We start from the raw sequence: 72,089 nt of genomic DNA, 5'->3' as shown, positions 1-72,089 counted from the left end.
ACCCCCTGCTGCCGTTGATGTTGAGGCTGGCTATGGTTATCTTCATGTCAAAGGTACTTAAAACCCGCCACCAACACCTCACTGTGAGGAGGGAGTGGAAGTGCATCTGGACTTCCAGTCCCCCAGCAACCCATTGAGGAACACATTAAATCGGCACCTCTCAACCAGTTTCACGTCCGCGCCCTTGCCCGCTTTCTTCAGGACGGCATGGACGGACTGAATGATTAGCACCAGACTCGACGAATGGCCAGCTGAACTTTATTGCGGCAACCCCTGCAAGCCGCGAGGAAATCCCGTAGTTCCGCCGTGTGGATGAGAGGAGACTTGGTGGGAGGCACGAGGGACTCCACGACCTCACTGGCGATGGAATCAAGGTCGTCCTCCGTGCCCCCCACCGAATCCCCATCCTCCTCTGGGTCGTCACCACCAGTGGCCAACACGCCCACCACACAAGGTGGGGCGGAGGTCCCGGCTGCACCAGCTGGTCCTGCCTCCATCACGATCCCAACCCCAGGATCAATGACGGAGGAGTCCTCTCTGGGTTCTAGGATGGAACTGGAGCCTGTGGGTACCAGCGGTTCAGGACCCCCCTCCACCTCCAGGCCAATGAGCGGTCCAGGAGAGACGGCAGTTCCCAACTCCAGAAATCCAGCCGGAGCCGAGACCAGAGGCGGAGAGAGGAGGCCATCTCCTGCTCCTCCAGCACCCACAGGCCCAGCTGATGGGTAAGTATTTTCAGTTATAACCAGGTCGAGTGTCTCCTGGTCGGTGGAGGAACACTCCACTCCACTCCACTCCACTCCACTCCACTCCACTCACCCAGTGGCAGTGGCAGAATAAGCGGCATCCCCAGGCTCCCCCACCGCAAGCAGGGCTCCACTTACTCCTTCAGGAGGGGCCTCATGTACAGGGGCCTTCTCCTCCCCTCCATCCTGAGGAATAGGGAGCTCCTGCCCAGACTTTGTAGCTCTGGTGGTGGTGGTAGGGGAAAGCTGGGGACCCGAAACAGGACACAGCTCCCCTCCAACAGATGGGCCCCGCACCTCAGGGCCCTGTGTTACCTCTATGGAGGGGTGCCTTCTCCTCTTTTTCCCAGTTGGGTGCGGAGGCTCAGAGGCCTCCGCACTCTCTTTTTTTTTTATTCACCCTGGCCCTGAGCCCAGCCCTGGGGCAAGTGGGCTCCCCAAGATCGGGCCTTGGGCTGAGCTCAGACTCGGGTTGTGTCACGGTGTCCAGGGGACGCGCCTCACTATGTTTATTTTTCCTCCGCGCCTTCCTTCCACTTGGATGGTCACCCCCCTCCCTGCCGGAGGCCGTGAAAACCACAGACTCCGGTACCGACTGAATGGTATCTGGTGGAGGTGTGGAGGGGCGAGGGGGGGGGCGTGGGAGGAGGTGCAGCGGCGCCACCCTGGGCCACCGAGTTGGAGTTGGCAGCCGGGAGGTTGGGGCAGTTCTTACCAACATGCCCCACCCCCTTACAGACATGGCACCGTGCCCCGTCCAAGGTCCAGAAGATGCGGTAGGCCGTCCCCTGGAACTCTATATTGAAATGGCCCTCGGTAACCTCCTCCCGCGCCAGCTGCATGAATAACTGGCAGAGGATGGAGTACACGTGTCGGAGGCTGTTCTCCCGAAGACTGAGCAGGACTGGAGTGAGCTCCGTCTTTACCTCCCCCAGATGGTGCAGGTGGGGAAGGAGGAGCTCACCAGGAATGAAGGGCGGGTCATTAGATAAAATGACCCTTTGCGCAGTGGCCTCCAGGGGGTCCACTGCCAGAAAGGTCCCGCCCACTGTGAGCCCCTTGTTCAGAGCCAGGGACACCACCCGCTCGGTCTTCAGGAATAACACTGCCTTCTTGTACATTTTAGAGGCTGCAACAATGACCGAAGGGCCGACAACCTCGGCCATTGCTTTCACACATGTCTCCATCGTCACGTTCGGGTGGACGTAGCTCTTGATCCTATGCTTCGATGTTAATAAAGCAAACGGTGACGGGGCAACAGGTGCAGCTGCAGCAGCATATGTACGGGAAGGCCCCGCCACCGGCGAAGGAGGGCTTGCCATGGGGTCTAAAAGCCATGTCCACCCCCAGGAAACAAAGCAAATTTACACAATTGAAGCAACAACAAAAAAGCAAACTTTAAACAAAGTGGAATGGGAGTAGAGGAGGATAGGGGTAGGAAGGTAAAGGAAAAGGGGAGGATAGGTGACTGAGGCGACTGAGTGGAGGTAGGGAGAGAAAGACTGAAAAGGATGTTTGTTCCAACTGGCAGTTGGAGCACCTTTATCACAATTAGTCCAAAACTGTTTGTTGTCTTCCAGTTGGGGGAGGCTTCTTCGCCCGGGATGGCTGGAGCCACCCGGTACTCTCCTCTTCTGATTTTAACAAGACAGTCTTCACCCGGGCAACTCCAGCTGTCCCGAGCAGGCAGTTGGGGTGGGGAGGGAGCTCCCTGTGTGCAAGCACCAATACAAATACAGGGGCCCCCACTGGACTGGGCAGCCCCACCCAAGTCCTCAGGCCTCTTCTCCCTCCCCCAAACAGTTCAAATTTAGAGTCTTTCAGGTGCCCTGACACCCACCTCTCCAAAACAATTACAGCCTTCCTTGATGGTTTCAATCCACTCTGTATTCACCTCTCTCCAGTTACTGCAATCTTCACTCTGCATTCACCTCTGTCCAGTCTCCTTTCTCCACTCTGCAGTTGCAGCAGCACAGGTGCAGCTGCTCCCTGATTGCAGGCAGGAAGTGCTCCAAATTGCCCAGCCAATCCCCATGCTGTGCCTGTCCTGGGAGTGTTTGATGGAGACAGTGTAGAGGGAGTTTTACTCTGTATCCAACCCATTTTCTTTTGTGCTGTACCTGCCCTGGTGATATTTGATTCAACAGTGTAGAGGGAATCCCAAGCTGCTTGTAATTCACACTGAACCAGTTCCTTATTCTGACTTTAAAGCTGCCCAGTGCAAACAGCCCTCATCTCAAAGATCAATGAATTTATTTAAAGAGTTAAGAATCCTTTAGGTCTGATCAGGGTCACACAAAATTGCTTCAACAAGACAGCAATTAACAAAGATATTTTGTAATGGAGCTGTAATTGGATATGAAAAGGCCTGTTATGAAGACTTGGGGAGCAGTCTGGCCCCTTAAAGCGAAAGACTGAAGTATTAAGAAAGCACATAGAGTGTCTTTGGACAAACAATCTCAGCCCTGACTATACAATTCGGGAAACAGAACACAAAACATGATTGAACCAATAGTGTTACAGTGGGGACATTAAAGTCATGAAAATTGTTGTGTATTGTTCACCATTTCTCGCACACAGCAGCAGATCTCCCCTGGCATACCCTAGTGCTTATGCTACTGGACTAGCAACCCCACCCCAGCAACTTTGGAATCATTGTTATAACGTAGAAACATAGCAGCCAATTTACGGACAGCTGCGTTTGCTGACAACGCAGCCACTAGGTGGTGCTGCATTGACACATATGCAAATGCAGCCTGTTCAACCTAAACGTCACATTCAGCGACATTCAGGCAGCTGCCAGGACTAAAGATGGTGCCGCTCAAATAATCACACCAAGGCAACGTAAACACATGGCAGCACACAATGGCCGGAGAGATCGGCTGGCAGGGGAACGACCCGAGAGGGCAGGGGGAGGGGGAGGGGGGGAATGGCCCAAGAGATCAGCTGGCAGGGGAATGGCCGGAGAGAGAGGGCAGGGGGAGGGGGGGAATGACCCGAGAGATCGGCTGGCAGGGGAATGGCCGGAGAGAGAGGTCGGGGGAGTGGGGATGGCTGGAGAGGGTGGGAGATCGGGGGTAGAGGGGGGATTGCTGGAGAGAGCGCACCCGCCACCACGAAGATCTTCGGCCGCTCTCTCCCCACTGTCTCCCACAACCCGCTCTCTTCCCGCTTCTCCCCCACACCCCGCTCTCTCCCCACTTCTCCCCCACACCCCACTCTCTCCCCGCTGTCTCCCCCACACCCCACTCTCTCCCCGCTTCTTCCCCACACCCCACTCTCTCCCCACTTCTCCCCCACACCCCGCTCTCTCCCGGCTGTCTCCCAAACCCCACTCTCTGCCCGCTGTCTCCCACACCCCGCTCTCTCCCCGCTGTCTCCCAAACCCCACTCTTTCCCCGCTGTCTCGCCCACACCCCGCTCTCTCCCCACTGTCTCCCCCACACCCCGCTCTCTCCCCGCTGTCTCCCCCACACCCCACTCACTCCCCTCTTCTGTCCCACACCCCGCTCTCTCCCCACTGTCTCCCACACCCCGCTCTCTCCCCGCTTCTCCCCCACCGCTGTCTCCCACACCCCGCGCTCTCCCCGCTGTCTCCCACATCCCGCTCTCTCCCCGCTTCTCCCCCACCGCTGTCTCCCACACCCCACTCTCTCCCCGCTGTCTCCTCCACACCCCACTCTCTCCCCTCTTCTGTCCCACACCCCGCTCTCTCCCCACTGTCTCCCACACCCCGCTCTCTCCCCGCTTCTTCCCCACACCCCACTCTCTCCCCACTTCTCCCCCACACCCCGTTCTTTCCCCGCTGTCTCCCCCAAACCCCACTCTCTGCCCGCTGTCTCCCACACCCCGCTTTCTCCCCGCTGTCTCCCAAACCTCACTCTCTCCCCACTGTCTCCCACACCCCGCTCTCTCCCCGCTGTCTCCCAAACCCCACTCTTTCCCCGCTGTCTCGCCCACACCCCGCTCTCTCCCGGCTGTCTCCCAAACCCCACTCTCTCCCCGCTGTCTCCCACACCCCGCTTTCTCCCCGCTGTCTCCCGCACACCCCACTCTCTCCCCGCTTCTCCCCCACACCCCGCTCTCTCCCCGCTGTCTCCCACACCCCACTGTCTCCCCGTGCTCTCCAACACCCCACTCTCTCCCCGCTGTCTCCCCCACACCCCGCTCTCTCCCCGCTGTCTCCCCCACACCCCACTCACTCCCCGCTGTCTCCCACACCCCACTCTCTCCCCTCTTCTGTCCCACACCCCGCTCTCTCCCCACTGTCTCCCACACCCCGCTCTCTCCCCGCTTCTCCCCCACCGCTGTCTCCCACACCCCGCGCTCTCCCCGCTGTCTCCCACATCCCGCTCTCTCCCCGCTTCTCCCCCACCGCTGTCTCCCACACCCCACTCTCTCCCCGCTGTCTCCTCCACATCCCACTCTCTCCCCTCTTCTGTCCCACACCCCGCTCTCTCCCCACTGTCTCCCACACCCCGCTCTCTCCCCGCTTCTCACCCACCGCTGTCTCCCACACCCCACTCTCTCTCCGCTGTCTCCCCCACACCCCACTTGCTCCCCGCTTCTCTCCCACACCCCACTCTCTCCCCGCTTCTCCCCCACACCCCGCTCTCTCCCCGCTGTCTCCCACACCCCGCTGTCTCCCCGCTCTCTCCGACACCCCACTCTCTCCCCGCTGTCTCCCCCACACCCCACTCACTCCCCGCTGTCTCCCACATCCCACTCTCTCCCCTCTTCTGTCCCACACCCCGCACTCTCCCCGCTGTCTCCCACACCCCGCTCTCTCCTTGCTTCTCCCCCACCGCTGTCTCCCACACCCCACTCTCTCCCCGCTGTCTCCTCCACACCCCAGTCTCTCCCCTCTTCTCCCCCACACCCCGCTCTCTCCCCGCTGTCTCCCACACCCCACTCTCTCCCCTCTTCTCCCCCACACCCCGCTATCTCCCACACCCCACTCTCTCCCCTCTTCTCCCCCAAACCCTGCTCTCTCCCCGCTGTCTCCCACACCCCACTCTCTCCCCGCTTCTCCCCCACACCCCGCTCTCTCCCCGCTGTCTCCCACACCCCACTCTCTCCCCGCTGTCTCCCACACCCCACTCTCTCCCCTCTTCTCCCCCACACCCCGCTCTCTCCCCGCTGTCTCCCACACCCCACTCTCTCCCCGCTTCTCCCCCACACCCCGCTCTCTTCCCGCTGTCTCCCACACCCCGCTCTCTCCCCTCTTCTCCCCCACACCCCGCTATCTCCCACACCCCGCTCTCTCCCCTCTTCTCCCCCAAACCCTGCTCTCTCCCCGCTGTCTCCCACACCCCACTCTCTCCCCGCTTCTCCCCCACACCCCGCTCTCTTCCCGCTGTCTCCCACACCCCGCTCTCTCCCCTCTTCTCCCCCACACCCCGCTCTCTCCCCGCTGTCTCCCACACCCCACTCTCTCCCCGCTGTCTCCCACACCCCACTCTCTCCCCTCTTCTCCCCCACACCCCGCTCTCTCCCCGCAGTCTCCCACACCCCACTCTCTCCCCTCTTCTCTCCCACACCCCGCTCTCTCCCCGCTGTCTCCCACACCCCACTCTCTCCCCGCTGTCTCCCACACCCCACTCTCTCCCCTCTTCCCCCCCACGCCCCGCTCTCTCTCCGCTGTCTCCCACACCCCACTCTCTCCCCTCTTCTCCCCCACACCCCGCTTTCTCCCCGCTGTCTCCCACACCCTGCTCTCTCCCCGCTTCTCCCCCACCGCTGTCTCCCACACCCCGCTTCTCTCCCTCTCCCAGCTTCTCCACTTGCTCTCTCTCCCGCGTTATGCGAAGACGTCATCTGGGCATGCATGTACCAGTCCTGGCAATTTAGGTGATGACGTCATCCACGCATGCGCCAACCGGTCCTGGCAATGCGGAACACAGCGTACGTGCAGAGAGCAGGAGCCCGTTTGTGCATGTGCGCAGGTTGGCGCGGTCGGATGACATCACCACCGGCTGCATCGTCAAGAATCACTTTGTTTACGGACAGCAAACACAAACAGCAGTGTGACCTGATAATCTGTTTGTAATGATGTTGGATGAGGGGTAAATAGTGGCCCAGGATCTATGGAGAACTCATGTGCTCTTCTGTGAATAGTGCTTTGGGATCTTTTACATTCACCCGCGAGGGAAACTGGAGTCTGGGTTCAATGTCTCATCCAAACAAGGCACCTCAGACAGTGCTGTTCTCCCTCAGTAGTGCACTGGGAGTGCCAGCCTGCAGTTTGCCCTTCAGAGAAGTGAGCCTGTCACCCGTACATCGTCTGGCATACAAGTGACTCCAATCCCACATTACTTGGTCATCTCGAAATGTCCTCTGGAGGCAACTAGGGAATGACAATAAATACCTGCTTTTCCAGTGTTTCCCACATCCCCCAAGTGTAATAAAGTCATAACAGCACAGGAGGAGGCTATTAAGAACATAGAATATAGAATAGTACAGCACAGTACAGGCCCTTCAGCCCACGATGTTGTGCTGAACCTTTAACCTACTCTAAGATCAAACTAACTACCTACCCTTCATTCTACTATCATCCATGCACCTATCCAAGAGTCGCTTAAATACCCCTAATGTATCTGCTTCTACTACCACCGCTGGCAGTGCATTCCACGCACCCACCACTCTCTGTGTAAAAAACCTACCGCTGACATCTCCCCGAAACCTTCCTCCAATCACCTTAAAATTATGCCCCCTGGTGATAGCCCTTTCCACCCTGGGAAAAAGTCTCTGGCTATCCACTCTATCTATGCCTCTCATCATCTTGCACCCCTCTATCAAGTCACCCCTCATCCTTCTTTGCTCCAATGAGAAAAGCCCTAGCTCCCGCAACCTTTCTTCGTAAGACATGCCCTCCAGTCCAGGCAGCATCCTGGTAAATCTCCTCTGCACCCTCTCTAAAGCTTCCACATCCTTCCTATAATGTGACGACCAGAACTGAACACAATATTCCAAGTGTGGTCTAACCATTCATCCTTCCAACGCCATAGCGCCCAAGGCAGGAGGGCCATGAGTCATGGTCGGCCCCAACCCTGGCATTAAAGTCCCCCAGCAAGAATAGGTGTTCAGTGTTGGGGATGCTGCTAATGATGTTATGGAGTTCCTCGTAGAACTGATCTTTAGCTTCAGGTGCGGAGCAGAGTGTTGGAGCATAGGTGCTGAGTAGGTGTACTGGACCAGAGGTGGTGAGCAGTCGGATGGACAGTATGCGTTCCGAGCCATTTGAGGGAGGCTCTATCATGCTGAGCAAGGAGTTTCTGATGGCGAAGCCCACTCCATGCTGTCTTGGTTCTTCAGGATCCTTGCCCTGCCAGAAGAAGGTGGAGTCTTGCTCTGCTGGAGATCCACTCGCAGGGAGGAGTGTCTCCTGAAATGCTGTAATGTCTATATTGAGTCTACTGAGCTCGTTGTTAATGATGGCGGCCTTCCGAGAATCGTTGACTTGTGTAAGGTCTTCCAACAGGCCAGGACACATAGTTCTGACGTTCCAGCTTGCAAAGCGAAGGCTGGTACCTTCTTTCCTTTTTTCGTGTTGTTTGGTGCGGTGTTTCAGTCCACCTTTCGGGCAATGACCCTGAGCTCCAAGCACCCATTGAAGCAGGTAGACTATGGCGGGACAGAACCTTATTGACCGGGGGCTGCACGGTTTGAGGCGGGCGGTAGCTGTCCAGTGAGGTGCGATGACCTCTCCCACCGACAAAGGCAACCCGTGGCGCCCAATCTCTACGCCAATTGAGCTGGACTTATAACCCGTAACTGCTGCCTTCCGTGTTGTGTCAGTCGCTGTGAAGCAACTATGGAGTGACCTCTCCATGTCGCATGCCTGGGCGAATTTATGGAGGTTGAGAGTTGCCCAGTTGTCAAAACCCCCCTCTCAGCCTTTCTGGTGGGGTCCAAAGGAGTGCAGGGCACGACGTTTGGCACTGGTATGGCTGCAGGAACTGCCGGAAACATGCCAAAGGTGACACATGACCGCCTACGGGGTTCCGCTCCGGATTTTCTGTTAGGGTTTACTCCCTTAGCCTTGGTCTCTCCCGAGACGCCCACAAGGCAATGGGGTTGTTAGGGCCCCTACACAGGTGTAGGATGATGCCGGTGGGAGGAGGGGGTGCGAGGGGGAGGGGTGGAGGGAAGGGGGTGCGAGGGGGAGATGGGAAGGGGGCTGTAAGGGGGTGGGGGGGTGCAGGGGAAGGGGGTGCAGGGGGAAGATGGTGCGAGGGGGGGGGCTGGGACGGAGTTGTGAGGGGGTGAGCTGAGAGAGTGGAGCAGGGAAGGGGAAGGGGGGGTAGAAAGGGGGGGAAGGGGGAGGGGAAGGGGGGGGAGGGGGGAGGGGAAGAGGGGGGGGAAGCGGGTGCAGGTAATAAGCCATTTCCTCAGTTCCCACCATCGACGTCTGGAAAGCTCATCCACGTCCTTTGGGAGGTGAAGCATCTTTTGGCAGGCTTACAAAGGTGATTATATTCGCTAAGGGTTTTTTGATGTGGTTTATATAAAGGCATATAGCATTGCCGACAGTGCGCTGCAGATGCTCTCCGAGCCATCTCCCGCGGGCGCTTTGAAGTTGCGGCCGAGGAGCCGTTCGTGGATTTTTGGGTGTTCGGGGCACCTTTTCGCAAGGCTTCCCTAGGGTCACGCTGCTCCTTCTTCTCTTCAATGGACTTACCACATGCCATGGCCACGGACACTCTGGATGGTGAAAACAGCAGGATCGGAGATTAAAGTATCACCAGCTGTACTCTTCAGTTTCATCCGGATCAATTTCGTTGAGAAAACAAAGAGCAGGTATGGCTGGGGGAGGGCAGTGGGCCCAGGTAACATACACTAAACTAACTGTTAGCTTTTAGTTAGGGCTAAAATGAACTGATTTAAAGAGCCAGGGGAGTTTAAACAGTTTAAGAGGGTAGATTGGGGGAGAAAACACTAAGAATGGGAGCAGATGGCCATGGATATCATTGAACAGCATGGGAGCTTCCAAGGGAGCCATCTTGACAACCTTGAGTTGTGTATCTATCATAACCTCTGCATCACCAACTCGTTCTTTCACACTAAACCCTGTCACCAGGTTTCATGGAGGCACCCAAGATCGCGTCGTTGGCACCAGCTAGACCTGATCGTCGCAAGGCGAGCCGCCTTAAACAGTGTTCAAATCACACGCAGCTTCCACAGTGCGGACTGCAACACCGACCACTCCCTGGTGTGCAGCAAGGTTAGACTCAGACCAAAGAAGTTGCATCATTCCAAGCAGAATGGCCACCCGCGCATCAACACGAGCAGAATTTCTCACCCACAGCTGTTACAAAAATTTCTAAATTCACTTGTAACAGCCCTTCAAAACACTCCCACAGGGGATGCTGAGCCCAAGTGGGCCCACATCAGAGATGCCATCTATGAGTCAGCTTTGACCACCTACGGCAAAAGTGCGAAGAGAAATGCAGACTGGTTTCAATCTCATAATGAAGAGCTGGAACCTGTCATAGCCGCTAAGTGCATTGCACTGTTGAACTACAAGAAAGCCCCCAGCGATTTAACACCCGCAGCACTTAAAGCAGCCAGAAGCACTGCACAAAGAACAGCCAGGCGCTGCGCAAACGACTACTGGCAACACCTATGCAGTCATATTCAGCTGGCCTCAGACACCGGAAACATCAGAGGAATGTATGATGGCATTAAGAGAGCTCTTGAGCCAACCATCAAGAAGATCGCCCCCCTCAAATCTAAATCAGGGGACATAATCACTGACCAATGCAAACAAATGGACCGCTGGGTTGAGCACTACCTAGAACTGTACTCCAGGGAGAATGTTGTCACTGAGACCGCCCTCAATGCAGCCCAGCCTCTACCAGTCATGGATGAGCTGGACATACAGCCAACCAAATTAGAACTCAGTGATGCCATTGATTCTCTAGCCAGCAGAAAAGCCCCTGGGAAGGACAGCATTACCCCTGAAATAATCAAGAGTGCCAAGCCTGCTATACTCTCAGCACTACATGAACTGCTATGCCTGTGCTGGGACGAGGGAGCAGTACCTCAGGACATGCGCGATGCCAATATCATCACCCTCTATAAAAACAAAGGTGACCACGGTGACTGCAACAACTACCGTGGAATCTCCCTGCTCAGCATTGTGGGGAAAGTCTTTGCTCGAGTCGCTCTAAACAGGCTCCAGAAGCTGGCCGAGCGCATCTACCCTGAGGCACAGTGTGGCTTTCGTGCAGAGAGATCGACCGTTGACATGCTGTTCTCCCTTCATCAGATACAGGAGAAATGCCGCGAACAACAGATGCCCCTCTACATTGCTTTCATTGATCTCACACTGAAGAGTGCCTGCAGAGTTTCATCGACAGGTTTGCGTCTGCCTGCAATGAATTTGGCCTAACCATCAGCCTCAAGAAAACGAACATCATGGGAGAGGACGTCAGAAGTGCTCCATCCATCAATATTGGCGACCACGCTCTGGAAGTGGTTCAAGAGTTCACCTACCTAGGCTCAACTATCACCAGTAACCTGTCTCTAGATGCAGAAATCAACAAGCGCATGGGAAAGGCTTCCACTGCTATGTCCAGACTGGCCAAGAGAGTGTGGGAAAATGGTGCACTGACACGGAACACAAAAGTCCGAGTGTATCAAGACTGTGTCCTCAGTACCTTGCTCTATGGCAGCGGGGCCTGGACAATGTATGTCAGTCAAGAGCGACGTTTCAATTCATTCCATCTTCGCTGCCTCCGGAGAATACTTGGCATCAGGTGGCAGGACTGTATCTCCAACACAGAAGTCCTCGAGTCGGCCAACATCCCCAGCTTATACACACTACTGAGTCAGCGGCGCTGGAGATGGCTTGGCCATGTGAGCCGCATGGAAGATGGCAGGATTCCCAAAGACACATTGTACAGCGAGCTTGCCACTGGTATCAGACCCACCGGCCGTCCATGTCTCCGCTTTAAAGACGTCTGCAAACGCGACATGAAGTCCTGTGACATTGATCACAAGTCGTGGGAGTCAGTTGCCAGCATTCATCAGAGCTGGCGGGCAGCCATAAAGGCGGGGCTAAAGTGTGGCGCGTCGAAGAGACTTAGCAGTTGGCAGGAAAAAAGACAGAGGCGCAAGGGGAGAGCCAACTGTGTAACAGCCCCGACAAACAAATTTTTCTGCAGCGCCTGTGGAAGAGTCTGTCACTCTAGAATTGGCCTTTATAGCCACTCCAGGTGCTGCTCCACACACCACTGACCACCTCCAGGCACTTACCCATTGTCTCTCGAGATAAGGAGGCCAAAGAAGAAGAAGAAGGTCTAACCAGGGCTTTATAGAGCTGCAGCATAACCTCGCGGCTCTTCAACTCAATCCCCCTGTTAATGAAAGCCAACACACCATACTCTTTCTTAACAACCCTATCAACTTGGGTGGCAACTTTGAGCGATCTATGGACATGGACCCCAAGATCCCTCTGTTCCTCCACACTACCAAGATTCCTGTCTTTATTCCATCAAGTCTATGCCAGCTCTCTGAGAGTAATCCAATCAGTTCCATTCCCCTATTCTATCCCTGTAGCCCTGTCATTTTATTTCCCTCAAGTACACATCCAATTCCCTTTTGAAATCATTCATCATCTCCTCTTCCAACACCCTTGTAGGCAACGAGTTCCAAGTCATTACCACTTGCTGTGTAAAAAAGTTCTTCTTCACATCCCCCATCTCTTGCCCAAAATCTTAAATCTGTGTCCCCTAGTCCTTGTACCATCAGTTAATGGGAATAGCTTTTCTTTGTATACTTTACCTAAACCTGTCAGAATCTTGTACACCTCTATCAAATCTCCCCTCCATCTCCTTACTCCAGCTTCTCCAAACTAACCTTGTAACTAAAATCCTCCATCCCTGGAACCATTCTGGTAAATCTCCTCTGCACCCTCTCAAGGACTCTCACATCCTTCCTAAAGTGTGGTGAACAGAACTGGACACAATACCCTTGTTGGGATCTAACCAGAGCATTATAAAGGTTCAGCATGAACCTCCCTGCTTTTGTACTCAACGCCTCTATTTATGAAGCCAAGATCCCATATGCTTTGCTAACTCTCTCTCGCAATGTCTTTCCACCTTCAAAGATCTATGCATATAAACTCCCAGGTCCCTCTGTCCTGTACACTCTTTAGAACGGTACCATTTATTCTGCATTGCCTCTCCTGATCCCTTTTGCCAAAATGCATCACCTCACACTTCTCTGTACTAAATTCCATCTGTCACTTGCCTGCCCACTCTGCTAACCTCTCTATGTCCTGTTGTAGTTGATTGGTATCGTCCTCACTGTTTGCCACACCTCCAAGTTTGGTATCATCGGTAAATTTTGAAATTTTACTCTGTATTCCAATGCCCAAGTCATTTATCTGTATCAGAAAATGCAGTAGTGTTAGCGCTGGCCCTTGGGGAACATCACTGTCTACCATTCTTCAGTCTGAAAAACAACCATTTACCACAACTCGCTGTTTTCTGTCCTTAAGCCTATTTTTTTTAATCTAAGCTGACACTAACCCCTTTATTCCATGTCGTACTTTGTCAAAGCCTTTCTTAAAATCCACAGAGACAACATCCATTGCTTTCTCTTCAGCAACTTTCTCAAAAATTCAATTAGTCAAGCACAATCTGCCTCTTACAAAGCTGTGCTGGCTATCCCTAATTAATGCAAACCTCTCCAAGAGTCTGTTGATTTTTTCCCCCCTGATTATTATTTCTAAAAGCTTACCCACTGCTAATGTTAAACTGACTAATCTGTAGTTACCAGGAATGTCCTTACACCCTTTCATGAATAAGGGTGTCACATTTGCCACTCTCCAATCCTCTGGCACATCCCCTGTATCTGGGGCAGATTGGAACATTATGGCAAACCCTTCCACTATCTCCATCCCCACTTCCTTTCACAACCTGGGATGCAAGCCATCTGGACCAGGCAAATTATCCAACCTAAGCATAGCCTGCCTTTTCAGTACATCCTCTCAATTTTCACCCCATCCATTACCTCTACCATTTCTGTTTCTACCGATATTTTGTCAGCATCCTCTTCCTTACTAAACACTGATGTAAAGTACTCATTAAGTATTCTAGCCTTTGCCTGCACCTCTAAGCATGTTTCACCCTCTTTTTCCACCCACCCACTTACTACTTACATTCCGGTAGAAGGTTTTTTGGTTTCCTTTTATGTTAACTATCATTCTATTCTCATATTCTCACTTTGCCTCTTCACTTCCCCTCTCAACTTACTGTATTTAGCCGAGTCCTCACTTGACGAATTCACCTGATTTGCATCATACACCATCTTTTTTTGTTTGATCATATTCTCTATCTTCCTCATCATCCAAGGAGCCCTGGCTTTTGTTCCCCTACCTTTTGCTCTTGTTAGAATGTACCTCACCTGTACCTGAAATATTCCCTCCTTAAAGATTACCCATTGCTAAAATAAATACAAAAACAAAGAGTCAGAGGTTTACATCAGGGACACTGACTTACCAGTGCTGAGCTCACCCCTGAGAGCACTGGGAAGTGGGTCTTAGTTTGGATTGTATAAGCATGGAGTCTCTGGGATCCAGCAGCACTTTAAGTGCTTTGAGAGGGTCCCAATGTCTGGACGCACTGTGAGGGTGGGGGGTCTGGGAACATTACGCTCCTGAAAAACACCTTGGGCTGGTTTCCTACATTAAAGGTGCTATATAAATGCAAGTTTTTGTTGTTAAACAATATTTGAAGCGAGGGATGGAGGTGAGAGAGTGATGGAGCGAAGACTAGAGTATTGGGGTGTAGTGACTGAGAGGTCAGTCTCGGATGGTGCAGTGGAGCAGATAAAGGACGATTCAGAGATAGGGACATTTGTTCCTGGGATTTTCTTTTGGGCCTCCTTATCTCGAGAGACAATGGATACGCGCCTGGAGGTGGTCAGTGGTTTGTGAAGCAGCGCCTGGAGTGGCTATAAAGGCCAATTCTGGAGTGACAGGCTCTTCCACAGGTGCTGCAGAGAAATTTGTTTGTTGGGGCTGTTGCACAGTTGGCTCTCCCCTTGCGCCTCTGTCTTTTTTCCTGCCAACTACTAAGTCTCTTCGACTCGCCACAATTTAGCCCTGTCTTTATGGCTGCCCGCCAGCTCTGGCGAATGCTGGCAACTGACTCCCACGACTTGTGATCAATGTCACACGATTTCATGTCGCGTTTGCAGACGTCTTTATAACGGAGACATGGACGGCCAGTGGGTCTGATACCAGTGGCGAGCTCGCTGTACAATGTGTCTTTGGGGATCCTGCCATCTTCCATGCGGCTCACATGGCCAAGCCATCTCAAGCGCCGCTGACTCAGTAGTGTGTATAAGCTGGGGATGTTGGCCGCTTCAAGGACTTCTGTGTTGGAGATATAGTCCTGCCACCTGATGCCAAGTATTCTCCGAAGGCAGCGAAGATGGAATGAATTGAGACGTCGCTCTTGGCTGGCATACGTTGTCCAGGCCTCGCTGCCGTAGAGCAAGGTACTGAGGACACAGGCCTGATACACTCGGACTTTTGTGTTCCGTGTCAGTGCGCCATTTTCCCACACTCTCTTGGCCAGTCTGAACATAGCAGTGGAAGCCTTACCCATGCGCTTGTTGATTTCTGCATCTAGAGACAGGTTACTGGTGATAGTTGAGCCTAGGTAGGTGAACTCTTGAACCACTTCCAGAGCGTGGTCGCCAATATTGATGGATGGAGCATTTCTGACATCCTGCCCCATGATGTTCGTTTTCTTGAGGCTGATGGTTAGGCCAAATTCATTGCAGGCAGACGCAAACCTGTCGATGAGACTCTGCAGGCATTCTTCAGTGTGAGATGTTAAAGCAGCATCGTCAGCAAAGAGGAGTTCTCTGATGAGGACTTTCCGTACTTTGGACTTCGCTCTTAGACGGGCAAGGTTGAACAACCTGCCCCCTGATCTTGTGTGGAGGAAAATTCCTTCTTCAGAGGATTTGAACGCATGTGAAAGCAGCAGGGAGAAGAAAATCCCAAAAAGTGTGGGTGCGAGAACACAGCCCTGTTTCACACCACTCAGGATAGGAAAGGGCTCTGATGAGGAGCCACCATGTTGAATTGTGCCTTTCATATTGTCATGGAATGAGGTGATGATACTTAGTAGCTTTGGTGGACATCCGATCTTTTCTAGTAGTCTGAAGAGACCACGTCTGCTGACGAGGTCAAAGGCTTTGGTGAGATCAATGAAAGCAATGTAGAGGGGCATCTGTTGTTCACGGCATTTCTCCTGTATCTGACGAAGGGAGAACAGCATGTCAATAGTCGATCTCTCTGCACGAAAGCCACACTGTGCCTCAGGGTAGACGCGCTCGGCCAGCTTCTGGAGCCTGTTCAGAGCGACTCGAGCAAAGACTTCCCCCACTATGCTGAGCAGGGAGATTCCACGGTAGTTGTTGCAGTCACCGCGGTCACCTTTGTTTTTATAGAGGGTGATGATGTTGGCATCGCGCATGTCCTGGGGTACTGCTCCCTCGTCCCAGCACAGGCATAGCAGTTCATGTAGTGCTGAGAGTATAGCAGGCTTGGCACTCTTGATTATTTCAGGGGTAATGCTGTCCTTCCCAGGGGCTTTTCCGCTGGCTAGGGAATCAATGGCATCACTGAGTTCCGATTTGGTTGGCTGTATGTCCAGCTCATCCATGACTGGTAGAGGCTGGGATAAGATAGGAAAAAACATGGAGATTTAAAGAAGATGATTGGAATCCAAGATGAGGAATCACAAAGCTGGGAAGGCCAGTGGCCAAGGATATCATCAGCATATCTTGGGATTAATTAAACATTTGAGAAATCTATCCTCAAGCTGATAATGATGTGGATTGGAGCTTCTGATGTGGTGGACAGAGTGTACAGAGGGGTGACTTCACCCACAGCAGAAACACTGCAACTTTGGAGGGGGATCACATTTACAATCTCAAACACAAGGCCATGAGAAATGCCACAGGAGATCCATTAATGGTGTCCCAGCACAGGCTCCTCACATGCTAGATCTCACACTCTGAATGTCACACTCTAGACATCAAATTCTGACGTCACATTTCATTGGAGATACAAAATATTCCAAAAATGAAATAAAGCTGATCCTCAACTTGGAGCATCTCATTTAGAACAAGCCAGCTGACTTCGAAGTCACACTTCAGCTGGAGCACCACAGGGAGTACTGGACCAGCAGTCTGAAACAGACAGGTCAGATAGCAGTTCAAATTGCCACTGTGTTCTGAACCATAAACTGCCTGTGAACAGTGACGTGAGGGAGGCTTGAGTTAAATTTATAAATCAGAAGTGCAGTCACATCAGTCGGTACAAAGGATTTTCTTTCTAATGAGGCAGAAACTGAGAGCAATGTGATGTCATTATGAATTAATAAACCACATCTCATGCATCACTCAAAGTGTGACTCCTTAACCAGAAATAAACTTGAGTCACTGATGAATGTTTTTAGAAAGTTACCCTCACTTCCAATTTTCTTTCACTGATAAATGGCTCAATTTTTTTATTCAATCATGGGACGTGGGCATCACTGGCTTGACCAGCATTTATTGTCCATTGCCAATTGCCCTTGAGAAGGTGGTGGTGAGCTGCCTTCTCTAACCACTGCAGTCCATGTGGGGTAGGTACACCTACAGTGCTGTTAGGAAGGGAGTTCCAGGATTTTGACCCAGTGACAGTGAAGGAACAGTGATATAGTTCCATGTAAGGATGGTGTGTGGCTTGGAAGGGAACTTGCAGGTGGTGATGTTCCCATGCATTTTCTGCCCTTGTCCTTCTAGGTGGTAGAGGTTGCGGATTTGGAAGGAGACTTGGTCAGTTGCTGCAGTGCATCTTGTAGATGGTTACACTGCCATCATTATGCACTGGTGGTGGAGAGAGTGAATGTTGAAGGTGGTGGATGGGATGCCAGTAATGCTCACGTCCCATGATTGAATAAAAAAAATTGAGCCATTTACCAGTGAAAGAAAATTGGAAGTGAGGGTAATGTTCTAAAAATACTCATCAGTGGTCAGTGATTCAAGTTTATTTCTGGTTAAGGAGTCACACTTTGAGTGATGCATGGCATGTGGTTTATTAGTTCATAATGACATCACATTGCTCTCAGTTTCTGCCCCATTGGAAAGAAAATCCTTTGTACCGACTGATGTGACTGCACTTCTTTATTAGCTGTTGTTGGAGCTGCACCCATCCAGGCAAGTGGAGAATATTCCATCACACTCTTGACTTGTGCCTTGTAGATGGTTGACAGGCTTTGGGGAGACAGGAGGTAAGTTACTCACGCAGAATTCCCAGCCTCTGACCTGCTCTTGTAGTGACAGCATTTATGTGGCTGTTCCAATAGTTTCTGGACAATGACAATCCCCAGGATGTTCATGGTGGGGGATTTAGCGATGGTAATGTCCTTGCATGTCAAGGGGAGATGTTTAGGATCTCTCTTGTTGGCAATGGTCATTGCCAGGCACGAATGTTACTTGACACTTACCACTTATCTGCCCAAAGCTCAATGTTGCCCGGGTCTTGCCCTATGAGTGCGCAGACTCCTTCTTACCCAAATGAATTTAGGGTCTGAATTGGGTCAGTATTATTAGTCCAGTAACATAGTGCTACTGTGCACTAGCCTCAAGATGTGCCCAGGTCATCTGAGCTGAGCCTTACTCCATCCTGATCCTTCTGGCCTGTTTATTGTATTTTATTCATTCAAGGGATGTGGGCATTGCTCGCTAGGCCAGCATTTATTGCCCATCCCTAATTGCCCTTGAGAAGGTGGTGGTGAGCTGCCTTCTTGAACCGCTATAAGTATAGTAGGTTGGTACAACTGAGTGTCTTGCTGGACCATTTCAGAGGGCAGTTAAGAGTCACCTACTTTGCTGTGGGTCTGGAGTCACATGTAGGCCAGACCAGGTAAAGATGGCAGATTTCCTTCTCTAAAGGACATTCGTAAACCAGATGGGATTTTAACGACAATCCGGTAGTCCCATGCTCACCATTACTGAGATTAGCTTTTTATTCCACATTTTTATTTAATTAACTGAATTTAAATTCCCCAACTGTTGTGTTGGGATTTGAACTTGCGTCTCTGGATCATTAGTCCAGTAGCAGAATCACTGTGCTATCGTACCAAAGAGAAGCCCTTTGGTGCTGTACGATTCTTTGCTCTGAAGGAAAATATAAAGAAAACGTCAACCTTTTGGGAAAGTTTTACTGATTATAACAGCTCCTTATCCCTGTATCATACTCAAGGGCTTCCAGGTGAATATGCCTGGACTAAAAGAAAGTCATTCAGGGTTTATAGAGTCATTTATAGCACAGGAGGCCATTCAGCCTGTCGAGTCCATGTCAGCTCTCCATGGAGCTATGCAGTCAGTACCACTCCTTTGATCCCCATGGTCCTGCAAGTCTATTTCTCTCAGATAGCCATCCAACTTCCTCTTTCAGTCATTGATTGTCTCCACTTCCACCAACATTGTGAGCAGCGAGTTCCAGGTCATTACCACCCGCTGCGTAAAGAAGTGCTTCCTCATATTCCCCCTGCATCTTTTGTCCAAAACTTTCAATCTGTGTCCCCTAATTCTTAATAGTTAATGGGAACAATTTTTCCTTGTCTAACTTATCTAAGGCTGTCATTATCTTGTACACGTCTATTAAATCTCCCCTCAATCTCCTTTGTTCCAAGGAGAACAAAACCCAGCTTTTCCAACCTAACCTTGTAACTAAAATCCTCCATCCCTGGAACCATTCTGGTAAATCCCCTCTGCACCCTCTCAAGGACCCTCACATCCTTCCTGAAGTGTGGTGATCAGAACAGGACACAATACTCTAGTTGTGGCCTAACCAGAGCTTTATAAAGGTTCAGCATAACTTCCCTGCTTTTGTACTCAATGCCTCTATTTATGAAGCCCAAGATCCCATATGCTTTACTAACCACTCTCTCAATATGGCTTGCCACTGTCAAAGATCTATGCACATGCAACCCCAGGTCTCTCAGTTCCTGTACACTCTTTAGAACCGTGCCATTATGTGTATATTGCCTCTCCCTATTCCTTGTGCCAAAATGCATCACCTCACACTTGTCAGTATTAAATTCCATCTGCCACCTCTCTGCCCATTCTGCTAGCCTCTGTATGTCCTGTTGCAGGCGGTTCATATCATCCTCACTGTTTGCCGCACCTCCAAGTGTCGTCTGCAAATATTGAGATTCTACTCTGTATTTCAAGATACAAGTCATTTATATATAGCAAAAAAGCAGTGGTTCCAGCACTGACCCTTGAGGACCGCACTGTCTACCATCCTCCAGTCTGAAAAACAACCATTTACTACGACTCAGTCTGCCAGTTCTGATGAAAAGTTGCTGATCTGAAACATTAACTGTGTTTCTTTCTCCACAGATGCTGCCTGACCTGCTGCGTATTTCCAGCACTTTCTGTTTTTATTTCAGATTTCCAGCATCCGCAGTATTTTGCTTTTATTTACTATGCGTCACTGTTATCTGTCCCTAAGTCAATTTTTCATCCAATTGGATACTGACCCTCATATTCCATGCGCTTCAATTTTCTTAACCAGCTTTTTATGTGGTACATTATCAAACGCTTTCTTAAAATTCATATAAACAACATCCACCACATTCCCTTCATCAACTTCCTCTGTTACTTCATCAAAAAATTCAATTAGATTAGTTAAGCATGATCTGCCATTGCAAATCCATGCTGGCTATCCTTAATTAACTCGAAACTCTCTAAGTATCCATTCATATTTTCCCTGATTATTGTTTCTAAAACTTTACCCACCACTATATCAAACTTAAAAAAAATATTGCAAATGCTAGAAATCTGAAATAAAAACAGAAAGTGCTGGAAATACTCAGCAGGTCAGGCAGCATCTGTGGAGAGAGAAGCAGAGTTAACGTTTTAGGTCCGTGACCTTTCATCAGAGAGATGTTAAACTAACTGGCCTGTAGTTGTCAGGACTGTCTTCACACCCTTTCTTGAATAAGGGTGATGCATTTGCCTCTCTCCAATCCTCTGGCACCTCCCCTGTATCCAGGGAAGACTGGAAGATTATGACAATCCCTTCTGCTATCTCCATCCCCACTTCCTTCAGCAACCTGGGATGCAAACCATCCGGACCAGGTGACTTATCTACCCTAAGCATAGCCAGCCTTTTTAGTCATAGAGTTATACAGCACAGAAACAGGCACTTCGGCCCATCGTGTCTGTGCCAGCCATCAAGCACCTAACTATTCAAATCTCATTTTCCAGCACTTGGCCCATAGCCTTGTATGCTATGGCATTTCAAGTGCTCACATAAATACTTCTTAAATGTTGTGAGGGTTCCTGCCTCAACCACCTCTTCAGGCAGTGCGTTCCAGATTCCAACCACCCTTTGAAAATTTTTTTCCTCAAATCCCCTCTAAACCTCCTGCCCCTGACCTTAAATCTATGCCCCCGGTTATTGACCCCTCCGCTAAGGGAAAAAGTTTCTTCCTATCTAAACTATCAATGCCCCTCATAATTTTGTATACCTCAATCATATCTCCCCTCAGCCTTCTCTGCTCGAAGGAAAACAACCCCAGCCTATCCAGTCTCTCTTCATAGCTGAAATGCTCCAGCCCAGGCAACATCCTGGTGAATCTCCTCTGCACCTTCTCCAGTGCAATCACATCCTTCCTATAGTGTGGTGCCCAGAACTGTACACAGTACTCCAGCTGTGGGCTAACTAGCATTTTATACAGCTCCATCATAACCTCCCTGCTCTTATATTCTATGCCTCGGCTAATAAAGGCAAGTATCCCATATGCCTTCCTAACCACCTTATCTACCTGTGCTGCTGCCTTCAGTGATCTATGGACAAGTACACCAAGGTCCCTCTGACCCTCTGTACTTCCCAGGGACCTACCTCCCATTGTATATTCCCTTGCCTTGTTAGTCTACCCAAAATGCATCACCTCACACTTTTCAGGATTAAATTACATTTGCCACTGCTCCGCCCATCTTACCAGCCCATCTATATCGTCCAGTAATCTAAGGCTTTCCTCCTCACTATTTATGACACCACCAATTTTCGTGTCATCTGCGAATTTACTGATCATACCTCCTATATTCACGTCTAAATCATTAATGTACACTACAAACAGCAAGGGTCCCAGCACTGATAGGTAAATTGGCCAGTGTAAGTTGCCCCTAGTATAGGTAGGTGGTAGGAGAATGGTGGGGATGTGGTATGGGGTTAATGTAGGATTAGTATAAATGGGTGGTTGCTGGTTGGCACAGACTCGGTGGGCCGAAGGGCCTGTTTCAGCGCTGTATCTCTAAATAAATAAATGATCCCTGTGGTACACCACTGGTCACAGGCTTCCACTCACAAAAACAGCCCTCGACCATTACCCTCTGCCTCTTACCATTAAGCCAATTTTGGATGCAATTTGCCAAATTACCCTGGATCCCATGGGCTCTTACCTTCTTAACCAATCTCCCATGCGGGACCTTATCAAAAGCCTTACTGAAGTCCATGTAGACTACATCAACTGCTTCACCCTCATCTACACATCTAGTCACTGCCTCGAAAAATTCAATCAAGTTAGTTAGACACGATCTCCCCTTGACAAAGCCACGCTGACTATCCCTGATTAATCCCTGCCTCTCCAAGTGGAGATTAATCCTGTCCCTCAGAATTTTTTACAATATTTTCCTAACCGCAGATGTTAGACTCACCGGCTGGTAATCACTTGGTCCGTCCCTGCGACCCTTCTTGAATAATGGTACCACACTTGCTGCCCTCCAGTCCTCTTGTACCTCTCCTGTGGCCAGAGAGGATTTGAAAATTTGTGTCAGAGTCTCTAGGGCCTCCACTGTTTTCAGCGTTGTGAATCTGCCATAAGCCTCCTTTTTTCTCCTGATCCAATCCTCTATATCCCTCGACATCCAGGGTTCCCTGGACTTGTTTGTCCTATCCTTCACCTTAACGGGTACATGTTGGCTCTGAACTCTCACTATTTCCTCTTTGAATGACTCCCACTGGTCTGATGTAGTCTTTCCTACAAGTAGTTGCTCCCAGTCCACTTTGGCCAGATCCTGTTTTATCAAATTGAAATCGGCCTTACGCCAAATTCATTATCTTTATTTCTGGCCTGTCTTTGTCCTTTTATATAATTACCTTAAATCTTACAGAGTTATGGTCACTATCCCCGAAATGCTCCCCCACTGACACTTCTACCGCTTGTCCAGCCTAATTCCCTCGGATTAGGTCCAGTACTGCCCCTTCTCTTGTAGGACTTTCTACTTACTGGCTTAGTACCTCCCCCCTCTCAGTTTTTAACCTGTCCATTGCCTCTACTCTCTCCACTTTGACTGATATTTTGTCAGCCTCCATTTCCTTAGTGATATACTGGTACAAAGTACTGATTAAGTATATTAGCCTTGCCCTGCACATCTTAGCATGTTACCATCCTTAATAGGCTCAGCTCCTCCACCCACTACTCGCCAACTATTTACATGCCGGCAGAAGATCTTTAGGTTCTCTTTTATGTTGACTGCCATTCTAGTCTCATATTTTCTCTTTGCCAGTATTATTTTCCTCTTCACCTCCCCTCTCAACTTATTGTATATTTACTCCAAGCACAAGAACTGAGAGCTTGCTTATTGCTGCCAGGGATTCCAGGCATGTAAGCAAATCATTTGACTTGGTCTTTGAGCCAGAGCCAATAAGTGTGGAACGAGCCTCAGCCAAGGTTAGGGATTATAAAACTGATTTGTTCCAGAATGTTGAGCATGGAGAATTGGTATCCCAGATTGACATCACACAGCGCAGGAGGATGACCATTCAGCCCATCGTGCCTGTGTTGGATCTTTGAAAACAGCTGTTCAATATGTCCCACACCACTACTATTTGGGTTTTTGTAACATTATAGCAGGTTCATGGTCATTTTCATGTCACAGCCCTCAATGATCAGCTCTAGTCACAACCTGCTATGATGGCATTTGAACTCCCTGGTTGTTAGTTCAGTATCATAACCACTAGACTGCTATAAGCATGTAGATATGACAATGGGATGTTAAAATTGAAATTCAATAAGGTGTGGATGTAAGGAGATGAACTTTCCTCTGACGCCATAGGTCTTCCAACCTCACTGCTTTCTGCATTTTCACGATCCCCTCTGACCTTGCAGTCTGTCCCTGAATGATCTGTCCTCAGCATAGTTCTCAGCTTCATCCCCTTATGCCCCCACCACAATGAATTTCGTGTTCAGCGTGACACTAAACCCCTTCGTCTCTGCGCCCACTTCTTTGGCCAGGATTCTTTCCCTCTCAGAACAGACTCTTTCATCCATCTCCAGTATTCTCCCTCCACCTGGACCCCTCCCTCTGGCCTCTTGCCCTCTCCAGATCTTTTCATTGAGAATTGCTGGCATGACTTCAGCTGTCTTAATTTCTCTGTTACCCTCACTCACTATAATCTATCTCTGCCTGAACTTGCTGCACTCGTTCTCTCACATCCAACCCCAACATTGTCATCAAACCTGCTTTTTTTTATTTGTTCGTGGGATGTGGCCTCGACATTGAGGCGGTGAACACCAACTGAGGTATTTAAAAGGTATTGAATTTAACTGAGCGTTTTGGATTTTATCAGTGACGCACAGAGACCATGGACCATGTCAGAGGTCCTCACTCTATTGTTCCCGCCGCTGGTAAAATCTGGACACACGTCATGACATCGGACTTCCAGACAAACGAGGTCCATCCCATTTTGCGACACCCCCGTCCCTCGCCAGCCTCCGACCTCACTCTTAATGGCCCTGTAATATTCCAGCCAATGGGTCTCCCAGGGCAGTCCTGTTTGTGGATCTTGCGAAGGAGGTAGAAGTGGGCTGTTTGAGTTGGGGGGACTATAAGGTTGGAGGCCCCGGAGGGAAGATCTCAGTAGGAGATGAGGTCATTGACACTCCTGGAAACAATGGTTTGATGTTTGGTCAGGCTATGGTCCTGGGGGAGGGAAGGGAACTACCAGACGTCAGAAGAAGTGGGGACAAGGGGCTAGAGGTTTGGGAGTGCGTGGCCAGGGTCACACAGGGGCAGTGGCACTTGTTGCTCAGGGACAGGTTTGGAGGGTGGGGGCTGGTCGAGGAATCAAATAGAGGACACAAGCCATGGGCCTCATTCATCCAACCTTGTGGCCCCCATTGAGGAGTGAGAGCACTGCAGAGGGAGGGAGGTCCATGCACCACAGAAACCTCACTAACAGCAAGAAGGCCAGCCACAGGGCGGACATGGTGCAGAAAGGTGCTGAGGAGCACACCAACAGTCATGTGACTAAAGAAGAGCCTATCCCCAGGACAGAGTCTACTGTCCGAGGCTGAACTTCCTCCAAATGTCATGGAGTCATAGAGTCATACAGCACAGAAACAGGCCCTTCGGCCCATCGTGTCTGTGCCGGCCATCAAGCACCTAACTATTCTAGTCCCATTTTCCAACACTTGGCACGTAGCCTTGTATGTTATGGCGTTTCAAGTGCTCATCTAAATACTTCTTAAATGTTATGAGGGTTCCTGCCTCTACCACCACTTCAGGCAGTGTGTTCCAGATTCCAACCACCCTCTGGGTGAAAAAACTTTTCCTCAAACCCCCTCCTGCATCTTACCTTAAATCTATGCCCCCTGGTTATTGACCCCTCCACTAAGGGAAAAAATCACTTCCCATCTAACCTATCAATGCCCCTCATAATTTTGTATACTTCAATCATGACCCCCCTCATCCTTCTCTGTTCTAAGGAAAACAACCCTAGCCTTTTCAGTCTCTCTTCATAGCTGAAATGCTCCAGCCCAGGCAACATCCTGGTGAATCTCCTCTGCACCCTCCCCAGTGCAATCACATCCTTCCTATAGTGTGGTGCCCAGAACTGTTCACAGTACTCCAGCTGTGGCCTAACTAGCGTTTTATACAGCTCCATCATAACCTCCCTGCTCTTATATGCTATGCCTCGGCTAATAAAGGCAAGTATCCCATATGCCTTCCTAACCACCTTATCTACCTGTGCTGCTGCCTTCAGTGATCTATGGGCAAGTACACCAAGGTCCTTGGGTCCTACCATTCATTGTATATACCCTTGCCTTGTTAGTCCTCCCAAATGCATCACCTCACACTTCTCAGGATTAAATTCCATTTGCCACTGCTCTGCCCATCTTACCAGCCCATCTATATCGTCCTGTAATCTAAGGCTTTCCTCCTCACTATTTACGAGACCACCAATTTTCATATCATCTGCGAACTTACTGATCATACCTCCAACATTCATGTCTAAATCATTAATGTACACTACAAACAGCAAGGGTCGCAGCACCGATCCCTGTGGTACACCACTGGTCACAGGCTTCCACTCGCAAAAACAACCCTCGACCATCACCCTCTGCCTCCTGCCACTAATCCAATTTTGGATGCAATTTGCCAAATTTCCCTGGATCCCATGGGTTCTCACCTTCTTAACCAATCTCCCATGCGGGACCTTTTCAAAAGCCTTACTGAAGTCTATGTAGACTACATCAACTGCTTTACCCTCATCAGTCACCTCCTCAGAAAAATTCAATCAAGTTAGTTAGACACGATCTCCCCCTGACAAAGCCATGCTGACTATCCCTGATTAATCCCTGCCTCTCCAAGTGGAGATTAATCCTGTCCCTCAGAATTTTTCCCAATAGTTTCCCTACCACTGATGTGAGACTCACTGTAATTACCTGGTCTATCCTTGCTACCCTTCTTGAATAATGGTACCACATTCGCTGTCCTCCAGTCCTTTGGTACCTCTCCTGTGGCCAGAGAGGATTTGAAAATTAGTGTCAGAGCCCCTGCTATCTCCTCTCTTGCCTCACATAATAGCCTGGGATATATCTCATCTGGGTCTGGGGATTTATCTACTTTTAAGCCCGCTAAAACAGCTAATACTTCCTCTCTTTCAATGAAATATGTTCAAGTAGATAGCAATTCCCCTCCCTGAACTCTACACCTACATCGTCGTTCTCCATAGTGAACACAGATGAAAAGTAATCATTTAAAACCTCATCTACATACTCTGGCTCCACACACAGATTGCTACTTTGGTCCCTAATGGGCTCTACTCTTTCCCTAGTTATACTCTTGCCCTTGATATACTTATAAAACACCTTAGGATTTTCCTTTATATTGACCGCCAGTGTTTTTTCATGTCCCCTCTTCGCTCTCCTAATTACTTTTTTAAGTACCTCCTACACTTTCTATAGTCCTCTAGTGCCTCTGCTGTTTTCAGTGCTCCGAATCTGCCATAAGCCTCCCTTTTTATCCTGATCCAATAGTCTATATCCCTTGGCATCCAGGGTTCCCTGGACTTGTTGGTCCTACCCTTCACCTTAACGGGTACATGTTGGCTCTGAACCCTCACTATTTCCTCTTCGAATGCCTCCCACTAGCCTGATGTAGACTTTCCTAAAAGTAGCTGCTCCCAGTCCACTCTGGCCAGATCCTGTTTTATCATATTGAAATCGGCCTTCCCCCAATTCAGTACCTTTATTTCTGGCCCGACTTTGTCCTTTTATATAACTACCTTAAATCTTACAGAGTTATGGTCACTCTCCCCGAAATGCTCCCCCACTGATACTTCTACCACTTGTCCAGCTTCATTCCCTAGGACTAGGTCCAGTACTGCCCCTTCTCTTGTAAGACTTTCTACGTACTGGCTCAAAAAGCTCTCCTGTATGCATTTTAAGAATTCCTCCCCGTTGAAGCCTTTTGCACTAAGACTATCCCAGTTGATATTGGGTAAGTTGAAATCCCCTACTATTACTACCCTATTATTTTTACACCTCTCTGAGATTTGCCTACATATCTGCTCCTCTATCTCTCCCTGACTGTTTGGAGTCTGTAGTACACGCCCAGCCAAGTGATTGCCCCCTTTTTGTTCTTAAGTTCCACCCATATGGCCTCATTTGAGGTACCTTCTAAGATATCATCCCTCCTTATTGCAGTACTTGACTCCTTAATCAACAGTGCAATGCCACCTCCTCTTTTATCCCCTCCCCTATCACGCCTGAAGATTCTACACCCTGGAATATTGAGTTGCCAGTCCTGCCCCTCCCTCAGCCATGTCTCTGTGATAGCAATCATATCATAATGACATGTGCTAATCAATGCCCTCAATTCATCTTGGCTTCTTTACATGTCTGTACTTGCTGCTGTTCAATTTTCTGTCCGTTAACACCCTAGCTGTACTAAAGCTTTGTCTTTCAACACACCATTAACATATTGTTTGCCTTTACTCCATGACCTTCTGGTCAGCTATTCTGTGGCCTTGTCCAATCTACACCTTCTTTGTTATCTCTTGCCCCACCCCCGCTTTACTTGCTTATAACCTTTGACATTTCTAATATTTGCCAGTTCCGATGAAGGGTCACTGACCCGAAACGTTAACTCTGCTTCTCTCTCCACAGATGCTGCCAGACCTGCTGAGTATTTCCAGCATTTCTTGTTTTTATTCCCTCAATTCATCTGCCTTATTAGTAAGACTCCTTGCATTAAAGTATATGCAACATACTCAGAAATGCACCAAGGTCCCTTCGACAGCACCTTCCAAACCCGTGACCTTTACCACCTCGAAGGACAAGATGCATGGGAACCCCACCACCTGCAAGTTCCTGTCCAAGTCACACACCATCCTGACTTGGAACTATATCGCCGTTCCTTCACTGTCGCTGGGTCAAAATCTTGGAACTTCCTAACAGCACTGTGGGTGTACCTACCTCAGATGGACTGCAGCAGTTTAAGAAGGTAGCTCACCACCACCTTCTCAAGGGCAATTAGGGATGGGCAATAAATGCTGGCCTAGCCACTGACGCCCACATCCCATTAATGAATAAAAAAATAATCCTGCCTTGCATTTTTTACTTGTACGTTAACAGGTCTATATTTGCTCTGCCTTCCAGACTGACTCAGTTTCTCTTCGCTATTTGGCTGTGCATCACCCCCTACTGTAACTCCATTCTGTATCCCATCCCCCTGCCAAATTAGTTTAAACCCCCCCCCCATCCTCACCTCCCCCCCCCACAACAGCACTAGCAAACCTCCCAGTAAGGATGTTGGTCTCGTTCCGGTTCAGGTGCAACCCGTCCAACTTGTACAGGTCCCAACTTCTCCAGAAACAGACCCAGTGATCCAGGAAACTAAAGCCCTCCCTCCTGCACCATCTCTTCAGCCATGTATTCATCTGCTCTATCCTCCTATTCCTATACTCACTAGCACGTGGCACTGGGAGTAATCCAGAGATTACAACCTTTGAGGTCCTGCTCTTTAATTTGCGACCTCGCTCCCCAAATTCTTGTTGCAGGACCTCATCCCTCTTTCTACCTATGACGTTGGTACCAATGTGAACCACGACCTCTGACTGTCCACCCTCTCCCCTCAGAATGTCCTGCAGCCGCTCCGAGACATCCTTGACCCTAGCACAGGGAGGCAAAATACCATCCTGGAGGCTCGTTTGCAGCCACAGAAATGCCTGTCTGTTCCCTTTACGATTGAATCCATTATCAGTATGGCTCTCCCACTCTTTCACCCCCTCCTGTGCAGCAGAGCCATCCATGGTGCCACGAACTTGGCTGTTGCTGCTTTCCCCTGGGAGGCCAACCCCCCAACAGTATCCAAAGTGGTATATCTGTTTGAGAGGGGGATGGCCATAGGGGACTCCAGCACACTGCCTGTGCCGAGTACTCCACCTGGTGGTCACCCATCCCTTTTCTGCCTTTGCTAAACCTCACTAAACATGCTAGCCACAACGTCCTCAGCATCGCGGATGCTCCACAGTGAATCCACCCGCAGCTCCAGCTCCGTAATGCGGGTAGCCAGTAGCTGCAGCTGGATACACTACCTGCACACATGGTCGTCAGGGACACTGGAAGCGTCCCTGATTTCCCACATAACACAGGAGGAGCACATCAAGGGACTGAGCTCTCCTGTTATGACTTACCCTTAGATTAATTAGTTACTCCCTTAATTAAAAAATACTAATTACACTAGGGGCCTTGTTCTACCCACTACAGTCTAAAGTCCTTAATAAGTTACACTGAATTTTAAATAAAACTTTAGTAGTACTCACCTTATCACCAGAGGTTTTTTTCAACAAAAAAAAGCTTTCCCCTTATTGTTTTAAGCTATTTAAATGCACGAACAGCTGCTACTCACCCAACCAATCACCTTGCAGAATTCCCGTGATGTCACAAAGTTTTTTTTCGAGTCTCAGCGCGTGCTGAGAGAGAGAGAGAGAGAGCAGGTCCGCCAGCCGCCACCGCTCCTGTCTTCGGGTAAGTGAGGGCCTCGAGCCTCGCACTCTCTTTTACAGCACCCACTCCAGATCAGCTTCCGCCCAGGTCCGCCAGCCGCCGCCGCTCCTGTCTTCCGGTGAGAGCGGCAGTGTCAGTGAAGATTGCAGCTCTCCAGGGAATCCGTCACTGATCTCTGCACCAGGCTGCAGGACGAGCTGAGAACCCATGGGGATTGGTGGACACACAATGCCAGTGGCCTGAAGATCACTGTGGCACTCAACCTTTACACCTCCAAATCTTTCCAGGGATCCACTGGGGACACGTCTGGGGTCTCCTAGGCAGCAGCACATCGCTGCATCAGGAAGGTGACCAATGCCCTGTTCAAGAGGGCCAGCGACTACATGCACTACCGCACCAATCCAGAAGGTCAGGCGCCGAGGTCCATTGGGTTCGGGGCCATTGCTGGATTCACCCAGGTCCAAGATGTGATCAACTGATTGCAAATGGCCACCAAGGCTCATATATCAGCCAACAGCCTTCCTCAACAGGAGGGGCTTCCACTCACTCAATGTCCAACAGGTCAGTGACCACCAAAGTGGATTTTACAGGTGTGGGCAGAATTGCCGGGAAGCAGTATTTTGGCAGGCCTAGGTCCCACAACTCTTCAGGACCTTTGTAACCCTTCAGGGATGGTCACTTGGAGACAAGGACTACCCACGAAAGACATAGCTACTCATAGCTGCAAGGAACCCATGTACGGGTGTGGAGGAGAGGTACAACATCTACTACGGGTCAGCCCGAGCAACTATCGAGCAGGCCATTGGGTTTGTGAAGATGCGATCCAGGTTCCTCAATCGATGCGCTACAGCACCTCACTATGCCCCAGCAAGGGCTTATTGTGCTGATCTGCTGTGTACTGCACAGCCTTGCACTGCAGAGGGGGGGAGGCTTTGAATAATAAGGACACCGTTGATTGTGATGCTTCGTCCGACGATGAGGATGTGCAGTAGCCTGCTGATCATCTGATGCAAGATGAGAGACCCCTTGGACCACAATCGAGGTGCAATGAGCTAAGTGCAAGGGAGGCTCAGAAGGCCGTACAAAGAGAACAATGAACAAAGAACAGTACAGCACAGGAACAGGCCATTCGGCCCTCCAAGCCTGCGCCGATCTTGATGCCTGCCTAAACTAAAACCTTCTGCGCTTCCGGGGACCGTATCCTTCTATTCCCATTCTATTCATGTATTTGTCAAGATGCCTCTTAAACATCGCTATCGTACCTGCTACATAGACATTCCCTGTGAGCCTTCTGCCATTTCAGAAACATTCCAATAAACCTTTCCTTTAACCAGGCCTGCTGTCACCTCCCTCATTTTGCACACCATCGTCCAGTGCCCAGGTGCACATCGCACAATGGCAACACTGAGGAGCGGCTCATTCCATCCTCTCCAGCCCATTGAGGGAGTAAGGCTGCAAATGAGATCTCACTGGACAGCAAGAATCGGAATGAGAAGCAGGAAGAGTGAGTGAAAGACTTACTGAGCAGCACAACAGAAATGAGGCTTTACATCTGCATCATCTGAATACCCGTGAACCCCAGATGCAGCTAAGTGCTCTTCCTAACTCCCTTATGTGTGCTCCTACAAGGTGTTCCCCCTGCGCTTACAGCTGAGGTACAGGCAGGCTGCTGACCATACTGCCCCATGACAAGACTTTTGATGGCCATCCTCTAGCTGCCTGAAGTCTGGGGGGCTCCGGCATGCTGAGGGGTTCCTTCACAGGTGCAGGATCCTCCTCTGTCATCGCGGCTTTTTGAGGTGATGGTGCCACTGGCAGAGGGGCTGTGGAGCTGCTGTCTACACTAGAGGCGCTTTGTGAGGAGTCCCCAGAAGCAGAAAGCAGCTGCTCCTCCCTTGCAAGGTGCACTTGCAGCTCCCTGCTAACCTGCGAAGGAAAGGGAGCTGGTGGAGACTTCAGGCACCTCGTCCCTCTCTCGCCTTGCGACTGCTGCATTGAGCTCATGGATAAGGTGATGGTATGCAGCTCTGTGCACATCTCTGGAATCCACTGAGCCAATCTCTCAATGGAGGAAGCCAAGCGTGCACCCATCAGAGAGATGGCAGAACTCATGACCTGGATGGACTCCTCCATCGCTCACGCATGGGTCTGCACATAACCTCTGGAAACTCCGCCAGATGTTCATCACCTCTCACTGCAGCTGCAGCAGTTGGCACGTTGCAGCCAACTCCACAGGGATGTCATCAGCCTGGGGCTCAGCATGGGCCTGGCCTCCCACAGCCCTCCAACTGTCAGTGGCCTCGGCTGTTACAGCCTCCGTCTGCTGCTTGAGCATCCGTGGTGTGCTCACCAATTTGTGACGCTGAATCTAATCATGAATGCATACCCACCATCGTGAAGGTATCTGTGCTGGTGGAGGGAACAGGGGTATGATGTGATGCTGTACCCTCTGAGGATCCCAACTCCTCCTCAGAAGTGGCTGACTGGTCTCTCGACCTCTTCTTACCTCGGCTTGACGCTGGCCTGCATGAAAGAACATAAACATATAAGGGTTAAGGGCTTCCCATTTCCTCATCCCAGTTCCCAGTTCCTCATCCAAACCATACTTGCTGTGAAGCTCCATGTGTCCAGCATTGGTCACATGGGTACATAGCCTTGTGTACCAGATGCACCCTCGTTAACTCACCCTCTGTGCTTGGCACTCCTGTCTGGCCATCAGCAATTGCACGGCCGCCCTGGTGGCCTTCCAACTCCAAGGCCTCCTCCTACCTGGGGGTCAGGATGTGGAGGTACAGCACCTCTCCCCCAGGCTTGGTCCGCTCTCTGTTGTGATGTGCCATCTTTTCCTGCAAGCACAAAGAGGAAGACTGACTGTTAGTTTCCCCATGGAGACAAGCACAACACCTATGCTGGTGGGGGCCTAGCAGTCCAGGATGAGGACTCACAAATGGCACTTGCATTCATGGCCTTGTGGTCAGCAATGACAGATGGGTGCTTCCCACCAAAAGACAGCCATGCCTCTGACAGGATATGCTGCCACCTCACCATTTGCCACTGACTGGACGGCCACTCCCTCTGCGCCAAGTGAACCCCCTCACGTTACCACAGATATGGAGATATGGAGTACTCACGTGGGGGCACCAAATGAGGTCATTGATGCACTTGCGGCACTGTATCCAGCTTCGGCGGGGTGACCCCATAGCTGCTGACCTCCTCTGTGATCGCCATCCATGCTTGCCTGGTTAGGCGGGGCTCTCTCTTCCTCCCATCCGCGGGGAATAGGACCTCCTGTCTTGGCCTTGTAACCTGGAGGAGAACCTGCAGGGAGGCATCGCTGAACAACTGGACCAACCAGGGTCTTCCTTCTGCTATTGTTGGTGTTGCCTTATGGTGAGCTTCTCGGTTGGTTTGAGTCTTCAGTGAGGAGAGTAGCAGCAGTAGCTGATTAGTTCAGGCAGCTTTATCTGATTGGTTCAAGGTAGCAGTAGCTGATTGGTTCAAGGTAGCAGTAGCTGATTGGTTCAAGGCAGCTTTAGCTGATTGGTTCAAGGCAGCTTTAGCTGATTGGTTCAAGGTAGCAGTAGCTGATTGGTTCAAGGCAGCTTTAGTTGATTGGTTCAAGGCAGCTTTAGTTGATTGGTTCAAGGCAGCTTTAGCTGAATAATTCAAGGCACCAGGAACAGCACAACCCAAAGCAAGGCAAAACGAATGCAAGGCTGGCAGCCCTTTAAATATATAGTGCCAGCACCTGCCATGGTATCAGCTGACACCAACCTCACCGCCCATGTTGTCGCCTCAGGCTCGGGATAGGACAGCTCGCATGCCTTAATTGGCCAGCCACTGCACCTCGTGTTCCTTAATTGGCCAGCTGTTGTGATGTCGCACATGGCTGGCTGCCTAACACACAAGCGGAAAAGGCACACACTTCTCGTGCTGTTGCCATGACTCCATGCCATCCCATAAGGTTCAGCCTGTTCCCGTCTTTCTTTCTGTCTCAACTCTATTTTTTCTCCTCTTGCCAGTCTCTTCCAGTCCTACTCAGGTCCCCTCTCATCCCTTTTTCGAGTACATTGATAATTGCATTGGTGCCATTTCCTGCTCTCGACCCAAACTGGAAAAATTAATCAACTTTGCTTCCAATTACCACCCTTCTCTCACCTTCACATGGTCTATCTCTGACACGTCCCTTCCCTTCCTTGACTTCTCTGCCTCCATTTGTATCAACCAGCTAAACTGACTGACTCCCCCATCTTGACTACACTTCCTCACACCCTGCTTCCTGTAAGAACTCTATGCCATTCTCCCATTTTCTCCATCTCTGTCACATTTGTTCTGATGATGCAACCTTCCATACCATCATTTCTGATAAGTCTTCCTTTTTCCTCAACTGAGGAATCTCCCCAAACATGGTTGGCAGGGTTCTCGATCGTGTTCGTTCTATTTCACACACTTCTGCTCTCATTCCACTCCCCCCAGCTCACTATCTCGTCTAATTCCACCTTCCAGTCTTGATCCGTAGCCCTGTAGGTTACCTTGTCCAGCCCTAAACCGCATATCCAAGTGTTTTTTCAGATGTGATGAGGGTTTCTGCCTCCACCAGCTTTTCAGGCAGTGAGTTCCAGACCCCCACCACCCATTGTGTAAAAAAATTACTTCTCAACCTCTACCAATTACTTTAACTCTATGACTCTTGGTTATTGGCCTCTCTGTTTGGCCACTCATAATTTTATACTGCACAATCAAATCTCCCCTCAGCCTCCTCCGTTTTAAAGAAAACAACCCTAGCCGATCCAATCTTTCTGCATAGATAAAATTCTCAATTCCTGGCAACATCCTCGGAAATCTCGTCTATAATCTTCTAGTGGAATCACATTTTTCTTTTAATGTGGTGACCAGAACTGTACACAGGACTCTAGCTGTGGTCTAACTCCTCTTTTATAGAGTTCGAGCATAACCTCTTTTATATTCTATATCTCGGTTACCAGAGGAAAGTATCCGTCTGCTGCCTGAACCACCTTATCTAGCTTTGGAATGGATGAAAGACTGAAGGGCCTTTTCTCATCCTGAAACGTTCCGATATTTTCACCCGTTCTCATGTGTTCATTATAGGTAATGAAGCTGAAAGCATCCACCATTGGCCAATAGTTCCACTCTCTCAGTTCCTGCTCAGCAACATCTGCAAGACAAAAGGAAAGTCAAAATTTCATTTTTGGAACGATGTAAAGGGAACAGGGTTGTAGTGGTGGGTGATTTTAACTTCCCCAATATTGACTGGGACTCACTTAGTGCTTGGATGGGGCAGAATTTGTAAGGAGCATCCAGGAGGGCTTCTTGAAACAGTATGTAGATAGTCCAACTAGAGATGGGGCCGCACTGGACCTGGTATTGGGGAATGAGCCCGGCCAGGTGGTCGAAGTTTCAGTAGGGGAGCATTTCAGGAACAGTGACCATAATTCCATAAGTTGTAAGGTACTTGTGGATAAGGATAAGAGTAGTCCTCGGGTGAAGGTGCTAAATTGGGGGAAGGCTAATTATAACAATATTAGGCAAGAACTGAAGAATTTAGATTGGGGGCGGCTGTTTGAGGGTAAATCAGCATCTGACATGTGGGAGTCTTTCAAACGTCAGTTGATTAGAATCCAGGACCAGCATGTTCCTGTGAGGAAGAAGGATAAGTTTGGCAAGTTTCGGGAACCTTGGATAACGTGGGATATTGTGGGCCGAGTCAAAAAGAAAAAGGAAGCATTCGTAAGGGCTGGAAGGCTAGGAACAGATGAATCCCTTGAGGAATATAAAGACAGTAGGAAGGAACTTAAGCAAGGAGCCAGGAGGGCTAAAAGGGGTCATGAAAAGTCATTGGCAAACAGGATTATACGTATATAAAGAGCAAGAGGGTAACCAGGGAAAGGGTTGGCCCACTCAAGGACAGAGAAGGGAATCTATGTGTGGAGCCAGAAGAAATGGGCGAGGTACTAAATGAGAACTTTGCATCAGTATTCATCAAAGAGAAGGACTTGGTGGATGATGAGCCTAGGGAAGGGAGTGCAGATAGTCTCAGTCATCTCATTATCAAAAAGGAGGAGGTGTTGGGTATCTTGCAAAGCATTAAAGTAGATAAGTCCCCAGGGCCTGATGGGATCTACCCCAGAATACTGAGGGAGGCAAGGGAAGAAATTGCTGGGGCCTTGACAGAAATTTTTGCATCCTCATTGGCTACAGGTGAGGTCCCAGAGGACTGGAGAATAGCCAATGTTGTTCCTTTGTTTAAGAAGGGTGGCAAGGATAATCCAGGAAATTATAGGCCGGTGAGCCTTACGTCAGTGGTAGGGAAATTATTAGAGAGGATTCTTCGGGACAGGATTTACTCCCATTTGGAAACAAACGAACTTATTAGTGAGAGGCAGCATGGTTTTGTGAAGGGGAGGTCGTGTCTCTCTAATTTGATTGAGTTTTTTGAGGAAGTGACGAAGATGATTGATGAGGGAAGGGCGGTGGATGTTGTCTATATGGACTTTAGTAAAGCCTTTGACAAGGTCCCGCATGGCAGACTGGTGCAAAAGGTGAAGTCACACGGGATCAGAGGTGAGCTGGCAAGATGGATACAGAACTGGCTCAGTCATAGAAGAGAGGGTAGCAGTGGAAGGGTGCTTTTCTGAATGGAGGGATGTGACTCGTGGTGTTCCACAGGGATCAGTGCTGGGATCTTTGCTGTTTGTAGTATATATAAATGATTTGGAGGAAAATGTAGCTGGTCTGATTAGTAAGTTTGCAGACGACACAAAGGTTGGTGGAGTTGCGAATAGTGATGAGGATTGTCAGAGGATACAGCAGTATATAGGTCGGTTGGAGACTTGGGCGGAGAAATGGCAGATGGAGTTTAATCAGGACAAATGTGAGGTAATACATTTTGGAAGGTCTAATGCAGGTGGGAAGTATACAGTAAATGGCAGAACCCTTAGGAGTATTGACAGGCAGAGAGATCTGGGCATGCATGTCCATAGGTCACTGAAAGTGGCAACGCAGGTGGATAAGGTAGTCAAGAAGGCATACGGCACGCTTGCCTTCATCGGTCAGGGCATAGAGTATAAAAATTGGCAAATCATGTTGCAGCTGTACAGAACCTTAGTTAGGCCACACTTAGAATATTGCGTGCAATTCTGGTCGCCACACTACCAGAAGGACGTGGAGGCTTTGGAGAGGGTACAGAAGAGGTTTACCAGGATGTTGCTTGGTCTGGAGGGCATTAGCTATGAGGAGAGGTTGGATAAACTTGGATTGTTTTCACTGGAACGACGGAGGTGGAGGGGTGACATGATAGAGGTTTACAAAGTTATGAGCGGCATGGACAGAGTGGATAGTCAGAAGCTTTTTCCCAGGGTGGAAGAGTCAGTTACTAGGGGACATAGGTTTAAGGTGCGAGGGGCAAAGTTTAGAGGGGATATGCGAGGCAAGTTCTTTACACAGAGGTTGGTGAGTGCCTGGAACTTGCTGCCGGGGGAGGTGGTGGAAGCAGGTACGATAGCGACGTTTAAGAGGCATCTTGACAAATACATGAATAGGATGGGAATAGAGGGACACCGTCCCCGGAAGTGCAGAAGGTTTTAGTTTAGGCAGGCGTCAAGATCGGCGCAGGCTTGGAGGGCCGAATGGCCTGTGTCTGTGCTGTACTGTTCTTTGTTCATCTCGAAATACTGGAAACCCATTGGCTCACTTCTGATGCTCAGCTACTGCAAGCTGGTTTTAATGGATTGTAATTTTTTTGGAAGAGTCTCTCACTTTCTCTCCCAGCGAGCAAGGCTGTCACTTTGTGATTTCAGAAAATCCACCTGCTGGTGTGTGTTCCTACCTGTTCTGTTGCAATTTTTGGGTTAACTGTTAACCACTTACTTTTCTATATGATGTGGCAGGAGCCAGTCCAGTTCCGTGTTGAAGGGTTACAGAGAGTCAGTTCCCAGCATACCAGTCGGCAGAGACTCACTCCTCGCTGGATAAAGAGGAACAGCCCGACATGCAGTCTGTTCCCACTCTTACACAGTGTAAACTCCTATCAACTGGTCTTCCCAAATCCATCAAACTGGAATAATCTATTGCTATGCACGTTGTCCAGCCCTTTCATATTTTATAGACTTCTATCAAGTCACCTCTAAGTCCACACTGCTGTAAGGTAATAAACCTAGTTCTTTCAGCCTATCTAAGTAAATAAGGCTCTTTAAGCTCAGCATCATTCTTCTGTCACTCCTCTGAATCTTTCTCAAGGCCATTTTATTACTCACCATGTTGGGGACCAAAACTGGACACTGTACTCCAGATACAGTCTACACTTGGACCCGAGATAAGGACGGAAATGATGTCCTTTGACTTGCATTGAATGGATCTATTACAAGAACCCTGAGCTGAATTTCAGTTTCAGGCTCCCAAACCCGACACTGAGCTGAATTCTGGGTTGGGAACCCGCAAGTGGCCATGGCTGGACCCGGCAGGAGATTTTTGAGGAGGCGTTCAATTAAGAAAAGCGGGCAGGCTCCGCAGCCGGGCGGGCCAATGGCAGAGCCCAAGGCTCTGGGCTCCAGGAGTGAGGGGTGCTGACCCTGTAGGTGGGGGCCCATAAGGACACCTCAAGATAGAGACACCTCTGAAGACTTGTGAATGGTACAAAATAAACCATGGCCACTGCTGCAAGGCCATCAGAGCAGAAGGGGAACCCCTCCACAGGATCACCTGCAGTTGCGATTGTGGCTCTCTCAGTCCAGCAGATCCAAACTGGAGTGCTTTGCAGGATGCTCCTCTGGGTCCCCTACCCCCCACCCCCACCCCCACCTGCCCTCTAAAGGCTCCAGCCACCGTCACCCCACTGAAGCCACCTCTCTGAAAATAGGCCGGAGGCGAGCACATGCTGGTAGACAGAGATGCCTACCTCCAAACCTGCCTTCACTTCTGGATAAAGAAAATCAGTCCTGCTTGGCTTCTCTACATTTTCACTTTCAGTATCATTCCCTGTAAGTATATTCTGTGTTGGTTCTAGCTATATGTATGTCACTGTATTTATCTCAGTTCACTGCCATTTGCCAGTTTTTGGCAGCAGATTGTACTCTAGTTTTAACATGTCATCAAATTTTCGCATTTCTGCATAGCTGCTGATCTTGCCACCAACACCATTGTCCTGGTCATCAATGGAAGCAACTTTCATTTATATAGTGCCTTTAATGTACTAAAACATCACCAGATGCTTCACAAGTGATTATCAAACAAAACCTGGCACTGAGGCACATATTAGTACATGTGACCAGAATCCTGATCAAAGCAGTAGGTGTAAAGAGCCTGTTAAAGGAGGGGGGAGAGATTTAGCAAGGGAACTCCAGAGCTAATGATCTAGTCAGCTGAAGGCACCCAGGCAACGTGAAGGAAATTGAGAATGCTGTAGAGGCTGGAATTGGAGGAGTACAGCTATCTTGGAGGGATGCAGGGCTGGAGGAGGTTATAGGGATAGGGAGGGGTGAGGCCATGGAGGGTTTTGAAAGCAAGGATGAGAATTTTGGAATTAAGGTGTTGCCGGACCGGAAGCCAATGCAGGTCAACGAGCACAGGGGGTGATAGATGAATGGGATTTGGTGTGAGTTAGGACACAGGGAGCAGAGTTCTGGATAATCTCAGAGATGATAGATGGTGCAAGATGGTTGGCTGACTTGGTCTCTCCTTCCTCCCAAAATGGACATCATTAAAGTCCAAACTTGACCACATCTGCCCATGACTTCTAGATTTAACCCAACTTCTGTCTCACTCTCTTCATCCCTGGTCCAGTCCTGAACGAATGGCTGTTCAATAAGGACAGAACTTGTCAGTGATGCTAATACTCTCAGATTTACTATGTTTGAACAGTATTTGAACGATACAACAGCTGGCACATGACAGGTAATGAAAGACTTGTATTTCCACAGTGCCTTTCACCTCCTCAGAATGTCCCAAAGGGCTTTACAAGGAATGAAGTACATTTTGAATTGCAGTCAATGTTACAATGTAGGAAACATGATAGCCAAATTTCACACAGCAAGATCCCACAAACAGCTACGTGATGACGGCCAAATCATCTCTTTCAGTGCTGTTGACTGAGGGATAAATATCACACAGTAAGAGGATAAAAAGAGATCTAATTAAAGAGATAGAAAGACAGAGAAAGAGATCAATAGAGAGAGCAAGTTCCAGAGACACTGAAAGAGAGAGAGACATAAATTAAGAGAAAGAAAGAGGTCAATGGTGTGAGAGACACACACTGGGAGAGATTCACACACATATACACACACACTCACAATACTCACACACTCAAATAACACACACACTCACAATACACACACACTCACAATACACACACACACTCACAATACACACATACACACACACTCACAATACACACACTCACAATACTCACACACTCAAATAACGCACACACTCACATAACACACACACTCACAATACACACACACATACACTCACAACAAACACTCACACACTCATAATCACATTACGCACACACACTCACATTACACGCTCACACACACAATACGCACACACTCACAATCACATATACACACACACACCCTCACACTCACTCTCACCCTCACACTTGCTCTCATACACACACACACTTTCACTCACAATACAGGGAGACAAAAGAGACAGACAGAAACAAGCAGACATAAAGAGAGAGAGACAAATTCACAAACTCTTTTGGTTTGAATTTCCTTTCTTAGAGTGAGAGGGCCATTTGCTGAAATCCCCAGGCAGCAGGTGATATGTTTTGTTGAGCTTGCTGGTTGGTTGTGATGTGGTGAGAGATTGGCTGCCTCGTTTGCATAGTGGAGAGATAGCAGAGTTTACCCAGCAGAGATCAACACTGGAGTCAAAGCTCCATCAATCAGATCAGAGTCCTTGTTTGGGAACAAGTATAAACACTGGATTTGCTCACAGTCAGCACCGTTACACTGTGAGTCACGCCAGCAGCGAGCGTTCCCAGGGTTACTGGTCGTAGTAATCGATGTGTGAGCCGGACTCAAACTCATCTCGAGCTACGATGTTCAGCAGCTTCCTGGCGGATTCATGACAATCAATGAGCTGGCCTTCCTGATGCATAGATGTGAAGGTCTGACGCAACTCGGGGTCTGCGGTCTCTGACCTAGCTTGCTTCTGCATGTCAGTATCCAGGGGCCCTGTAGGTGAGAGGAGAAGGTAAACTGGATCTTGGCTCAAAATGAAAACTCCACATAAAGAAAGAACTTGCATTGCTATAGAGCCTTTCATTACCCCAGGACATCCAGAAGCACTTTACAGGCAACAAAGTACTTTACTAGTGTAGACACTGCTGTACTATGGGAAATGTGGCAGCCAATCTGTGCATAGCAAGCTCCCACAAACAGAAATCTGATAATAATCAGATCATCTACTTTTTTTAGTGATGTTGGTTGAGGGATGAATAGAGGCCAAGGCATTGGGAGAGCACTCCTGCATTTCTTAATGCCTTGGGATCTTTTACATGCACCTGAGAGGGCAGACGGACCCTCAGTTTAATGGCTAATCCAAAAGACAGCACCCCAACAGTGCAGCACTCCCTCAGTAATGCACTGGGATCTTAAGCTTGGATTATGGTTTGTCTTCGATGTGAACGGGGTCTTTCAGACTCAGAGGTGAATGTGCTATGAACTGAGCCATGGTGGACACTCTAAATATTTCCTTCCAAACACTGCTTTAACCAGTAGCACCTAGGAGTAATCCTCACTGTGTTCTCCGAGAATAATCCTCACTGCGTTCCCTGAGAGTAATCCTCAGCGTGTTACCCGAGAGAAATCCTCGCTAGGTTCCGCAAGAGTAATCCTCACTGTGTGTTACCCGAGAGTAATCCTCACTGTGTTCTCCGAGAATAATCCTCAGGGTGTCCCCGAGAGTAATCCTCAGTATGTTACCCAAGAGTAATCCTCACTGTTACCCTAGAGTAATCCTCGCTGTGTTCCCTGAGAGTAACCTTTAGTGTGTTTCATGAGAGTAATCCTCACTGGAATCCCAGACAGTAATCCTCGCTGGGTCACGCGAGAGTAATCATCAGCATATTACCCGAGAGTAATCCTCAATGTGTTCCCTGAGAGTAATCCTCACTGTTCCCCGAGAGTAATCCTCATTGTGTTCCCCGAGAGCAATCCTCACGGTTGGCACTGTTGTTCAGCAGGGAGGGACAAAGTGCAGAAGAGCAATAGTTATAAGGGACTCTATAGTCAGGGGCACAGGCAGGCGCTTCTGTGGATGTGAAAGAGACTCCAGGAAGGTATGTTGCCTCCCTGGTGCCAGGGTCAAGGATGTCTCTGAACGGACAGAGGGCATTCTGAAGGGGGAGGGTGAACAGCCAGAGGTTGTGGTACACATCGTTACCAATGACATAGGCAGGAAGAGTGTGAGGTCCTGCAGGGGAGTTTAGGGAGTTAGGTAGTAAGTTAAAAAACAGGACCTCTAGGGTTGTAATCTCGGGATTACTCCCTGTGCCACGTGCCAGTGAGGCTAGAAATAGGAAGATAGTGCAGCTAAACACGTGGCTGAGCAGCTGGTGTAGAAGGGAGGGTTTCAGATATCTGGACCATTGGGATCTCTTCAGGGACAGATGGGACTTGTACAAGAAGGACGGGTTGCATCTAAACTGGAAGGGCACTAATATCCTGGCTGCAAGGTTTGCTAGCGTCACTCGGGAGGGTTTAAACTAGTGTGGCAGGGGGGTGGGAACCAGAGCAGTAGGACAGCTAGTGAAGTAAATGAGGAGGACATAGTAAATAAAGCCAGTAGGACTAAGAGGAAGAGCAGGCAGGGAGATGTTGCTGAGCACAGTGGGACTGGTGGTCTGAAGTGCATTTGTTTCAATGCGAGAAGTATAACAGGTAAGGCAGATGAACTTAGAGCTTGGATTAGTACTTGGAAATATGATGTTGTTGCTATTACAGAGACTTGGTTGAGGGAAGGGCAGGATTGGCAGCTAAATGTTCCAGGCTTTAGAAGCTTCAGGCGGGATAGAGGGGGATGTAAAAGGGGTGGGGGAGTTGCATTACTGGTTAAGGAGAATATCACAGCTGTACTGCGGGAGAACACCTCAGAGGGGTCATGCAGCGAGGCAATATGGGTGGAGCTCAGGAATAGGAAGGGTGCAGTCACGATGTTGGGGGTTTACTACAGGCCTCCCAACAGCCAGTGGGAGGTAGAGGAGCAGATATGTAGACAGATTTTGGAAAGATGTAAAGGTAACAGGGTTGTAGTGGTGGGTGATTTTAACTTCCCCAATATTGATTGGGACTCACTTAGTGCTAGGGGCTTGGATGGGCAGAATTTGTGAGGAGCATCCAGGAGGGCTTCTTGAAACAGTATGTAGATAGTCCAACTAGGGATGGGGCCATTCTGGACCTGGTAGTGGGGAATGAGCCTGGCCAGGTGGTCGAAGTTTCAGTAGGGGAGCATTTCGGGAACAGTGACCATAATTCCATAAGTTTTAAAGTACTTGTGGATAAGGATAAGAGTAGTCCTCGGGTGAAGGTGCTAAATTGGGGGAAGGCTAATTATAACAATATTAGGCAAGAACTGAAGAATTTAGATTGGGGGCGGCTGTTTGAGGGTAAATCGACATCTGACATGTGGGAGTCTTTCAAACGTCAGCTGATTAGAATCCAGGACCAGCATGTTCCTGTGAGGAAGAAAGACAAGTTTGGCAAGTTTCGGGAAGCTTGGATAACACGGGATATTGTGAGCCTAGTCAAAAAGAAAAAGGAAGCATTTGTAAGGGCTGGAAGGCTAGGAACAGATGAAGCACTTGAGAAATATAAAGACAGTAGGAAGGAACTTAAGCAAGGAGTTAGGAGGGTTAAAAGGGGTCATGAAAAGTCATTGGCAAACAGGATTAAGGAAAATCCCAAGGCTTTTTATACATATATATAGAGCACGAGGGTAACCAGGGAAAGGGTTGGCCCACTCAAGGACAGAGATGGGAATCTATGCGTGGAGCCAGAGGAAATGGGCGAGGTGCTAAATGAGTACTTTGCATCAGTATTCACCAAGGAGAAGGACTTGGGAGATGATGAGCCTAGGGAAGGGAGTGCAGATAGTCTCAGTCATCTCATTATCAAAAAGGAGGAGGAGTTGGGTGTCTTGCAAAGCATTAAGGTAGATAAGTCCCCAGGGCCTGATGGGATCTACCCCAGAATACTGAGGGAGGCAAGGGAAGAAATTGCTGGGGCCTTGACAGAAATCTTTGCATCCTCATTGGCTACAGGTGAGGTCCCAGAGGACTGGAGAATAGCCAATGTTGTTCCTTTGTTTAAGAAGGGAGGCAAGGATAATCTAGGAAATTATAGGCCGGTGAGCCTTACGTCAGTGGTAGGGAAACTATTAGAGAGGATTCTTCGGGACAGGGACATTTGGAAACAAACGAACTTATTAGCGAGAGACAACATGGTTTTGTGAAGGGCAGGTCGTGTCTTACTAATTTGATTGAGTTTTTTGAGGAAGTGACAAAGATGATTGATGAAGGAAGGGCGGTGGATGTTGTCTATATGAACTTTAGTAAAGCCTTTGACAAGGTCCCGCATGGCAGACTGGTGCAAAAGGTGAAGTCACACGGGATCAGAGGTGAGCTGGCAAGATGGATACAGAACTGGCTCAGTCATAGAAGACAGAGGGTAACAGTGGATGGGTGTTTTTCTGAATGGAGGGATGTGACTCGTGGTGTTCCGCAGGGATCAGTGCTGGGACCTTTGCTCTTTGTAGTATATATAAATGATTTGGAGGAAAATGTAGCTGGTCTGATTAGTAAGTTTGCGGACGACACAAAGGTTGGTGGAGTTGCGGATAATGATGAGGATTGTCAGAGGATACACCAGGATATAGATCGGTTGGAGACTTGGGCGGAGAAATGGCAGATGGAGTTTAGATTTTTAGATTTAGATTTAGAGATACAGCACTGAAACAGGCCCTTCGGCCCGCCAAGTCTGTGCCAACCATCAACCACCCATATCTACTAATCCTACACTAATCCCATATTCCTACCACATCCCCACCTGTCCTTATATTTCCCTACCACCTACCTGTACTAGGGGCAATTTATAATAGCCAATTTACCTACCAACCTGCAAGTCTTTTGGCTTGTGGGAGGAAACCGGAGCACCCGGAGAAAACCCACGCAGACACAGGGAGAACTTGCAAACTCCACACAGGCAGTACCCAGAATTGAACCCGGGTCGCTGGAGCTGTGAGGCTGCGATGCTAACCACTGCACCGCCCATAAATCCGGACAAATGTGAGGTAATGCATTTTGGAAGGTCTAATGCAGGTGGGAGGTATACAGTAAATGGCAGAACCCTTAGGAGTATTGACAGGCAGAGAGATCTGGGCGTACAGGTCCACAGGTCACTGAAAGTGGCAACGCAGGTGGATAAGGTAGTCAAGAAGGCATACGGCATGCTTGCCTTCATCGGTCGGGGCACAGAGTATAAAAATTGGCAAGTCATGTTGCAGCTGTACAGAACCTTAGTTAGGCCACACTTAGAATATTGCGTGCAATTCTGGTCGCCACACTACCAGAGGGACGTGGAGGCTTTGGAGAGGGTACAGAAGAGGTTTACCAGGATGTTGCCTGTTCTGGAGGGCAGTAGCTATGAGGAGAGGTTGGAAAAACTCGGATTGTTTTCACTGGAACGACCGAGGTGGAGGGGCGACATGATAGAGGTTTACAAAGTTATGAGCGGCATGGACAGAGTGGATAGTCAGAAGCTTTTCCCCAGGGTGGAAGAGTCAGTTACTAGGGGACATAGGTTTAAGGTGCGAGGGGCAAAGTTTAGAGGGGATGAGCGAGGCAAGTTTTATACACAGAGGGTGGTGAGTGCCTGGAACTTGCTGCCAGGGGAGGTGGTGGAAGCAGATACGATAGCGACATTTAAGAGACATCTTGACAAATATATGAATAGGAAGGGAATAGAGGGATATGGGCCCCAGAAGTGCAGAAGGTGTTAGTTTCGGCAGGCATCAAGATCGGCGCAGGCTTGGAGGGTCGAATGGCCTGTTCCTATGCTGTAATGTTCTTTGTTCTTTGTTACCCGAGAGTAATCCTCATTGTGTTCCCCCAGAGTAATCCTCACTGTTACCAGAGAGTAATCCTCAGCATGTTACCCGAGAGTACTGATTCCTAGACTGATTCCTGGGATGGCAGGATTGACACATATGAGGAGAGATTGGGTTGACCAGGCCTATATTCACGATGGTTTAGAAGAATGAGATGGGATCACATAGAACCTCTAAAATTCTAACAGGACTAGACAGGCTAAATGCAGAGAGGATGGTCCCAATGTCTGGGGAGTCCAGGACCAGGGGTCACAGTCTCAGGATACGGGGTCTGCCATTTAGAACTGAGATGAGGAGAAATTTCTTCACTCAGAGGGTGGCGAACCTGTTGAATTCTCTCCCGCAGAAGGCAGTGGAGGCCAAGTCATTAAATATATTCAAAAAGGAGATAAATATATTTCTTAATGCCAAAGGGATCAAGCGATATGGTGAGAAAGCGGGAATAGCGGGATCAGGGTACTGAATTAGACGATCAGCCATGAGCTTTTTTGAATGGTGGAGCAGACCCGACGCCCCGAATGGCCTACTGCTGCTCCTATTTTCTATTTTTCTACTCACTGTGTTATCTTCGAGTAATCCCAGTGTGTTACCCCAGAGTAGTCATCAGTGTGTTCCCTGAGAGTAATTCTCGCAGTGTTACCCGAGAGTAATTCTCACTGTGTCACCCAAGTTTAATCTTGACTGTGTTCCTCGAGAGTAATCCCAGTGTGTTACCCGAGAGTCGTTCTCAGTGTGTTCCCTGAGAGTAATTATCGCAGTGTTCCCCGAGAGTAATCCTCACTGTGTTACCCCAGTGTAATCCTCAAAGGGTTACCTGAGAGTATTCCTCAGTGTGTTCACCGAGAATAATCCTTGCTGTGGTCCCCGAGAGTAATCTTCATTGTGTTACCTGAAAGTAATCCTCATTGTGTTACCTGAGAGTAATCCTCAGCGTGTTACCTGAGAGTAATCCTCTGTCTGTTTACTGAGAGTAATCCTCACTGTGTTACCCAAGAGTAATCCTCAGTGTGTTCCCTGAGAATAATCCTCACTGTGTTACCCAAGAGTAATCCTCAGTGTGTTCCGAGAGTAATCCTCACTGTGTTACCTGAGAGTAATCCTCAGCGTGTTACCTGAGAGTAATCCTCTGTCTGTTCACTGAGAGTAATCCACACTGTGTTACCCGAGAGTAATCCTCAGCGTGTTACCTGAGAGTAATCCTCTGTCTGTTCACTGAGCGTAATCCACACTGTGTTACCCGAGAGTAATCCTCAGCGTGTTACCTGAGAGTAATCCTCAGTCTGTTCACTGAGAGTAATCCTCACTGTGTTACCTGAGAGTAATCCTCAGCGTGTTACCTGAGAGTAATCCTCTGTCTGTTCACTGAGAGTAATCCACACTGTGTTACCCGAGAGTAATCCTCACTGTGTTACCCAAGAGTAATCCTCAGCGTGTTCCCTGAGAGTAATCCTCACTGTGTTACCTGAGAGTAATCCTCAGCGTGTTACCTGAGAGTAATCCTCTGTCTGTTCACTTAGCGTAATCCACACTGTGTTACCTGAGAGTAATCCTCAGCGTGTTACCTGAGAGTAATCCTCAGTCTGTTCACTGAGAGTAATCCACACTGTGTTACCTGAGAGTAATCCTCACTATATTCCCTGAGAGTAATCCTCAGCGTGTTACCTGAGAGTAATCCTCAGTCTGTTCACTGAGAGTAATCCTCAGTCTGTTCACTGACAGTAATCCACACTGTGTTACCCGAGAGTAATCCACACTGTGTTACCCGAGAGTAATCCTCACTGTGGTACCTGAGAGTAATCCACACTGTGTTACCCGAGAGTAATCCTCACTATATTCCGGGAGTAATCCACACTGTGTTACCCAAGAGTAATCCTCACTATATTCCGAGAGTAATCCTCACTGTGTTACCCTAGAGTAATCCTCAGCGTGTTACCTGAGAGTAATCCTCAGTCTGTTCACTGAGAGTAATCCACACTGTGTTACCTGAGAGTAATCCTCACTATATTCCCTGAGAGTAATCCTCAGCGTGTTACCTGAGAGTAATCCTCAGTCTGTTCACTGAGAGTAATCCACACTGTGTTACCCGAGAGTAATCCACACTGTGTTACCCGAGTGTAACCCTCAGCGTGTTACCTGAGAGTAATCCTCAGTCTGTTCACTGAGAGTAATCCACACTGTGTTACCCGAGAGTAATCTTCACAGTGTTACCCGACAGTAATCCTCGCTGTGTTCCCGGAGAGTAATCCACACTGTGTTACCCGAGAGTAATCTTCACAGTGTTACCCAACAGTAATCCTCGCTGTGTTCCCGGACAGTAATCCTCACTGTGTTACCTGAGAGTAATCCTCACTATATTCCCTGAGAGTAATCCTCAGCGTGTTACCTGAGAGTAATCCTCAGTCTGTTCACTGAGAGTAATCCTCAGTCTGTTCACTGAGAGTAATCCACACTGTGTTACCTGAGAGTAATCCTCACTATATTCCCTGAGAGTAATCCTCAGCGTGTTACCTGAGAGTAATCCTCAGTCTGTTCACTGAGAGTAATCCTCAGTCTGTTCACTGAGAGTAATCCACACTGTGTTACCCGAGAGTAATCCACACTGTGTTACCCGAGAGTAATCCTCACTGTGGTACCTGAGAGTAATCCACACTGTGTTACCCGAGAGTAATCCTCACTATATTCCGGGAGTAATCCACACTGTGTTACCCAAGAGTAATCCTCACTATATTCCGAGAGTAATCCTCACTGTTACCCTAGAGTAATCCTCAGCGTGTTACCTGAGAGTAATCCTCAGTCTGTTCACTGAGAGTAATCCACACTGTGTTACCTGAGAGTAATCCTCACTATATTCCCTGAGAGTAATCCTCAGCGTGTTACCTGAGAGTAATCCTCAGTCTGTTCACTGAGAGTAATCCACACTGTGTTACCCGAGAGTAATCCACACTGTGTTACCCGAGTGTAACCCTCAGCGTGTTACCTGAGAGTAATCCTCAGTCTGTTCACTGAGAGTAATCCACACTGTGTTACCCGAGAGTAATCTTCACAGTGTTACCCGACAGTAATCCTCGCTGTGTTCCCGGAGAGTAATCCACACTGTGTTACCCGAGAGTAATCTTCACAGTGTTACCCAACAGTAATCCTCGCTGTGTTCCCGGAGAGTAATCCTCACTGTGTTACCTGAGAGTAATCCTCACTATATTCCCTGAGAGTAATCCTCAGTGTGTTACATACGAACATACGAATTAGGAGCAGGAGTAGGCCACTCGGCCCTTCGAACCTGATCCGCCATTCAATAAGCTCATGGCTGAACTGATTACTTCATATTTCCACATACCCCCGATAACCTTCCAGCACCTTTCTTTTCAAGAATCTATCTACCTCTGCCTTAAAAATATTTAAAGACACTGCTTCTATCCCCTTTTGAGGAAGATAATTCCAAAGACTCACGACCCTCTGAGAGAAAAAAATTCTCATCATCTCTCTCTCAAATGGGAGACCCCTTATTTTTCAACAATATCCCTCATTCTAGATTCTCCCACAAGGGGAATCATCATTTCCACATCCACCCCGTCAAGACTCCTCAGGATCTTAGATGTTTCAATCAAGTTGCCTCTTACTCTTCTAAATTCCAGCAGATACAAGCATAGAGTGCATTACCCGAGAGTAATCCTGAGTGTGTTACCCGAGAGTAATCCTGAGTGTGTTACCCGAGAGTAATCCTCAGTGTGTACCCTGAGCGTAATCCACTGTGTTCCCTGAGCGTAATCCTCGTTGTAGTCCGAGAGTAATCCTCAGTGTGTTCCATGAGCATAATCTAACTGTTTTACCTGAGAGTAATCCTCGCTGTATTCTGAGAGTAATCCTCACTGTGTTCCCCGAGAGTAATCCTTACTGTGTTGCTTGAGAGTAAGATTCACTGTTTTACCTGAGAGTAATCCTCACTGTATTCCCCGATGGTAATCCGCACTGTATTCCGAGAGTAATCCTCACTGTAAACCCTGTCACCAGGTTTCATGGAGGCACCCAAGATCACGTCGTTGGCACCAGCTAGACCTCATTGTCACAAGGCGAGCCGCCTTAAACAGTGTTCAAATCACACGCAGCTTCCACAGTGCGGACTGCGACACCGACCACTCCCTGGTGTGCAGCAAGGTTAGACTCAGACCAAAGAAGTTGCATCATTCCAAGCAGAAGGGCCACCCGCGCATCAACACGAGCAGAATTTCTCACCCACAGCTGTTACAAAAATTTCTAAATTCACTTGTAACAGCCCTTCAAAACACTCCCACAGGGGATGCTGAGACCAAGTGGGCCCACATCAGAGACGCCATCTATGAGTCAGCTTTGACCACCGACGGCAAAAGTGCGAAGAGAAATGCAGACTGGTTTCAATCTCATAATGAAGAGCTGGAACCTGTCATAGCCGCTAAGCGCATTGCACTTTTGAACTACAAGAAAGCCCCCAGCGATTTAACATCCGCAGCACTTAAAGCAGCCAGAAGTACTGCACAAAGAACAGCTAGGCGTTGCGCAAACGACTACTGGCAACACCTATGCAGTCATATTCAGCTGGCCTCAGACACCGGAAACATCAGAGGAATGTATGATGGCATGAAGAGAGCTCTTGGGCCAACCATCAAGAAGATCACCCCCCTCAAATCTAAATCGGGGGACATAATCACTGACCAACGCAAACAGATGGACCGCTGGGTTGAGCACTACCTAGAACTGTACTCCAGGGAGAATGCTGTCACTGAGACTGCCCTCAATGCAGCCCAGCCTCTACCAGTCATGGATGAGCTGGACATACAGCCAACCAAATCGGAACTCAGTGATGCCATTGATTCCCTAGCCAGCGGAAAAGCGTTACCCCTGAAATAATCAAGAGTGCCAAGCCTGCTATACTCTCAGCACTACATGAACTGCTTTGCCTGTGCTGGGACGAGGGAGCAGTACCCCAGGACATGCGCGATGCCAACATCATCACCCTCTATAAAAACAAAGGTGACCGCGGTGACTGCAACAACTACCGTGGAATCTCCCTGCTCAGCATAGTGGGGAAAGTCTTTGCTCGAGTCGCTCTGAACAGGCTCCAGAAGCTGGCCGAGCGCGTCTACCCTGAGGCACAGTGTGGCTTTCGTGCAGAGAGATCGACTATTGACATGCTGTTCTCCCTTCGTCAGATACAGGAGAAATGCCGTGAACAACAGATGCCCCTCTACATTGCTTTCATTGATCTCACCAAAGCCTTTGACCTCGTCAGCAGACGTGGTCTCTTCAGACTACTAGAAAAGATCGGATGTCCACCAAAGCTACTAAGTATCATCACCTCATTCCATGACAATATGAAAGGCACAATTCAACATGGTGGCTCCTCATCAGAGCCCTTTCCTATCCTGAGTGGTGTGAAACAGGGCTGTGTTCTCGCACCCACACTTTTTGGGATTTTCTTCTCCCTGCTGCTTTCACATGCGTTCAAATCCTCTGAAGAAGGAATTTTCCTCCACACAAGATCAGGGGGCAGGTTGTTCAACCTTGCCCGTCTAAGAGCGAAGTCCAAAGTACGGAAAGTCCTCATCAGAGAACTCCTCTTTGCTGACGATGCTGCTTTAACATCTCACACTGAAGAATGCCTGCAGAGTCTCATCGACAGGTTTGCGTCTGCCTGCAATGAATTTGGCCTAACCATCAGCCTCAAGAAAACGAACATCATGGGGCAGGATGTCAGAAATGCTCCATCCATCAATATCGGCGACCACGCTCTGGAAGTGGTTCAAGAGTTCACCTACCTAGGCTCAACTATCACCAGTAACCTGTCTCTAGATGCAGAAATCAACAAGCGCATGGGTAAGGCTTCCACTGCTATGTCCAGACTGGCCAAGAGAGTGTGGGAAAATGGCGCACTGACACGGAACACAAAAGTCCGAGTGTATCAGGCCTGTGTCCTCAGTACCTTGCTCTACGGCAGCGAGGCCTGGACAACGTATGCCAGCCAAGAGCGACGTCTCAATTCATTCCATCTTCGCTGCCTTCGGAGAATACTTGGCATCAGGTGGCAGGACTATATCTCCAACACAGAAGTCCTTGAAGCGGCCAACACCCCCAGCTTATACACACTACTGAGTCAGCGGCGCTTGAGATGGCTTGGCCATGTGAGCCGCATGGAAGATGGCAGGATCCCCAAAGACACATTGTACAGCGAGCTCGCCACTGGTATCAGACCCACCGGCCGTCCATGTCTCCGTTATAAAGACGTCTGCAAACGCGACATGAAATCGTGTGACATTGATCACAAGTCGTGGGAGTCAGTTGCCAGCATTCGCCAGAGCTGGCGGGCAGCCATAAAGACAGGGCTAAATTGTGGCGAGTCGAAGAGACTTATTAGTTGGCAGGAAAAAAGACAGAGGCGCAAGGGGAGAGCCAACTGTGTAACAGCCCCAACAAACAAATTTCTCTGCAGCACCTGTGGAAGAGCCTGTCACTCCAGAATTGGCCTTTATAGCCACTCCAGGCGCTGCTTCACAAACCACTGACCACCTCCAGGCGCGTATCCATTGTCTCTCGAGATAAGGAGGCCCAAAGAAATTCCGAGAGTAATCCTCACTGTATTCCGAGAGTAATCCTCAGTGTGTTACCCGAGAGTAATCCTCACTATGTTACCCGAGAGTAATCCTCACTGTGCTCCCCGAGCGTAATCCTCATTCTGTTACCCAAGAGTAATCCTTACTGTGTTCCCTGAGAGTAATCCTAGGTGTGTTCCCTGAGCATAATCCTTACTGTGTTCCCTGACAGTAATCCTTACTGTGTTCCCTGAGAGTAATCCTCACTGTGTTACCCAAGAGTAATCCTCACTGTGTTACCCGAGAGTAATCCTCACTGTGTTCCCCGAGCGTAATCCTCACTCTGTTACCCGAGAGTAATCCTTACTGTGTTCCCTGCAAGTAATCCTAAGTGTGTTCCCTGAGAGTAATCCGCAATACGTTACCTGCGAGTAATCCTCAGTGTGTTCCCTGAGAGCAATCCGCAGTACGTTACCTGAGAGTAATCCTCAGTGTGTTCCCTGAGCATAATCCTTATTGTGTTCCCTGAGAGTAATCCTCACTGTGTTCCCGGAGAGTTATCCTTACTGTGTTCCCTGAGAGTAATCCTCAGTGTGTTCACTGGGAGTAATCCTCAGTATGTTCCAAGAACAAAGAAGAACAAAGAAAATTACAGCACAGGAACAGGCCCTTCGGCCCTCCAAGCCTACATCGATCCAGATCCTCTATCTAAACATGTCGCCTATTTTCTAAGGGTCTGTATCTCTTTGCTTCCTGCCCATTCATGTATCTATCTAGATACATCTTAAAAGACGCTATCGTGCCCGCGTCTACCACCTCCGCTGGCAACGCGTTCCAGGCACCCACCACCCTCTGCGTAAAGAACTTTCCACGCATATCCCCCCTAAACTTTTCCCCTCTCACTTTGAACTCGTGACCCCTAGTAATTGAATCCCACACTCTGGGAAAACGCTTCTTGCTATCCACCCTGTCTATACCTCTCATGATTTTGTACACCTCAATCAGGTCCCCCCTCAACCTCCGTCTTTCTAATGAAAATAATACTAATCTACTCAACGTCTCTTCATAGCTAGCGCCCTCCATACCAGGCAACATCCTGGTGAACCTCCTCTGCACCCTCTCCAAAGCATCTACATCCTTTTGGGAATGTGGCGACCAGAACTGCACGCAGTATTCCAAATGTGGCCGTACCAAAGTCTTATACAACTGGAACATGACCTGCCAACCCTTGTACTCAATACCCCGTCCGATGAAGGAAAGCATGCCGTATGCCTTCTTGACCATTCTATTGACCTGCGTTGCCACCTTCAGGAAACAATGGACCTGAACACCCAAATCTCTCTGTACATCAATTTTCCCCAGGACTTTTCCATTTATTGTATAGTTCACTCTTGAATTGGATCTTCCAAAATGCATCACCTCGCATTTACCCTGATTGAACTCCATCTGCCATTTCTCTGCCCAACTCTCCAATCTATCTATATTCTGCTGTATTCTCTGACAGTCCCCTTCACTATCTGCTACTCCACCAATCTTAGTGTCGTCTGCAAACTTGCTAATCAGACCACCCATACTTTCCTCCAAATCATTTCCCTGGGAGTAATCCTCAGTGTGTTCCCTGAGCATAATCCTTACTGAGTTCCCTGAGAGTAATCCTCAGTGTGTTCCCTGGGAGTAATCCTCAGTGTGTTCCCTGGGAGTTATCCTTACTGTGTTCCCTGAGAGTAATCCTCAGTGTGTTCCCTGAGCATAATCCTTACTGTGTTCCCTGAGAGTAATCCTCACTGTGTTACCCGAGAGTAATCCTCACTGTGTTACCCGAGAGTAATCCTCACTGTGTTCCCCGAGCGTAATCCTCACTCTGTTACCCGAGAGTAATCCTTACTGTGTTCCCTGCAAGTAATCCTCAGTGTGTTCCCTGAAAGTAATCCGCAGTACGTTACCTGCGAGTAATCCTCAGTGTGTTCCCTGAGCATAATCCTTATTGTGTTCCCTGAGAGTAATCCTCACTGTGTTCCCGGAGAGTTATCCTTACTGTGTTCCCTGAGAGTAATCCTCAGTGTGTTCCCTGAGAGTAATCCTCAGTATGTTCCAAGAACAAAGAAGAACAAAGAAAATTTACAGCACAGGAACAGGCCCTTCGGCCCTCCAAGCCTGCGCCGATCCAGATCCTCTATCTAAACATGTCGCCTATTTTCTAAGGGTCTGTATCTCTTTGCTTCCTGCCCATTCATGTATCTGTCTAGATACATCTTAAAAGACGCTATCGTGCCCGCGTCTACCACCTCCGCTGGCAACGCGTTCCAGGCACCCACCACCCTCTGCGTAAAGAACTTTCCATGCATATCCCCCCTAAACTTTTCCCCTCTCACTTTGAACTCGTGACCCCTAGTAATTGAATCCCCCACTCTGGGAAAACGCTTCTTGCTATCCACCCTGTCTATACCTCTCATGATTTTGTACACCTCAATCAGGTCCCCCCTCAACCTCTGTCTTTCTAATGAAAATAATACTAATCTACTCAACCTCTCTTCATAGCTAGCGCCCTCCATACCAGGCAACATCCTGGTGAACCTCCTCTGCACCCTCTCCAAAGCATCTACATCCTTTTGGGAATGTGGCTACCAGAACTGCACGCAGTATTCCAAATGTGGCCGAACCAAAGTCTTATACAACTGGAACATGACCTGCCAACCCTTGTACTCAATACCCCGTCCGATGAAGGAAAGCATGCCGTATGCCTTCTTGACCATTCTATTGACCTGCGTTGCCACCTTCAGGGAACAATGGACCTGAACACCCAAATCTCTCTGTACATCAATTTTCCCCAGGACTTTTCCATTTACTGTATAGTTCACTCTTGAATTGGATCTTCCAAAATGCATCACCTCGCATTTACCCTGATTGAACTCCATCCGCCATTTCTCTGCCCAACTCTCCAATCTATCTATATTCTGCTGTATTCTCGGACAGTCCCCTTCACTATCTGCTACTCCACCAATCTTAGTGTCGTCTGCAAACTTGCTAATCAGACCACCTATACTTTCCTCCAAATCATTTCCCTGGGAGTAATCCTCAGTGTGTTCCCTGAGCATAATCCTTACTGAGTTCCCTGAGAGTAATCCTCAGTGTGTTCCCTGGGAGTAATCCTCAGTGTGTTCCCTGGGAGTTATCCTTACTGTGTTCCCTGAGAGTAATCCTCAGTGTGTTCCCTGAGCATAATGCTTACTGTGTTCCCTGAGAGTAATCCTCAGTGTGTTCCCTGGGAGTAATCCTCAGTATGTTCCCTGAGAGTAATCCTCACTGTGTTCCTTCGAGAGTAAACCTTACTGTGTTCCCTGAGAGTAATCCTCAGTTTGTTCCCTGAGAGTAATCCTCACTGTGTTCCGCGAGAGTAATCCTTACTGTGTAGCCTGAGAGTAATCCTCACTGTATTCCCCGATGGTAATCCTCACTGTATTCCGAGAGTAATCCTCACTGTATTCCCTGAGAGTAATCCTCACTGTATTCGCTGCGAGTAATCCTCAGTGTGTTACCTGAGAGTAATCCTCAGGGTGTTCCCCGAGCGTAATCCTCATTCTGTTACCCGAGAGTAATCCTTACTGTATTCCCTGAGAGTAATCCTCAGTGTGTTCCCTGAGAGTAATCCGCAGTACGTTACCTGTGAGTAATCCTCAGTGTGTTCCCTGAGAGTAATCCGCAGTACGTTACCTGCGAGTAATCCTCAGTGTGTTCCGCGAGAGTAATCCTTACTGTGTTGCCTGAGAGTAATCTTCACTGTTTTACCTAAGAGTAATCCTCACTGTATTCCGAGAGTAATCTTCACTGTTTTACCTGAGAGTAATCCTCACTGTATTCCGAGAGTAATCCTCACTGTATTCCCTGATAGTAATCCTCAGTGTGTTACCCGAGAGTAATCCTCAGTGTGTTCCCTGAGCATAATTCTCACTGTGTAACCCGAGAGTAATCCTCACTGTGTTACCCGAGAGTACTCCTCACTGTGTTTCCCGAGCGTAATCCTCACTCTGTTACCTGAGAGTAATCCTTACTGTGTTCCCTGAGAGTAATCCTCACTGTATTCCCCGAGAGTAATCCTCACTGTATTCCCTGATGGTAATCCTCACTGTATTCCGAGAGTAATCTTCACTGTTTTACCTAAGAGTAATCCTCACTGTATTCCCTGAGAGTAATCCTCAGTGTGTTACCCGAGAGTAATCATCACTGGGTTACCCGAGAGTAATCCTCACTGGGTTACCCGAGCGTAATCTTCATTCTGTTACCCGAGAGAAATCCTTACTGTGTTCCCTGAGAGTAATCCTCACTGTATTCCCCGATGGTAATCCTCAGTGTGTTACCCGAGAGTAATCCTCACTGGGTTACCCGAGAGTAATCCTCACTGGGTTACCCGAGAGAAATCCTTACTGTGTTCCCTGAGAGTAATCCTCAGTGTGTTCCCTGAGAGTAATCCGCAGTACGTTACCTGCGAGTAATCCTCAGTGTGTTTCCTGAGCATAATCCTTACTGTGTTCCCTGACAGTAATCCTTACTGTGTTCCCTGAGAGTAATCCTCACTGTGTTCCCTGAGCATAATCCTTACTGTGTTCCCTGACAGTAATCCTCACTGTGTTACGCGAGAGTAATCCTCACTGCGTTACTCGAGAGTAATCCTCACTGTGTTACCCAAGCGTAATCCTCACTCTGTTACCCGAGAGTAATCCTTACTGTGTTCCCTCAGAGTAACCCTCAGTATGTTCCCTGAGAGTAATCCGCAGTACGTTACCTGTGAGTAATCCTCAGTGTGTTCCCTGAGAGTAATCCGCAGTACGTTACCTGCGAGTAATCCTCAGTGTGTTCCGCGAGAGTAATCCTTACTGTGTCGCCTGAGAGTAATCCTCACTGTATTCCCCGATGGTAATCCTCACTGTATTCCGAGAGTAATCTTCACTGTTTTACCTAAGAGTAATCCTCACTGTATTCCGAGAGTAATCTTCACTGTTTTCCCTGAGAGTAATCCTCACTGTATTCCCCGAGAGTAATCCTCACTGTATTCCCCGATGGTAATCCTCACTGTATTCCCTGAGAGTAATCCTCAGTGGGTTACCCGAGAGTAATCCTCACTGTGTTCCCCGAGCGTAATCCTCATTCTGTTACCCGAGAGTAATCCTCACTGTGTTCCCTGAGAGTAATCCTCAGTGTGTTCCCTGAGAGTAATCCGCAGTACGTTACCTGCGAGTAATCCTCAGTGTGTTCCCTGAGAGTAATCCGCAGTACGTTACCTGCGAGTAATCCTCAGTGTGTTCCCTGAGCATAATCCTCACTGTGTAACCCGAGAGTAATCCTCACTGTGTTACCCGAGAGTAATCCTCACTGTGTTACCCGAGCGTAATCCTCACTCTGTTACCCGAGAGTAATCCTTACTGTGTTCCCTGAGAGTAATCCTCACTGTATTCCCCGATGGTAATCCTCACTGTATTCCCTGAGAGTAATCCTCAGTGGGTTACCCGAGAGTAATCCTCACTGTGTTCCCCGAGCGTAATCCTCATTCTGTTACCCGAGAGTAATCCTCACTGTGTTCCCTGAGAGTAATCCTCAGTGTGTTCCCTGAGAGTAATCCGCAGTACGTTACCTGCGAGTAATCCTCAGTGTGTTCCGAGAGTAATCCGCAGTACGTTACCTGCGAGCAATCCTCAGTGTGTTCCCTGAGCATCATCCTCACTGTGTAACCCGAGAGTAATCCTCACTGTGTTACCCGAGAGTAATCCTCACTGTGTTTCCCGAGCGTAATCCTCACTCTGTTACCCGAGAGTAATCCTTACTGTGTTCCCTGAGAGTAATCCTCAGTGTGTTCCCTGAGAGTAATCCTCAGTGTGTTCCCTGAGAGTAATCCGCAGTACGTTACCTGCGAGTAATCCTCAGTGTGTTTCCTGAGCATAATCCTTACTGTGTTCCCTGACAGTTGAGGGGTGAAAGATATAGGACAGATGTCAGAGGTAGTTTCTTTATGCAGAGAGTAGTAGGGGCGTGGAACGCCCTGCCTGCAACAGTAGTAGACTCGCCAACTTTAAGGGCATTTAAGTGGTCATTGGATAGACATATGGATGTAAATGGAATAGTGTAGGTCAGATGATCGGCGCAACATCGAGGGCCGAAGGGCCTGTACTGCGCTGTAATATTCTAATTCTAAAAAAAAGTAATCCTTACTGTGTTCCCTGAGAGTAATCCTCACTGTGTTACCCGAGAGTAATCCTCACTGTGTTACCCGAGAGTACTCCTCACTGTGTTACCCGAGAGTACTCCTCACTCTGTTACCCGAGAGTAATCCTTACTGTGTTCCCTGAGAGTAATCCGCAGTACGTTAACTGCGGGTAATCCTCAGTGTGTTCCCTGAGCATAATCCTTACTGTGTTCCCTGACAGTAATCCTTACTGTGTTCCCTGAGAGTAATCCTCACTGTGTTACGCGAGAGTGATCCTCACTGCATTACCCGAGAGTAATCCTCACTGCGTTACCCGAGAGTAATCCTCACTGCGTTACCCGAGAGTAATCCTCACTGCGTTACCCGAGAGTAATCCTCACTGTGTTACCCAAGCATAATCCTCACTGTGTAACCCGAGAGTAATCCTTACTGTGTTTCCTGAGAGTAATCCGCAGTACGTTAACTGCGAGTAATCCTCAGTGTGTTCCCTGAGAGCAATCTGCAGTACGTTACCTGAGAGTAATCCTCAGTGTGTTCCCTGAGCATAATCCTTACTGTGTTCCCCGAGCGTAATCCTCACTGTGTTACCCGAGAGTAATCTTCACTGTGTTCCCCGAGCGTAATCGTCACTGTGTTCCATGAGAGTAATCCTCACTGTGTTTCCCGAACGTAATCCTCACTAATTTCCCTGAGAGTAATCCTTACTGTGTTCCCTCAGAGTAATCCTGACTGTGTTCCCCGAGAGTAATCCTCAGTGTGTTACCCGAGAGAAATCCTCAGTGTGTTACCCAAGAGAAATCCTCACTGTGTTCCCGGAGCGTAATCCTCAGTGTTACCCGAGAGTAATCCTCACTGTGTTCCCTGAGCGTAATCCTCAGTGTGTTCCCCGAGATTAATCCTCACTGTGTTACCCGAGCGTATTCCTCACTATGTTCCCTGAGAGTAATCCTTCCTGTGTTCCCTGAGAGTAATCCTCAGTATGTTCCCTGAGAGTAATCCTCACTGTGTTCCCCAAGAGTAATCCTTACTGTGTTGCCTGAGAGTAATCTTCACTGTTTTACCTCAGAGTAATCCTCACTGTATTCCCCGAGAGTAATCTTCACTGTATTCCCCGATGGTAATCCTCACTGTATTCCGAGAGTAATCCTCACTGTATTCCGAGAGAGTAATCCTCAGTGTGTTACCCGAGAGTAACCCTCACTATGTTACCCGAGAGTAACCCTCACTGTGTTCCCCGAGCGTAATCCTCATTCTGTTACCCGAGAGTAATCCTTACTGTGTTGCCTGAGAGTAATCCTCAGTGTGTTCCGAGAGTAATCCACAGTACGTTAGCTGCGAGTAATCCTCGGTGTGTTCCCTGAGCATAATCCTTACTGTGTTCCCTGACAGTAATCCTTACTGTGTTCCCTGAGAGTAATCCTCACTGTGATACCCAAGGGTAATCCTTACTGTGTTCCCTGAGAGTAATCCTTACTGTGTTCCCTGAGAGTAATCCTCACTGTGATACCCAAGGGTAATCCTCACTGTTACCCGAGAGTAATCCTCACTGTTACCCGAGAGTAATCCTTACTGTGTTCCCTGAGAGTAATCCTCAGTGTGTTCCCTGAGAGTAATCCTTACTGTGTTCCCTGAGAGTAATCCTCACTGTGTTACCCGAGAGTAATCCTTACTGTGTTACCCGAGAGTAATCCTCACTGTGTTACCCAAGCGTAATCCTTACTGTGTTCCCTGAGAGTAATCCTCAGTGTGTTCCCTGGGAGTAATCCTCAGTATGTTCCAAGAACAAAGAAGAACAAAGAAAATTACAGCACAGGAACAGGCCCTTCGGCCCTCCAAGCCTGCGCCGATCCAGATCCTCTATCTAAACCTGTCGCCTATTTTCTAAGGGTCTGTATCTCTTTACTTCCTGCCCATTCATGTATCTGTCTAGATACATCTTAAAAGACGCTATCGTGCCCGAGTCTACCACCTCCGCTGGCAACGCATTCCAGGCACCCACCACCCTCTGCGTAAAGAACTTTCCACGCATATCCCCCCTAAACTTTTCCCCTCTCACTTTGAACTCGTGACCCCTAGTAATTGAATCCCCCACTCTGGGAGAACGCTTCTTGCTATCCACCCTGTCTATACCTCTCATGATTTTGTACACCTCAATCAGGTCCCCCCTCAACCTCCGTCTTTCTAATGAAAATAATACTAATCTACTCAACCTCTCTTCATAGCTAGCGCCCTCCATACCAGGCAACATCCTGGTGAACCTCCTCTGCACCCTCTCCAAAGCATCTACATCCTTTTGGGAATGTGGCGACCAGAACTGCACGCAGTATTCCAAATGTGGCCGAACCAAAGTCTTATACAACTGGAACATGACCTGCCAACCCTTGTACTCAATACCCCGTCCGATGAAGGAAAGCATGCCGTATGCCTTCTTGACCATTCTATTGACCTGCGTTGCCACCTTCAGGGAACAATGGACCTGAACACCCAAATCTCTCTGTACATCAATTTTCCCCAGGACTTTTCCATTTACTGTATAGTTCACTCTTGAATTGGATCTTCCAAAATGCATCACCTCGCATTTGCCCTGGTTGAACTCCATCTGCCATTTCTCTGCCCAAATCTCCAATCTATTTATATTCTGCTGTATTCTCTGACAGTCCCCTTCACTATCTGCTACTCCACCAATCTTAGTGTCGTCTGCAAACTTGCTAATCAGACCACCTATACTTTCCTCCAAATCATTTCCCTGGGAGTAATCCTCAGTGTGTTCCCTGAGCATAATCCTTACTGTGTTCCCTGAGAGTAATCCTTAGTGTGTTCCCTGGGAGTAATCCTCAGTGTGTTCCCTGGGAGTAATCCTTATTGTGTTCCCTGAGAGTAATCCTCACTGTGTTCCCTGAGAGTTATCCTTACTGTGTTCCCTGAGAGTAATCCTCAGTGTGTTCCCTGAGCATAATCCTTACTGTGTTCCCTGAGAGTAATCCTCAGTGTGTTCCCTGAGCATAATCCTTACTGTGTTCCCTGAGAGTAATCCTCAGTGTGTTCCCTGGGAGTAATCCTCAGTATGTTCCCGGAGAGTAATCCTCACTGTGTTCCCCGAGAGTAATCCTTACTGTGTTCCATGAGAGTAATCCTCAGAGTGTTCCCTGGGAGTAATCCTCAGTTTGTTCCCTGAGAGTAATCCTCACTGTGTTCCCTGACAGTAATCCTTACTGTGTTCCCTGAGAGTAATCCTCACTGTGTTACCCAAGCGTAATCCTCACTGTGTTACCCAAGCGTAATCCTTACTGTGTTCCCTGAGAGTAATCCTCAGTGTGTTCCCTGAGGGAAATCCGCAGTACGTTACCTGCGAGTAATCCTCACTGTGTTACCCAAGCGTAATCCTCAGTATGTTTCCTGAGAGTAATCCGCAGTACGTTACCTGCGAGTAATCCTCAGTGTGTTCCCTGAGAGCAATCCGCAGTACGTTACCTGAGAGTAATCCTCAGTGTGTTCCCTGAGCATAATCCTTACTGTGTTCCCTGAGAGTAATCCTCAGTGTGTTCCCTGAGAGTAATCCTCAGTGTGTTCCCTGAGAGTAATCCTCAGTGTGTTCCCTGAGAGTAATCCTCACTGTGTTCCCTGACAGTAATCCTTACTGTGTTCCCTGACAGTAATCCTTACTGTGTTCCCTAAGAGTAATCCTCACTGTGTTACCCAAGAGTAATCCTCACTGTGTTACCCGAGAGTAATCCTTACTGTGTTCCCTGAGAGTAATCCTTACTGTGTTCCCTGAGAGTAATCCTCAGTATGTTTCCTGAGAGTAATCCTCACTGTGTTCCCCGAGTGTAATCCTTACTGTGTTGCCTGAGAGTAATCTTCACTGTTTTACCTCAGAGTAATCCTCACTGTATTCCCCGAGAGTAATCCTCACTGTATTCCCCGATGGTAATCCTCACTGTATTCCGAGAGTAATCCTCACTGTATTCCCTGAGAGTAATCCTCACTGTATTCCCCGAGAGTAATCCTCACTGTATTCCCCGAGCGTAATCCTCATTCTGTTACCCGAGAGTAATCCTTACTGTGTTCCCTGAGAGTAATCCTCAGTGTGTTCCGAGAGTAATCCGCAGTATGTTACCTGCGAGTAATCCTCAGTGTGTTCCCTGAGAGTAATCCGCAGTACGTTACCTGCGAGTAATCCTCAGTGTGTTCCCTGAGCATAATCCTCACTGTGTTACCCAAGAGTAATCCTCACTGTGTTACCCGAGAGTAATCCTCACTGTGTTTCCCGAGAGTAATCCTCACTCTGTTACCCAAGAGTAATCCTTACTGGGTTCCCTGAGAGTAATAGAGTAATCCTCACTGTATTCCCCGAGAGTAATCCTTACTGGGTTCCCTGAGAGTAATCCTCACTGTATTCCCCGAGAGTAATCCTCACTGTATTCCCCGATGGTAATCCTCACTGTATTCCGAGAGTAATCCTCACTGTATTCCCTGAGAGTAATCCTCACTGTATTCCCCGATGGTAATCCTCACTGTATTCCGAGAGTAATCCTTACGGTGTTCCCTGAGAGTAATCCTAAGTGTGTTCCCTGAGAGTAATCCGCAGTACGTTACCTGCGAGTAATCCTCAGTGTGTTTCCCGAGCGTAATCCTCAGTCTGTTACCCGAGAGTAATCCTCACTGTGTTCCCTGAGAGTAATCCTCACTGTGTTCCCCGAGAGTAATCCTCACTGTGTTCCCCGAGAGTAATCCTCACTGTATTCTGAGAGTAATCCTCACTGTGTTACCCGAGAGTAATCCTCACTGTGTTACCCGAGAGTAATCCTCACTGTGTTCCCCGAGCGTAATCTTCATTCTGTTACCCGAGAGTAATCCTTACGGTGTTCCCTGAGAGTAATCCTCAGTGTGTTCCCTGAGAGTAATCCGCAGTACGTTACCTGCGAGTAATCCTCAGTGTGTTTCCTGAGCATAATCCTTACTGTGTTCCCTGACAGTAATCCTTACTGTGTTCCCTGAGAGTAATCCTCACTGTGTTACCCGAGAGTCATCCTCACTGTGTTACCCGAGAGTAATCCTCACTCTGTTACCCGAGCATAATCCTCACTCTGTTATCCGAGAGTAATCCTTACTGTGTTCCCTGAGAGTAATCCTCAGTGTGTCCCCTGAGAGTAATCCGCAGTATGTTAACTGCGGGTAATCCTCAGTGTGTTTCCTGAGCATAATCCTTACTGTGTTCCCTGACAGTAATCCTTACTGTGTTCCCTGAGCATAATCCTCACTGTGTTACCCGAGAGTAATCCTCACTGTGTTAACCGAGAGTAATCCTCACTGTGTTAACCGAGAGTAATCCTCACTGTTACCCGAGAGTAATCCTTACTGTGTTCCCTTAGAGTAATCCTCAGTATGTTCCCTGCGAGTAATCCTCAATGTGTTCCCTGAGAGCAATCTGCAGTACGTTACCTGAGAGTAATCCTCAGTGTGTTCCCTGAGCATAATCCTTATTGTGTTCCCTGAGAGTAATCCTCAGTATGTTCCCTGCGAGTAATCCTCAGTGTGTTCCCTGAGAGCAATCCGCAGTACGTTACCTGAGAGTAATCCTCAGTGAGTTCCCTGAGCATAATCCTTACTGTGTTCCCTGACAGTAATCCTTACTGTGTTCCCTGAGAGTAATCCTCACTGTGTTACCCGAGAGTAATCCTCACTGTGTTACCCGAGAGTAATCCTCACTGTGTTACCCAAGCGTAATCCTCACTCTGTTACCCGAGAGTAATCCTTACTGTGTTCCCTTAGAGTAATCCTCAGTATGTTCCCTGCGAGTAATCCTCAGTGTGTTCCCTGCGAGAAATCCGCAGTACGTTACCTGAGAGTAATCCTCAGTGTGTTCCCTGAGCATAATCCTCAGTGTGTTCCCTGAGAGCAAACTGCAGTACGTTACCTGAGAGTAATCCTCAGTATGTTCCCTGAGCATAATCCTTATTGTGTTACCCGAGAGTAATCCTCACTGTGTTACCCGAGAGTAATCCTCACTGTGTTACCCGAGAGTAATCCTCAGTGTGTTACCCGAGAGTAATCCTTACTGTGTTCCCTTAGAGTAATCCTCAGTATGTTCCCTGCGAGTAATCCTCAGTGTGTTCCCTGAGCATAATCCTTATTGTGTTCCCTGAGAATTATCCTTACTGTGTTCCCTGAGAGTAATCCTCAGTGTGTTCCCTGAGCATAATCCTTACTGTGTTCCCTGAGAGCAATCCGCAGTACGTTACCTGAGAGTAATTCTCAGTGTGTTCCCCGAGCATAATCCTTATTGTGTTCCCTGAGAGTTATCCTTACTGTGTTCCCTGAACATAATCCTTACTGTGTTCCCTGAGAGTAATCCTCAGTGTGTTCCCTGAGCATAATCCTTACTGTGTTCCCTGAGAGTAATCCTCAGTGTGTTCCCTGGGAGTAATCCTCAGTGTGTTCCCTGAGCATAATCCTTATTGTGTTCCCTGAGAGTAATCCTCACTGTGTTCCCTGAGAGTTATCCTTACTGTGTTCCCTGAGAGTAATCCTCAGTGTGTTCCCTGAGCATAATCCTTACTGTGTTCCCTGAGAGTAATCCTCAGTGTGTTCCCTGAGCATAATCCTTACTGTGTTCCCTGCGAGTAATCCTCAGTGTGTTCCCTGGGAGTAATCCTTACTGTGTTCCCTGAGAGTAATCCTCAGTGTGTTCCCTGGGAGTAATCCTCAGTGTGTTCCCTGAGCATAATCCTTACTGTGTTTCCTGACAGTAATCCTCACTGTGTTCCCTGGGAGTAATCCTCACTGTGTTCCCTGGGAGTAATTCTCAGTGTGTTACCTGGGGCATAGTTCAGCACCCTCACATCAGGCTCTTCCGCTGCCAGGACCCTGAACATCATCTCCCGTGCGGCCTTTCCTGAGCAGTACAGTGACCAGGATTTGAAAGGCTGTACCGCACAAAGCGAGCTGATGTTGATCACTGTTCGCTGAAGGTTCTCGTTCTTGGGGAAAGCCTTCAGCAGGGAGGCAGTGAGGCACATGGCGGATGTGAAGTTCAAGTCGAAGTATTTGGAAACCTCTGAGGGCTTGGTAAAGTCCACGACAAACTTCGAGATATCTCCCACAGAGCCTGAGTGAAGAAAGAAACAAATAAATTAATATTCGTATACCAGACCTGGCTATTTCAATGTTGCCCAACCACAACCATAAACCTCTTAAACTCGATACACTCTAAGCTCACCCAAACCGCTGCTGTCCGTGTCCTAACTTGTACCAATTCCTGTTCACTCATCACCCCCTATGCTTGCCGGGATACATTGGCAACTGGTGAACTAACATCTCAATTTTAAAATTCTCACTATAATAAAACAAAATACTGCAGATGTTGGAAATCTGAAATAAAAACAGAAAGTGCTGGAAATACTCAGCAGGTCAGGCAGCATCTGTGGAGAGAAAAGCAGAGTTAACGTTTCAGGTCAGTGACCCTTCATCAGTTCTGTCCATGTCCAATATCTTATTTTTTTGGCTCAGTGTCAATTTTTGTCTGATTAAGCTCCTGTAAACCAGATGCCGTGACCACAATGAGCCTCTAAGTAAAGAAATTCCTCCTAATCTTTCTCTTCACTCTCTGTGTGCTTTCTAAATTGATGACTGCTCATCACTCACTCCCCAACCAGAGCTACTAGTCTTTCCCGATTCACTCTTCAAAACCTTCAAAATTTAAGAAAAACCTCTGTTAAATCTCTTTTAGCCTTTCTCTACCCAGTGGAAACAGCCTCAGTAGCGCAGTTCTCTCCCCATAGCTAGAGTTTCCCATCCCTGGTATCATCCTGCTCGATCTACACTGTCCACTCTTTGTGTTGAATGTTCTTCCTATCATAAAGTGTCCAAAACTGCAGAGCCACTAACTGTGGCCAATCCAACGTTTTGTACAAATGAATCATTATAATCACAGAATATGACAGTGTAGAAGGAGGCCATTCAGTCCATCATGCCCAGGACGGCCCTTTGAAAGAGCTGTCCAATTAGCCCCATTCCTCTTCTCTTTCCCCACAGCCCTGCAAATGGTTTATTTTTATCTGTATGTCTCATTTGATTTTGAAAGTTACTATTGAATCTGCTTCCACCACCCTTTCAGGCAGAACGTTCCAGATCATAACAATTTGCTGTATAAAAAATAGCTGCTCATCTCTGCTCTTGATTCTTTTGTTATTTCTTCACTCATAATCTATGTCTCTATTTATAAAACCCCAAATTCTATTGGCCTTTTTCTGGCTTTATTTACCCATTTTTGCAGCTTGAAAGAATTATATATACAATTAACCCACTAGGTCTCTCTATTCATACCCCACATTATTTTTCCATCAGGTATATCCTGGCATTCCATGTGCTTCTTCCAAAAATGTATTACCTCGCATTTCCCCATGTTAAACTGTATAGTCCACCTGCCTGCCCATTCCAATAACCTGCCTGGATCTTGCTGAAATCTTTTATAACCCTCCTCTTCTTCTTCTTCTTCTTTGGCCTCCTTGACTCGAGAGACAATGGGTAAGCGCCTGGAGGTGGTCAGTGGTTTGTGAAGCAGCGCCTGGAGCGGCTATAAAGGCCAATTCTAGAGTGACAGACTCTTCCACAGGCGCTGCAGATAAAATTGGCTGCTGGGGCTGTTACCCTCCTCACTGCTCATGCTCCAAATTTTAAGACTGTACTCCTTATATGCAAGGAAATTGGGAATTTCTTCCACAATGGCAATTGATTAACTGCTTGTGGGAACAATAGCATAGTGGTAATGTCACTGAGCTAATAATCTAGAGGCTCAGGAGACATGAGTTCAAATCCCACCACGGCACCCAGGGAAATTTAAATTCACTTAATTAATGGAAAATATTGGAATAGAATGCGAGTCTTGTCAATAATGACCATGAATCTACTGGACTGACAAAAACAAAAAGCCCATCTGGTCACTAATATCCTTCAGTGGAGGAAATCTGCTGTGCTTACTGGTCTGGCCTACATGTGACTCCAGACCCACAGCAATATGGTTGACTCCGAACTGCCCTCTGACACGGCCCTGCAAGCCAATCAGTTGCATCAAACTGCAACAGAAAAGTTGAATAAGAATAAAACTGGACACACGACCTGGCATTAACCCAGGCACCAGAGCAACAAAGGCATCCCCTGCCCAGTTGACCTGACAATGTCTTCCTCACAGGCGGCACAGTGCCGCAGTGGTTAGCACCGCAGCCTTACAGCTCCAGCGACCCGGGTTCAATTCTGGGTACTGCCTGTGCTGAGTTTGCAAGTTCTCCCTGTGTCTGCGTGGGTTTCCGCCGGGTGCTCCAGTTTCCTCCCACAGCCAAAGACTTGCAGGTTGATAGGTAAATTGGCCATTGTAAATTGCCCCTAGTGTAGGTAGGTGGTGGGGATGTGGTAGAGAATATGGGGTTAATGTAGGATTAGTATAAATGGATTAGTATAAATTCATTCCATCTTCGCTGCCTCCGGAGAATACTTGGCATCAGGTGGCAGGACCATATCTCCAACACAGAAGTCCTCGAGGCGGCCAACATCCACTGGTTGGAGTCACATATAGCACAAAGGAAGATGGTTGTGGTTGCTGGAGGTCAATCATCTCAGCTCCAGGACATCACTACAGGAGTTCCTCAGGGTAGTGTCTGAGACCCAACCATCTTCAGCTGCTTCATCAATGATCTTCCCTCCAACATAAGGTCAGAAGTGGGGATGTTCGCTAATGATTGCACTGTGTTCAGTACCATTCGCAACTCCTCAAATACTGAAGCAGTCCATGCCCTCATGCAATAGGACCTGGAAACAGTCATGCTTGAATAAATAAATGGCAAGTGGCATTCATGCCACACAAGTGCCAGGCAATGACCATCTCCAAGAGAGAATCTAACCATCTTCCCTTGACATTCAACAGAATTACCATCGCTGAGTCCCCCACTATCAACATCCTGACCAGAAACTCACTTCCTAATTCACCAAAACCTTTTACATCATGTACGAGGCACAAGTCAGGAGTGTGATGGAATACTCTCCACTTGCCTGGATGAGTGCAGCTCCAACAACAGTCAAGAAGCTCGACACCATCCAAAACAAAGGAGCCCACTTGATCAGCACCTTAAGCATTCACTCCCTCCACCATCAGCGCACAGTGGCAGCACTGTGTACCATCTACAAGATGCACTGCAGCAACTCACCAAGGCTCCTTCAACAGCATCTTCCAAACCCGTGACCTCTTTCACCTAGCAGGAAAAGGGCAGCAAACGCATGGGAACACCACCACCTGCAAGTTCCCCTCCAAGCCACACACCATCCTGACTTGGAACTATATCGCTGTTCCTTCACTGTTGCTGGACCAAAATCCTGGTACTCCATTCCGTACAGCACTGTGCGTATACCTACCCCACATGGACTGCAGTGGTTCAAGAAGGCAGCTCACCACCATCTTGTCAAGGGCAATTCAGAATGGGCAATAAATGCTGGCCTGGCCGGTGTCAGCAACATTCTAAGAATGAATTTTTAAAAAATTAAATCTGAGATTGATAAATGTTTGTTAATTAAAGGTATTAAGGGAGATGGGGCAAAGAGATATATGGAGTTCGTTCACAGATCACCCATGAACTCATTGAATGTTAAAACAGGCCCAAGGGGCTAAATGATCTCCTCCTGTTCCTATCTTCCTAACTCCCAATCATCCACATTGTCCCGGTAAATATTTATCAATCAAGTAAAATCACTAAAAACAGATGATCTGATTATGACATTGTCTTGTCGTACACAAATTGATGCCTTGGGCTGTGAAAGGCACTACAGAAATGTGACTCTTTTACATATACCAAAAACTAAAGTGGATCCAGCCTTCACCCCTGTGGCACACTGGCCCTTGCTCGGTCACAGAGGAGGGCAATTAAGAGTTAACCACATAGTTGTGGGAGTCAACTCAAACCCAACTACCCAAATGTTTTTTTTTAACCATTTTATCAAATTGCCTTATGGCCTTTAAGGATTTGTGTATCTGGATGCCAAGGTCTCTCTGCTCAGAATCGTACCAAGTACAAGAAACTGTCTTCCCATAATAACCCCTTTCCATATTGAACTCCATCGCTCAGGTTCCATTTCACCATTCTGTCTGTGTCACCCTGAAATCTATAACTATCCTCATCACTACCTCCTACTTTGTCAAGCATCTGTAAACGTTATAACGCTGAACCCTTGTCTAGGTTGTTGATAAAAATTGAAAAATAGTGGACCCAAAACTGGGCAAACCATCTCCCAGTCTGAAATGCATGCATCACCACCATCCCCTGTGTTTGCTGTCATTGAGCCAATTCCTGTGTAATTCTCTGATCTTGACTCTTGTCGCCATCCTGTGGCTCCGGATTGAAAATCTAACTCAAATGAGGACAAAAACAATGGCCAACGCCATTAACGAGCTGCCAGGCTGCTCGGGAGTGTGTCCTCACCCGCGTTGTTAATGAGCAGCAGTCTCTGCGGGGGTCCATCCCGCTCCTGGCTGCCGGCGACCGAGCTCAGGACCCGCTGCAGCCCCTCTTCCCCGCTCAGGTCGGCTTCTACGCGGCTGACCCCCAGCCCGCTCCCCGGCAGGGCGGCTTCCAGCACCTGCCGCTCCACCTCCCGCAAGCTGGCCCCGCACCTGGCCACCAGCACCAGGCGGGATCCCGCCCGCAGTCTGGGGATCAGCACCATGGCCAGCGACCTGCCCAAACCCCGGGACGCCCCCGTGATGATGCACAGACTCTTGCCCAGGTCCGGCAGCTCAGGCACCTCCACTCCTCCATCCATCCCTTCACCACTTCCTCTTACATCAGATCCGACTCCTCCTCAAACGCAAACACTGCGGATTTATAACTAACAGCAGCAATGTGCACTTTGACCAGCCCTGCACGCTTAGCCAATACAAGCAAAGGCAGAATGGAATAAAATGCTTAATAAATGAATGAAACAAATTCCACTTCTGTAGCATCTTCCCTGTTGCAGCCAGTAAAGCACCTTTTTGATCTGCAGTCTCTGTGGTAATGTAGGGAATCAGACAGCCAGTTTGTACACAGCAAGCTCCCACAAACACCAATGTGAGAATGACCATAGTATCATAGAATGGTTACCGCACAGAAGGAGGCCATTCAGCCCGTCGTGTGTACTGCCCTTTGCAAGTGGAACTCAGCCAGTCCCACACTCTTGCCCTTTCCCTGCACGCCTGCAGATTTCTTATCAGCTTCTTATTTTTTTTTATTATTTTCTTATTCTCTTTTGAAAGCCATGGTTGAAGCTGCCTCCACCACAATCTCAGGCGGTGCATTCCAGATCCTAACCGCTCGCTGCATTAAAAAGTTTTCCTTCATGTCGCCATTGGTTCTTTTTGCCAATTTCCTTAAATTGGTGTCCTCCAGTTCTCGACTCTTCCGCCAGTAGGAACAGTTTCTCTCTATCTACTCTGTCCAGATCTCTCATGACTTTGAACACCTCTATCAAATCTCCTCTCAGCCTTCTCTTCTCTAAGGAGAACAATCCCAGCTTCAGTGTTAACCTTCAGTAACCAGCAATGTCACGAGTATTTGGAATATCGATTGATGCAATAACAGACATTCTATAACTTAAGTGTGGATTTTTAATAAAAAGGTGGAACTTAAAGAATAGTTCCCTGGAGGTACTGTCGTGAATCTTTTCTGCACTCTCTCTAATGCTCAGAATTGGACACGATGGGCTGGATTTTATGAGCCTTTGAGGGGCAGGCAGTGTGGCGGGGTAGGGGGCCCATGAAAGTGTGAGAGAAGCCAGGGAGTGGAGTGCCTGTCGCCTCCTGATGCCATTAAATTTACTCCAGGTCGTGGCCAGAAGCCACTAAAGGGTCTCCTCCCTCAGCCCATTGGCATTTTACTCCAGGGAACCTGAGACGGCCTCCGTGTGGGCTGGTGGGTGTGGCCCTCCTCCATGGGAAATCTGCGGCCCACGGAGGGCCCCCAGCAGCAAAGGCTGTCCCTTTGCCACCCCCACCTCCCACCCCCACCCTCTCGGGGGTCTGCCTGAGGAGCCAGCCCCTACTTACCTGCAGTCCAGGGCTCCATGGCTGCTCCTGGCCTGGTGACTGCTGCGGTTCCAGCAGTGACCACTG

At 48.6% G+C, this 72,089-nt stretch overlaps 1 protein-coding gene across 1 annotated transcript; it reads right to left on the bottom strand.

Annotated features, from left to right (window-relative positions):
• Positions 1-39,909: 39,909 nt before the first annotated feature.
• On the bottom strand, positions 39,910-70,784 carry LOC137367792 (sepiapterin reductase-like). Its single transcript, XM_068028672.1, has 3 exons — positions 70,423-70,784; positions 65,775-66,065; positions 39,910-41,271 (listed from the first exon to the last, which is right to left on the bottom strand). The coding sequence occupies exons 1-3, from the start codon at positions 70,760-70,762 to the stop codon at positions 41,081-41,083; spliced, it is 822 nt and encodes a 273-aa protein (XP_067884773.1). The 5' UTR covers positions 70,763-70,784; the 3' UTR covers positions 39,910-41,080.
• Positions 70,785-72,089: the final 1,305 nt, after the last annotated feature.

This window comes from Heterodontus francisci, chromosome 1, assembly GCF_036365525.1.
Source record: "Heterodontus francisci isolate sHetFra1 chromosome 1, sHetFra1.hap1, whole genome shotgun sequence".
Taxonomy (NCBI): Eukaryota; Metazoa; Chordata; class Chondrichthyes; order Heterodontiformes; family Heterodontidae; genus Heterodontus; species Heterodontus francisci.
This window is presented reverse-complemented; position numbering and strand designations above follow the sequence as displayed.

Excerpts from the sequence above, each read along its gene's own strand:
- LOC137367792 (XM_068028672.1), bottom strand. The coding sequence starts at position 70,762 with ATGGATGGAGGAGTGGAGGTGCCTGAGCTGCCGGACCTGGGCAAGAGT. Across the intron at positions 66,066-70,422 it reads GCTGCTCATTAACAACGCGG|GCTCTGTGGGAGATATCTCG; the intron begins GTGAGGACACAC and ends TTCTTCACTCAG. Across the intron at positions 41,272-65,774 it reads GGTGCTGAACTATGCCCCAG|GGCCCCTGGATACTGACATG; the intron begins GTAACACACTGA and ends TCTCACCTACAG.